General features: G+C 46.4%; 1 protein-coding gene across 1 annotated transcript; it reads left to right on the top strand.

Annotated features, from left to right (window-relative positions):
- The first annotated feature begins 25,798 nt into the window (after window positions 1–25,798).
- Window positions 25,799–52,126, top strand: LOC138663543 (oocyte zinc finger protein XlCOF6-like). The gene is made up of 6 exons (XM_069749782.1): window positions 25,799–26,351; window positions 26,481–26,660; window positions 26,744–26,867; window positions 26,947–27,044; window positions 27,577–27,667; window positions 43,271–52,126. The coding sequence occupies exons 1-6, from the start codon at window positions 26,118–26,120 to the stop codon at window positions 44,542–44,544; spliced, it is 2,001 nt and encodes a 666-aa protein (XP_069605883.1). The 5' UTR covers window positions 25,799–26,117; the 3' UTR covers window positions 44,545–52,126.
- Window positions 52,127–72,089: the final 19,963 nt, after the last annotated feature.

Raw genomic sequence — 72,089 nt, 5'->3', positions numbered from 1 at the left:
GACATTCACATTTATTTATTGTTTTGGACTACTAACTGGCAGACACTCATTACAATCGGCCTCCGCTGACCAGACCACTGCTGCCCGTGTACCCCTGGAACCAATTTTAAATTGCCTACAGCCTGTCCAATTTTATTATGTTAGGCCTTCGAAGCCTGTCTGCGGTCCCTCCTTCCACTAGGCCTCCACTGACCTGTGTACTGCTGCCCGTGTACCCCTGGAACCAATTTTAAATTGCCTACAGCCAGCCCAATTAATTATGTTAGGCCTTCGAAGCCTGTCTGCGATCCCTCCTTCCACTAGGCCTCCACTGACCTGTCTACTGCTGCCCGTGTACCCCTGGAACCAATTATAAAGTGCCTACAGCCTGTCCAATATTATTATGTTAGGCCTTCGAAGCCTGTCTGCGGTCCTTCCTTCCACTAGGCCTCCACTGACCTGTGTACTGCTGCCCGTGTACCCCTGGAACCAATTTTAAATTGCCTACAGCCAGCCCAATTTATTATGTTAGGCCTTCAAAGCCTGTCTGCGGTCCCTCCTTCCACTAGGCCTCCACTGACCTGTCTACTGCTGCCCGTGTACTCCTGGAACCAATTATAAAGTGCCTACAGCCTGTCCAATTTTATTATGTTAGGCCTTCGAAGCCTGTCTGCGGTCCCTCCTTCCACTAGGCCTCCACTGACCTGTGTACTGCTGCCCGTGTACCCCTGGAACCAATTTTAAATTGCCTACAGCCAGCCCAATTTATTATGTTAGGCCTTCGAAGCCTGTCTGCGGTCCCTCCTTCCACTAGGCCTCCACTGACCTGTCTACTGCTGCCCGTGTACCCCTGGAACCAATTATAAAGTGCCTACAGCCTGTCCAATTTTATTATGTTAGGCCTTTGAAGCCTGTCTGCGGCCCGTTCTTTCTACTACTCCTACACTGAGCAGACCACTGCTGCTTGTGTACCCCTGGAACCTATTTAAAAGTGCCTACAGCCCAATATTTTTTTATGTTAGGCCTTCGAAGCCTGTCTGCGGCCCGTTCTTTCTACTACTCCTACACTGACCAGACCACTGCTGCCCGTGTACCCCTGGAACCTATTTTTAATTGCATAGAGCATCCTTTTTTTAATAGTAGGCATACAAAGTCTGTCTGCGGTCCACTATTGAAACTGTCCTCCACTGCCCAGAGCAATGCTGCCTGTGTACCCCTGTAACCTTTTTTAAGCTGCAGTGAGCCACATTTTTGGTTTAAGGCCTACTACCTGTGTCTGTCTGCGCCACTCAATACAGCTGTGTTCCTTTGAAAAAAGCTGAGCGTCAATAGTCTTGTTTTCAGCCTCTAGGAATTTTAAAACTGCATTGGGGCTACAACTTTGGTAGGGCCTACTAACGGTGTCTGCCGCCCCAAGGTGTGCCCCAGGTTTCGTCCACATTGCTTCGATCTTCCTACTCTCGTTTAGTAGTTGTTGCAAACTACACTGCATTAGGCCTACAAATTGGGTATGGGGTGTAGAGACGGTGTGTTCCACTCCAAGGTGTTCCCCAGGTTTCCTCTCCATTGCTTCAATCTTAATGCTCTCGTTTAGTAGTTGTTGGAAACTACACTGCATTAGGCCTACAAATTGGGTATGGGGTGTAGAGACGGTGTGTTCCACTCCAAGGTGTTCCCCAGGTTTCCTCTCCATTGCTTCAATCTTAATGCTCTCGTTTAGTAGTTGTTGGAAACTACACTGCATTAGGCCTACAAATTGGGTATGGGGTGTAGAGAGACGGTGTGTTACACTCCAAGGTGTTCCCCAGGTTTCCTCTCCATTGCTTCAATCTTAATGCTCTCGTTTAGTAGTTGTTGGAAACTACACTGCATTAGGCCTACAAATTGGGTATGGGGTGTAGAGACGGTGTGTTCCACTCCAAGGTGTTCCCCAGGTTTCCTCTCCATTGCTTCAATCTTAATGCTCTCGTTTAGTAGTTATTGGAAACTACACTGCATTAGGCCTACAAATTGGGTATGGGGTGTAGAGACGGTGTGTTCCACTCCAAGGTGTTCCCCAGGTTTCCTCTCCATTGCTTCAATCTTAATGCTCTCGTTTAGTAGTTGTTGGAAACTACACTGCATTAGGCCTACAAATTGGGTATGGGGTGTAGAGACGGTGTGTTCCACTCCAAGGTGTTCCCCAGGTTTCCTCTCCATTGCTTCAATCTTAATGCTCTCGTTTAGTAGTTATTGGAAACTACACTGCATTAGGCCTACAAATTGGGTATGGGGTGTAGAGACGGTGTGTTCCACTCCAAGGTGTTCCCCAGGTTTCCTCTCCATTGCTTCAATCTTAATGCTCTCGTTTAGTAGTTGTTGGAAACTACACTGCATTAGGCCTACAAATTGGGTATGGAGTGTTCCACTCCAAGGTGTTCCCCAGGTTTCCTCTCCATTGCTTCAATCTTAATGCTCTCGTTTAGTAGTTGTTGGAAACTACACTGCATTAGGCCTACAAATTGGGTATGGGGTGTAGAGACGGTGTGTTCCACTCCAAGGTGTTCCCCAGGTTTCCTCTCCATTGCTTCAATCTTAATGCTCTCGTTTAGTAGTTGTTGGAAACTACACTGCATTAGGCCTACAAATTGGGTATGGGGTGTAGAGAGACGGTGTGTTACACTCCAAGGTGTTCCCCAGGTTTCCTCTCCATTGCTTCAATCTTAATGCTCTCATTTAGTAGTTGTTGGAAACTACACTGCATTAGGCCTACAAATTGGGTATGGGGTGTAGAGACGGTGTGTTCCACTCCAAGGTGTTCCCCAGGTTTCCTCTCCATTGCTTCAATCTTAATGCTCTCGTTTAGTAGTTGTTGGAAACTACACTGCATTAGGCCTACAAATTGGGTATGGGGTGTAGAGAGACGGTGTGTTACACTCCAAGGTGTTCCCCAGGTTTCCTCTCCATTGCTTCAATCTTAATGCTCTCGTTTAGTAGTTGTTGGAAACTACACTGCATTAGGCCTACAAATTTGGTATGGGGTGTAGAGACTGTGTGTTCCACTCCAAGGTGTTCCCCAGGTTTCCTCTCCATTGCTTCAATCTTAATGCTCTCGTTTAGTAGTTGTTGGAAACTACACTGCATTAGGCCTACAAATTGGGTATGGGGTGTGGAGACGGTGTCTTCCACTCCAAGGTGTTCTCCAGGTTGCCTTTCCTGAGCTTCTATCTTCAGGCTCTTGTTAAATAGTGGTTAAATGGAACAACTGCATTTGGTGTACTAGTTGGTTTGGGGCCTACTAACAGTGTCTGCCGCTCCTTGCTGTTCTCCTGGTTTCCTGTCCTGAAATTCCATTTTCAGGCTCTCGTTAAGTAGTTGTTAATGTTAGACTGCATTTGGCCTACTAGTTGGGTTGGGGCCTACTATCGGTGTCTGCCACTCCTTGCTGTTCTCCTCCACTGAACAAAGCTGTGCCGCCTGTTTACTACGGTTGCCAATTTTGAACTTCATTTCGACTACTTACTGATTTGGGCCTACTCTCTGTGTCAGCCTCTCATTCCAGTTGTCCTCCACTGCAATGCCCCCTGGTTAGTCCTGTGTTACCAATTTTGAACTGCATTTAGCCAACTTTATTCTTTGGGCCTATATCTGTGTTTCCTCCTCATCCTGCCCATTGCCCAGCCAGTGATAGATGAGTCTGCTGGTACATTGACCCATAACGCAACATTCCCCGTGCACGCTACACAACAAGATTGTGACCCTGCTGAAAGTCAGGTTCCTCTTCCCGCATACCATACCACCTTACACGGGGACAAAGAGGAAGGTGCAGATGAAAGTGCAGGTTCCTTCATCAGGTGGAGGGAGGAATACTAGTTGGCGACGTGACTAGCACAGGGCCTCTCATAGTACGCAAAAGTGTTGCTGCCGGTGGGAGGCGCCCCCGCCGTGCAAACACACCGCTGTACTTTGAGGGGCCCTGTGCCAGTGCCAATGCCAACGAGTGGGCCCCCCCTGCTTGCTCAGGATCACAGCACTTGCAAAGTTGAAATACAGTTAGGTCCATATATATTTGGACAGAGACAACATTTTTCTAATTTTGGTTATAGACATTACCACATTGAATTTTAAACAAAACAATTCAGATGCAGTTGAAGTTCAAACTTTCAGCTTTCATTTGAGGGTATCCACAATAAAATTGGATGAAGGGTTTAGGAGTTTCGGCTCCTTAACATGTGCCACCCTGTTTTTAAAGGAGCCAAAAGTAATTGGACAGATTCAATAATTTTAAATAAAATGTTCATTTTTAGTACTTGGTTGAAAACCCTTTGTTGGCAATGACTGCCTGAAGTCTTGAACTCATGGACATCACTAGACGCTGTGTTTCCTCCTTTTTGATGCTCTGCCAGGCCTTCACTGCGGTGGTTTTCAGTTGCTGTTTGTTTGTGGGCCTTTCTGTCTGACGTTTAGTCTTTAACAAGTGAAATGCATGCTCAATTGGGCTGAGATCAGGTGACTGACTTGGCCATTCAAGAATATTCCACTTCTTTGCTTTAATAAATTCCTGGGTTGCTTTGGCTTTATGTTTTGGGTCATTGTCCATCTGTAGTATGAAACGACGACCAATCAGTTTGGCTGCATTTGGCTGGATCTGAGCACACAGTATGGCGGCTCTGAATACCTCAGAATTCACTCGGCTGCTTCTGTCCTGTGTCACATCATCAATAAACATTAGTGACCCAGTGCCACTGGCAGCCATGCATGCCCAAGCCATCACACTGCCTCCTTCGTGTTTTACAGATGATGTGGTATGCTTTGGATCATGAGCTGTACAACGCCTTCGCCATCCTTTTCTCTTTCCATGATTCTTTTAGAGGTTGATCTTGGTTTCATCTGTCCAAAGAATGTTCTTTCAGAACCGTGCTGGCTTTTTTAGATGTTTTTTTAGCAAAGTCCAGTCTAGCCTTTTTATTCTTGATGCTTATTAATGGCTTGCACCATGAAGTGAACCCTCTGTATTTACTTTTATGCAGTCTTCTCTTTATGGTAGATTTGGATATTGATACACCGACCTCCTGGAGAGTGTTGTTCACTTGGTTGGCTGTTGTGAAGGGGTTTCTCTTCACCATGGAGATTATTCTGCCATCATCCACCACTGTTGTCTTCCATGGGCGCCCAGGTCTTTTTGCATTGATTAGTTCACCAGTGCTTTCTTTCTTTCTCAGGATGTACCAAACCGTAGATTTTGCCACTCCAAATATTGTAGCAGTTTCTCGGATGGGTTTTTTCTGTTTTCGCAGCTTAAGGATGGCTTGTTTCACCTGCATGGAGAGCTCCTTTGACCGCATGTTTACTTCACAGCAAAACCTTCCAAATGCAAGCACCACACCTCAAATCATCTCCAGGCCTTTTATGTGCTTAATTGAGAATGACATAACGAAGGGATTGCCCACACCTGTCCATGAAATAGCCTTGAAGTCAATTGTCCAATTACTTTTGGTCCCTTTAAAAACAGGGTGGCACAAGTTAAGGAGCTGACACTCCTAAACCCTTCATCCAATTTTAATGTGGATACCCTCAAATGAAAGCTGAAAGTCTGAACTTCAACTGCATCTGAATTATTTTGTTTAAAATTCATTGTGGTAATGTCTATAACCAAAATTAGGAAAATGTTGTCTCTGTCCAAATATATATGGACCTAACTGTACTTACCTCTCCCTGCTCCACTGCCGTGACGTGGTCCAGATTTCCTGGGCCCACTAATTACTTGAACCAGCCCTACCCCCCACAACTTTAGCCAAATGACCCCCAATTTCAAATGCCTTCCAATTATTATAAGGTAAATTACGATTGACAAGCTTCTGTAACAAGAATGGATGTTTTTGCCATTAAAATGGGCAGTGTAGGTGTTTTCCTGGCCTCCACTCACTGCCAACTATGCTCCCCCATTGACTTGCATTGGGTTTCGTGTTTCGGTCGATAACCGAATTTTCGCGATAATCGGCCGATTCCACTCGACTCGACTTCTAAGATAGTCGGGTTTCGCGACTAAAAAGGTCAAGGTCGCTCAACCCTAGTGACGACGACGGGCGAATATGACCCTTCTCCAAGGATTCCTTTACATAACTCCGCATAGCGGCGTGCTCTGGCACAGATAAATTAAACAGACGGCCCTTAGGAAACTTACTACCAGGAATCAAATTAATAGCACAATCGCAATCCCTATGAGGAGGTAGGGCACCGGATTTGGGCTCTTCAAATACATCCCGGTAATCTGATAAAAACTCAGGGACTTCAGAAGGAGTGGAAGGCGAAATTGACAACAATGGAACATCACCATGTACCCCCTGACAACCCCAGCCGGACACAGACATAGATTTCCAATCCAACACTGGATTATGGACCTGTAGCCATGGCAACCCCAAAACGACCACATCATGCAGATTATGCAACACCAAAAAGCGAATATCCTCCTGATGTGCAGGAGCCATGCACATGGTCAACTGAGTCCAGTACTGAGGCTTATTCTTGGCCAAAGGCGTAGCATCAATTCCTCTCAAAATTTCTATTGTCCGTTACTCTGATTTGCTCTTTGTCTTCCTACTCTGTTATGGCATTTGTGGATTCAGGCGCTGCCCTGAATTTGATGGACTTGGAGTATGCTAGGCGCTGTGGTTTTTTCTTGGAACCCTTGCAGCATCCTATTCCATTGAGAGGAATTGATGCTACGCCTTTGGCCAAGAATAAGCCTCAGTACTGGACCCAATTGACCATGTGCATGGCTCCTGCACATCAGGAGGATATCCGTTTTTTGGTGTTACATAATCTGCATGATGTGGTCGTTTTAGGGTTACCATGGCTACAGGTCCATAATCCAGTATTGGACTGGAAATCTATGTCTGTGTCCAGCTGGGGTTGCCAGGGGGTACATGGTGATGTTCCATTTTTGTCAATTTCGTCTTCTACTCCTTCTGAAGTTCCAGAGTTTTTGTCGGATTATCAGGAGGTATTTGATGAGCCCAAAGCCAGTGCCCTACCTCCTCATAGGGATTGCGATTGTGCAATTAATTTGATTCCTGGTAGTAAGTTTCCTAAGGGCCGATTGTTCAATTTATCTGTGCCAGAACACGCCGCTATGCGGAGTTATATAAAGGATTCCTTGGAGAAAGGCCATATTCGCCCATCGTCATCAACGTTGGGAGCAGGGTTCTTTTTTGTGGCCAAGAAGGATGGTTCTTTTAGACCTTGTATTGATTACCGCCTTCTTAATAAAATTACAGTCACATTTCAGTATCCTTTGCCGTTGCTGTCCGACTTGTTTGCTCGTATTAAATGGGCTAGTTGGTTTACCAAGATAGACCTTCGAGGGGTGTATAATCTTGTGCGTATTAAACGGGGCGATGAATGGAAAACAGCATTTAATACGCCCGAGGGCCACTTTGAGTACCTGGTGATGCCATTCGGGCTTTCCAATGCTCCATCAGTATTTCAGTCCTTTATGCATCACATCTTCCGAGAGTACCTGGATAAATTCCTGATTGTGTATTTGGATGATATTTTGGTCTTTTCGGATGATTGGGAGTCTCATGTGAAGCAGGTCAGAATGGTGTCCCAGGTCCTTTGTGCTAATTCCTTGTTTGTGAAGGGGTCAAAGTGTCTCTTTGGAGTTCAGAAGGTTTCATTTTTGGGGTTCATTTTTTCCCCTTCTACTGTCGAGATGGACCCTGTTAAAGTCCAGGCCATTCATGATTGGACTCAGCCGACATCTGTGAAGAGCCTGCAAAAGTTCCTGGGCTTTGCTAATTTTTATCGTCGTTTCATCGCTAATTTTTCTAGTGTTGCTAAACCGTTGACTGATTTGACCAAGAAGGGTGCAGATGTGGTCAATTGGTCTTCTACGGCCGTGGATGCTTTTCAGGAATTGAAGCGTCGTTTTTCTTCTGCCCCTGTGTTGTGCCAGCCAGATGTTTCGCTCCCGTTTCAGGTTGAGGTTGATGCCTCTGAGATTGGGGCAGGGGCTGTTTTGTCGCAAAAAAGTTCTGATGGCTCGGGAATGAAGCCATGTGCTTTCTTTTCTAGAAAGTTTTCGCCTGCTGAGCGCAATTATGATGTTGGTAATCGAGAGTTGTTGGCCATGAAGTGGGCATTCGAGGAGTGGCGTCATTGGCTTGAAGGAGCCAAGCATCGCGTGGTGGTCTTGACAGATCACAAAAATTTGACTTATCTTGAGTCTGCCAAACGGTTGAATCCGAGACAGGCTCGATGGGCGTTGTTTTTCTCCCGTTTTGATTTTGTGGTTTCGTACCTTCTGGGCTCTAAGAATGTGAAGGCTGATGCCCTGTCAAGGAGTTTTGTGCCTGACTCTCCGGGTGTTTCTGAGCCGGCAGGTATTCTAAAAAAGGGGATAATTTTGTCTGCCATCTCCCCTGATTTGCGGCGGGTGCTGCAAAAATTTCAGGCTGATAGACCTGACCGTTGCCCAGCAGAGAAACTGTTTGTCCCTGATAAATGGACTAGTAGAGTTATCTCTGAGCTTCATTGTTCGGTGTTGGCTGGGCATCCTGGAATCTTTGGTACCAGAGATTTGGTGGCTAGATCCTTTTGGTGACCGTCTTTGTCACGGGATGTGCGTTCTTTTGTGCAGTCCTGTGGGACTTGTGCTCGGGCTAAGCCCTGCTGTTCTCGTGCTAGTGGGTTGCTTTTGCCCTTGCCGGTCCTGAAGAGGCCCTGGACGCATATTTCTATGGATTTTATTTCGGATCTCCCGTCTCTCAAAAGATGTCAGTCATTTGGGTGGTTTGTGATCGCTTTTCTAAGATGGCCATTTGGTACCCTTGTCTAAATTGCCTTCCTCCTCTGATTTGGTGCCATTGTTTTTCCAGCATGTGGTTCGTTTACATGGCATCCCGGAGAACATCGTTTCGGACAGAGGTTCCCAGTTTGTTTCGAGGTTTTGGCGATCCTTTTGTGCTAGGATGGGCATTGATTTGTCTTTTTCCTCGGCTTTCCATCCTCAGACAAATGGCCACACCGAACGAACTAATCAGACGTTGGAAACATATCTGAGATGCTTTGTTTCTGCTGATCAGGATGATTGGGTGTCCTTTTTGCCGTTGGCTGAGTTTGCCCTTAATAATCGGGCCAGCTCGGCTACCTTGGTTTCGCCGTTTTTCTGCAATTCTGGTTTCCATCCTCGTTTCTCTTCAGGGCAGGTTGAGTCTTCGGACTGTCCACTGTCCTGGTGTAGATACTGTGGTGGATAGGTTGCAGCAGATTTGGACTCATGTGGTGGACAATTTGACATTGTCCCAGGAGAAGGCTCAACGTTTCGCTAACCGCCAGCGCTGTGTGGGTCCCCGACTTCGTGTTGGGGATTTGGTTTGGTTGTCGTCTCGTTATGTTCCTATGAAAGTTTCCTCTCCTAAGTTTAAGCCTCGTTTCATTGGTCCGTATAAAATTTCTGAGGTTATCAATCCTGTGTCATTTCGTTTGGCCCTTCCAGATTCTTTTGCCATCCATAATTGTTCCATAGGTTGTTATTGCGGAGATACGTGGCGCCTGTGGTTCCATCCGTTGACCCTCCTGCTCCGGTGTTGGTTGAGGGGGAGTTGGAGTATGTGGTGGAGAAGATTTTGGATTCTCGTATTTCGAGACGGAAACTCCAGTACTTGGTCAAGTGGAAGGGTTATGCTCAGGAGGATAATTCCTGGGTTTTTGCCTCTGATGTTCATGCGGCCGATCTGGTTCGCGCCTTTCATTTGGCTCATCCTGGTCGGCCTGGGGGCTCTCGTGAGGGTTCGGTGACCCCTCCTCAAGGGGGGGGTACTGTTGTGAATTCTGTTGTCAGGCTCCCTCTTGTGGTCATGAATGGTACTTCGGCTGGTTCTGTCCATGGACTTTCTCTGGTGCCTGTGGGTGTTTCTGAGTTTCCTTCCACAGGTGACGAGGCTAATTCGTTAGTGGGCTGCTCTATTTAACTCCACTTAGATCTTTGCCCCATGCCAGCTGTCAATGTTGTACTATGGCTCCAGTTCGCTCCTGGATCGTTCTGAGTTCCTGTTGCTCCAGCAGAAGCTAAGTTCCTCTGTGCTATTTTGCTTGTTTGCTATTTTTTCTGTCCAGCTTGCTTTTGTCAATATCGCCTTGATTGCTGGAAGCTCTGGGACGCAGAGGGGCGCCTCCCGCACCGTGAGTCGGTGCGGAAGGTATTTTTCCCTGCACTCTCTGCGTGGTCTTTTGTAGGTTTTTGTGCTGACCGCAAAGTAACCTTTTCTATCCTCGGTCTGTTCAGTAAGTCGGGCCTCACTTTGCTAAATCTATTTCATCTCTGTGTTTCTATTTTCGTCTTTAATCACAGTCATTATATGTGGGGGGCTGCCTTTTCCTTTGGGGAATTTCTCTGAGGCAAGGTAGGCTTATTTTTCTATCTTCAGGGCTAGCTAGTTTCTTAGGCTGTGCCGAGTTGCATAGGGAGCGTTAGGCGCAATCCACAGCTATTTCTAGTGTGTTTGATAGGTTTAGGGATTGCGGTCAGCAGAGTTCCCACGTCCCAGAGCTCGTCCTTATTATCAGTAACTATCAGGTCCATTATTTGTCCAAACCACCGGATCATAACAGGTGGCAGACCTAGCGAACCGCTTAGTGCGCTTAGGGCAATCGGAGATAGCATGAGTGGATTCACCACAGTAAAAACACAGCCCATTCCGACGTCTGTGTTCTTGCCGTTCAGATCTGGTCAACGTCCTATCACACTGCATAGGCTCAGGCCTATGCTCAGAGAATACAACCAGATGGTACACAGCTTTGCGCTCGCGCAAGCGCCAATCGATCTGAATGGCCAAGGACATAGACTCATTCAGACCAGCAGGCGTGGGAAATCCCACCATGACATCCTTAAGGGCTTCAGAAAGACCCTTTCTGAAAATTGCCGCCAGGGCACACTCATTCCACTGAGTAAGCACAGACCACTTTCTAAACTTCTGACAGTACACCTCCGCTTCATCCTGACCCTGACACAAAGCCAGCAAGATTTTCTCTGTCTGATCCACTGAATTTGGTTCATCATAAAACAATCCAAGCGCCAGAAAAAACGCATCAACATCACGCAATGCAGGATCTCCTGGCGCAAGGGAAAATGCCCAGTCTTGAGGGTCACCACGCAACAAAGAAATAATGATTTTTACTTGTTGAACGGGGTCACCAGAGGAGCGGGGTTTCAAAGCTAGAAACAGTTTACAATTATTTTTGAAATTCAAGAACTTAGATCTATCCCCAGAAAATAAATCAGGAATAGGAATTCTAGGCTCTAACATAGGATTCTGAACCACAAAATCTTGAATGTTTTGTACCCTTGCAGTGAGATGATCCACACAAGAGGACAGACCTTGAATGTCCATATCTACACCTGTGTCCTGAACCACCCAAAGGTTTAGGGGAAAAGAAAGACAAAACACAGTGCAAAGAAAAAAAAAATGGTCTCAGAACTTCTCTTATCCCTCTATTGAGATGCATTAATACTTTGGCCAGCTGTACTGTTATGACCTGGTGGTTAGGAGCACCCGGCATGACCTGATAGTTAAACTCACACAGGACAAGCTCTGGAATGTGGGAGCTCTGCTGACCGCAAGCCCTAATCCTATCACAGCAACTAAAAATAGCCGTGGAGCGTTCCTGACTCTCCCTAGAAGCCTCTTCACAGCCTAAGAGTTAGCTAGCCCTAGAGATAGAAAATAAAGCCTACCTTGCCTCAGAGAAATTCCCCAAAGGAAAAGGCAGCCCCCCACATATATTGACTGTGAGTAAAGATGAAGTCACAAACGCTGAAATGAAACAGGTTTTCAGCAAAGGGAGGCCAGACTCACTAAACAGACAGAGGATAGGAAAGGTATCTTTGCGGTCAGCACAAAAACTACAAAAGACCACGCAGAGTGTGCTAAAAAGACCTCCGCACCGACTCACGGTGCGGAGGTGCCACTCTGCATCCCAGAGCTTCCAACTAGCAAGACAAAATCATGATAACCAGCTGGACAAGGAAACAAAGAACAAATAATAACTATCAGGAACTTAGCTTCTGCTGGAGAAGACAGGTCACCAGAAAGATCCAAGAGCGAACTGAACCAATGCAGGAACATTGACAGCTGGCATGGCTCAACGATCTGAGTGGAGTTAAATAGAGCAGCCAACCAAAGGATAAACCACGTCACCTGTGCAAGGAACCTCAGAAGCAGCAGCTTCACTCACAGCCACCAGAGGAAGTCCATGGACAGAACTCGCCGAAGTACCATTCACAACCACAGGAGGGAGTTCGACAACAGAATTCACAACAGACCTTTAATTCAAGATGGACTGATGTCTTAGCTATTTTGCGGAGGCACTGGTCCATCCTGACAGCAGATGAGGATTTGAGCAGATACCTACCTGCGAATCCTTCGGTGACTTGGAGACGTTCCAAGAATTTGAAGGATTTGCTGACCCGTAGCCACTATGTGGCACCACAAACATCCCACTTTTCCACACGGGCAGGTCCAGATTGGGGGTCCTTTCAGTGTGGTGACTGCTCGGCTTGCCAGTACATGGACAGGGCATTTACATTTGATATTAGTGGTATGACTAGGACCTACAAAATCACACACCACATATCCTGTACCACGGATATGGTGATCTATTACGCATATTGTCCGTGTAAACTTATATATGTCGGGATGACAACGAGGCAATTGAGGGTCAGGATCCTGAAACATGCTAGGGATATTAAAAATGCAGCAACGGCTCATGACCTCTCTATCCTAAAGACAATACCCAAACACTTCCGGACCCACCACAACAGTAACCCAAAAAAATTTAGAGTCAAAGGTATTGATAGGGTTCAGCTGGGGATTATAGAAAGGAATTGCTTAAAAGAGCAACGAAGTGGATGGTCTGTTTAGATACGGTTGCCCCCAAAGGCCTGAATGAGGCATTAAGCTTCAAGTCCTTTTTATGATTAGTAGGCGCGAATTTTAGTTTTGTGTTTTTTGTTCTAGTGTTCTCTGGTTAGTGTTTTGGTTTTAACGTGCCTTTTTTTATTCTAGTTATATTATATTGGTTCACATCGTTGTTCTATGCAGTTTATGCAATACAGGTCCTTCTCAAAAAATTAGCATATAGTGTTAAATTTCATTATTTACCATAATGTAATGATTACAATTAAACTTTCATATATTATAGATTCATTATCCACCAACTGAAATTTGTCAGGTTTTTTATTGTTTTAATACTGATGATTTTGGCATACAACTCCTGATAACCCAAAAAACCTGTCTCAATAAATTAGCATATCAAGAAAAGGTTCTCTAAACGACCTATTACCCTAATCTTCTGAATCAACTAATTAACTCTAAACACATGCAAAAGATACCTGAGGCTTTTATAAACTCCCTGCCTGGTTCATTACTCAAAACCCCCATCATGGGTAAGACTAGCGACCTGACAGATGTCAAGAAGGCCATCATTGACACCCTCAAGCAAGAGGGTAAGACCCAGAAAGAAATTTCTCAACAAATAGGCTGTTCCCAGAGTGCTGTATCAAGGCACCTCAATGGTAAGTCTGTTAGAAGGAAACAATGTGGCAGAAAACGCTGTACAACGAGAAGAGGAGACCGGACCCTGAGGAAGATTGTGGAGAAGGACCGATTCCAGACCTTGGGGAACCTGAGGAAGCAGTGGACTGAGTCTGGTGTGGAAACATCCAGAGCCACCGTGCACAGGCGTGTGCAGGAAATGGGCTACAGGTGCCGCATTCCCCAGGTAAAGCCACTTTTGAACCATAAACAGCGGCAGAGGCGCCTGACCTGGGCTACAGAGAAGCAGCACTGGACTGTTGCTAAGTGGTCCCAAGTACTTTTTTCTGATGAAAGCAAATTTTGCATGTCATTCGGAAATCAAGGTGCCAGAGTCTGGAGGAAGACTGGGGAGAAGGAAATGCCAAAATGCCTGAAGTCCAGTGTCAAGTACCCACAGTCAGTGATGGTGTGGGGTGCCATGTCAGCTGCTGGTGTTGGTATACTGTGTTTCATCAAGGGCAGGGTCAATGCAGCTAGCTATCAGGAGATTTTGGAGCACTTCATGCTTCCATCGGCTGAAATGCTTTATGGAGATGAAGATTTCATTTTTCAGCACGACCTGGCACCTGCTCACAGTGCCAAAACCACTGGTAAATGGTTTACTGACCATGGTATTACTGTGCTCAATTGGCCTGCCAACTCTCCTGACCTGAACCCCATAGAGAATCTGTGGGATATTGTGAAGAGAAAGTTGAGAGACGCAAGACCCAACACTCTGGATGAGCTTAAGGCCGCTATTGAAGCATCCTGGGCCTCCATAACATCTCAGCAGTGTCACAGGCTGATTGCCTCCATGCCACGCCGCATTGAAGCAGTCATTTCTGCCAAAGGATTCCCGACCAAGTATTGAGTGCATAACTGAACATTATTATTTGTTGGTTTTTTTGTTTGTTATTAAAAAACACTTTTATTTGATTGGATGGGTGAAATATGCTAGTTTATTGAGACAGGTTTTTTGGGTTATCAGGAGTTGTATGCCAAAATCATCAGTATTAAAACAATAAAAGACCTGACAAATTTCAGTTGGTGGATAATGAATCTATAATATATGAAAGTTTAATTGTAATCATTACATTATGGTAAATAATGAAATTTAACACTATATGCTAATTTTTTGAGAAGGACCTGTATATGGCGGAATAATTGGGAGAGGTGGAAGATGGTTTTCTGGACCACTCTATGGACCCCTATAATCCAGACAGTGGGATTGGTATATCTACCAACTACGCGTACCATGGCCCATTATACGACCACCAGTTTGGATGCTACGGACTATCAAGATATTGCTAAGACCAGCACCTGTGATATATATTGATATGTATAGTCTAAAATATGGGCCTTGTATAGTGGTCTGTGTTTAATCTCCCATTGTATATGTAGATGTCTCTATTTGTTCACATTTTTTCATTAGATAGTGTTTTTCCACATTTGTGATATATCTTTATGTATACTGGGGTGATACTTATTAGGGGCTAAGAGTGAGGCTTTAAATTTGCATAATTTGTACATCTCCTTTTTGGAATAATGGTTCATTTGTCGGATATAGTTAAAACAATAGCTGTATAAAGTCTCTCTGGCATGAGCCCGTATCTCAATATGCTCCTATTTTCTTATTTTAGAGATGATTCTAGATATTTACCATCTCCCTCTGTATGCGGCCAGTGCGCGCACCGCGCATGCGCTGCTTCACGCGGTGGTGGGTGGCGCTCGGCTCTGGTGTACGCGTCTCCATGGTCACGGGCCCGGTCACGTGACCGGGTCACGTGACGTGGTGACGCGCATCGGGAGCGCCGCTCTCCTCGGCTGTGGAAAATTACATTACTCTACACACCGCTATATAAAGGGATCACGGACATAGCCTACTTACCTCCTGACGAAGCCACAGGCGTGGTGAAACGCGCGTCGAGGTGATCTAGTGCGGGTCGGACACTTGGGCAAACATGACCGCAGGTAATACATACTATCCGATGCTCTAAGGCCGTTATTTATATTCTCCTGGTTATACTGGCTTATGGATTTAGTGCAATACTAACAGCGGCAGTTTGGGCTGATAGGCGCTTTTTGTGCCACCCATTTGTTTGGGCACTTATAGCGTAGCGCTGTTATACACAAATATAGTACCCTGTGCCATTTCTTAGGTCTATTTTTGCCCTGGTGCTCTGTTCCCGTTATGTCTCTTTCTTTGCTAACACCATTTTACAGATGGTTTGCTTCCGTCTGACATGTACTCTCTTTCATGTGAATTATTGTATCTAATGACTTTTGTATTGTTATTTTAATCAATAAATGATATTTATATTGGAAATCTCACCTCCAACTGTTCCTCAATTGGTTGAAAGGCGGGAGATGATTAGGGCATGCACAAGCATTTTGGTAGAGTGAGGGTTGAGGAAAGGACGGATTCTGAAAATATTTTTGAGCTGGAGGCGACAGGAAGTGGCGGGAGCCTGGATGTGTGGTTTGAAGGATAGGGCAGAGTCGAGGGTTACTCCGAGGCAGCGGATTTCCGGGACAAGAGAAAGTGTGATTTCATATATTTTGATAGATGGATTAGATAGGGAGGGTATGCGAGATGAAGGAAGGATAATTAGTTCAGATTTGTCCACATTGAGCTTGAGGAAGCGAGAGGAGAAGAAGGATATGGCTGATAGACATTCTAGAGAGCAGAGAGGTGACATCTGGGACAGAGAGGTAGATCTGACTGTCATCAGCATATAGATGGTACTGGAAGCCATAAGACTTTGAGTTGTCCCAGGCCAAGGGTATAGATTGAGAAGAAAAGGGGTCCTTGGACAGAGCCTTGAGGGACACCAACAGAGAGGGGGCGAGATGAAGAGGTAGTATGGGAGTAGGAAACGCTAAATGTGCGGTTGGTAAGGTATGAGGAGATCCAAGATAGGGCGAGGTCTTTGACACCAAAGGAAGAGAGGATCTGTAGTAGGAGGCAGTGGTCAACTATGTCAAAGGCAGAGGACAAGTCTAGAAGGAGGAGTATAGAGAATTGTCTGTTAGCTTTGGCTGTAAGTCATTAGTAATTTTAGTCAGGGCAGTCTCAGTGGAATGGTGGGGACAGAAGCCAGATTGTAGGTTGTCGAAGAGAGAGTTAGATGCAAAGTGAGAGGAAAGTTCAGCGCGGACGTGCTGCTCAAGGAGTTTGGAAGCAAATGGGAACAAATATATGGGGCAATAGCTGGGCATAGCGCTTGGGTCAAGGGATGGCTTTTTGAGGATAGGTGTGATTGTGGCATGTTTGAAAGCAGAAGAAAAGGTACCAGAAGTTAGTGATAGGTTGAAGAGATGGGTTAGGGATGGGATTAGTGTGGTGGTGAGGTTGGGGAGGAGGTGAGATGGGGTCAAGCGCACAGGTGGTGAGGTGTGATTTGGAGAGAACATGAGCAAACTTTTCTCCAGTGATTTTGGAGATGGAAGTTATGGGGTTTGGGCATTGGTCTGGTATACAAAGGGGTTGTGGTGGTTTGACAACAAAGACTTGCCTTGTTTGGTTGATCTTATTTTATTTATTGTAAGTGTGTGGCAAAGTCCTCAGCAGAGATGAGGGAGGTTGTAGGGGGCAGTGGTGGGCGGAGGAGGGAGTTAAAAGTGTTAACAACTGTTTGGGGTTTTGGGATAAAGAGGGATGTGAAATAGGCCTGTTTAGCAGAGGTGAGAGCTCATTTGAATGCGAGTGTTGCTTGTTTCATTGCAGTGAAGTATGGGTGTATATAGCGTACACAGAGGGGTCTGTGACCGAAGCTGGTGGTATATGGGTGTGTACAGCGTACACAGAGGGGTCTGTGACCGAAGCTGGGAATATACCGGTGTATACAGAGGGGTAAGTGTACACGCGGCTTCGCTCTGTACACCTCGTACACACACGGCTCCGCTCCGTACACGTCGTGCACACATGACTCCGCTCCGTACACACATGGCTTCGCTCCGCACACCTCTTACACATGCAGCACAGCAGAGTCCTGCATACACTGAGGCCCCTGATCATGTGACCCTGACTCCTCCCCTCCTGTGACCTCATCACAGGTCCTGTGCGTACAGAGCAGCCATATTTGTGGAGTGCGGTAGTTGCTGAAGGCTCCATTATTCTCTATGTGGAGTGCGGCTCTGCGGGTGGAGGTCGGTGCTGGAGGCTCCATTATTCTCTATGTGGAGTGCGGCTCTGCGGGTGGAGGTAGGTGCTGGAGGCTCCATTATTCTCTATGTGGAGTGTGGCTCTGCGGGTGGAGGTCGGTGCTGGAGGCTCCATTATTCTCTATGTGGAGTGCGGCTCTGCGGGTGGAGGTCGGTGCTGGAGGCTCCATTATTCTCTATGTGGAGTGCGGCTCTGCGGGTGGAGGTCGGTGCTGGAGGCTCCATTATTCTCTATGTGGAGTGCGGCTCTGCGGGTGGAGGTCGGTGCTGGAGGCTCCATTATTCTCTATGTGGAGTGCGGCTCTGCGGGTGGAGGTCGGTGCTGGAGGCTCCATTATTCTCTATGTGGAGTGCGGCTCTGCGGGTGGAGGTCGGTGCTGGAGGCTCCATTATTCTCTATGTGGAGTGCGGCTCTGCGGGTGGAGGTCGGTGCTGGAGGCTCCATTATTCTCTATGTGGAGTGCGGCTCTGCGGGTGGAGGTCGGTGCTGGAGGCTCCATTATTCTCTATGTGGAGTGCGGCTCTGCGGGTGGAGGTCGGTGCTGGAGGCTCCATTATTCTCTATGTGGAGTGCGGCTCTGCGGGTGGAGGTCGGTGCTGGAGGCTCCATTATTCTCTATGTGGAGTGCGGCTCTGCGGGTGGAGGTAGGTGCTGGAGGCTCCATTATTCTCTATGTGGAGTGCGGCTCTGCGGGTGGAGGTCGGTGCTGGAGGCCCCATTATTCTCTATGTGGAGTGCGGCTCTGTGGGTGGAGGTCGGTGCTGGAGGCTCCATTATTCTCTATGTGGAGTGTGGCTCTGTGGGTGGAGGTCGGTGCTGGAGGCTCCATTATTCTCTATGTGGAGTGCGGCTCTGTGGGTGGAGGTCGGTGCTGGAGGCTCCATTATTCTCTATGTGGAGTGTGGCTCTGTGGGTGGAGGTCGGTGCTGGAGGCTCCATTATTCTCTATGTGGAGTGCGGCTCTGCGGGTGGAGGTAGGTGCTGGAGGCTCCATTATTCTCTATGTGGAGTGTGGCTCTGTGGGTGGAGGTCGGTGCTGGAGGCTCCATTATTCTCTATGTGGAGTGCGGCTCTGTGGGTGGAGGTCGGTGCTGGAGGCCCCATTATTCTCTATGTGGAGTGCGGCTCTGCGGGTGGAGGTCGGTGCTGGAGGCCCCATTATTCTCTATGTGGAGTGCGGCTCTGCGGGTCGAGGTCGGTGCTGGAGGCTCCATTATTCTCTATGTGGAGTGCGGCTCTGCGGGTGGAGGTCGGTGCTGGAGGCTCCATTATTCTCTATGTGGAGTGCGGCTCTGCGGGTGGAGGTCGGTGCTGGAGGCTCCATTATTCTCTATGTGGAGTGCGGCTCTGTGGATGGAGGTCGGTGCTGGAGGCTCCATTATTCTCTATGTGGAGTGCGGCTCTGCGGGTGGAGGTCGGTGCTGGAGGCTCCATTATTCTCTATGTGGAGTGTGGCTCTGCGGGTGGAGGGCGGTGCTGGAGGCTCCATTATTCTCTATGTGGAGTGCGGCTCTGTGGGTGGAGGTCGGTGCTGGAGGCCCCATTATTCTCTATGTGGAGTGTGGCTCTGCGGGTGGAGGTCGGTGCTGGAGGCTCCATTATTCTCTATGTGGAGTGTGGCTCTGTGGGTGGAGGTCGGTGCTGGAGGCCCCATTATTCTCTATGTGGAGTGCGGCTCTGCGGGTGGAGGTCGGTGCTGGAGGCTCCATTATTCTCTATGTGGAGTGCGGCTCTGGGGGTGGAGGTCGGTGCTGGAGGCTCCATTATTCTCTATGTGGAGTGCGGCTCTGCGGGTGGAGGTCGGTGCTGGAGGCTCCATTATTCTCTATGTGGAGTGCGGCTCTGCGGGTGGAGGTCGGTGCTGGAGGCTCCATTATTCTCTATGTGGAGTGCGGCTCTGTGGGTGGAGGTCGGTGCTGGAGGCTCCATTATTCTCTATGTGGAGTGCGGGTGGAGGTCGGTGCTGGAGGCCCCATTATTCTCTATGTGGAATGCGGCTCTGCGGGTGGAGGTCGGTGCTGGAGGCTCCATTATTCTCTATGTGGAGTGCTGCTCTGCGGGTGGAGGTAGGTGCTGGAGGCTCCATTATTCTCTATGTGGAGTGTGGCTCTGTGGGTGGAGGTAGGTGCTGGAGGCTCCATTATTCTCTATGTGAAGTGCGGCTCTGCGGGTGGAGGTCGGTGCTGGAGGCTCCATTATTCTCTATGTGGAGTGCGGCTCTGTGGGTGGAGGTCGGTGCTGGAGGCTCCATTATTCTCTATGTGGAGTGCGGCTCTGGGGGTGGAGGTCGGTGCTGGAGGCTCCATTATTCTCTATGTGGAGTGCGGCTCTGCGGGTGGAGGTCGGTGCTGGAGGCTTCATTATTCTCTATGTGGAGTGCGGCTCTGCGGGTGGAGGTCGGTGCTGGAGGCTCCATTATTCTCTATGTGGAGTGCGGCTCTGCGGGTGGAGGTCGGTGCTGGAGGCTCCATTATTCTCTATGTGGAGTGTGGCTCTGTGGGTGGAGGTCGGTGCTGGAGGCTCCATTATTCTCTATGTGGAGTGCGGCTCTGCGGGTGGAGGTCGGTGCTGGAGGCTCCATTATTCTCTATGTGGAGTGCGGCTCTGCGGGTGGAGGTCGGTGCTGGAGGCTCCATTATTGTCTATGTGGAGTGCGGCTCTGCGGGTGGAGGTCGGTGCTGGAGGCTCCATTATTCTCTATGTGGAGTGCGGCTCTGCGGGTGGAGGTCGGTGCTGGAGGCTCCATTATTCTCTATGTGGAGTGTGGCTCTGTGGGTGGAGGTCGGTGCTGGAGGCTCCATTATTCTCTATGTGGAGTGCGGCTCTGCGGGTGGAGGTCGGTGCTGGAGGCTCCATTATTCTCTATGTGGAGTGTGGCTCTGCGGGTGGAGGTCGGTGCTGGAGGCTCCATTATTCTCTATGTGGAGTGCGGCTCTGCGGGTGGAGGTCGGTGCTGGAGGCTCCATTATTCTCTATGTGGAGTGTGGCTCTGCGGGTGGAGGTCGGTGCTGGAGGCTCCATTATTCTCTATGTGGAGTGCGGGTGGAGGCCGGTGCTGGAGGCTCCATTATTCTCTATGTGGAGTGCGGCTCTGCGGGTGGAGGTCGGTGCTGGAGGCTCCATTATTCTCTATGTGGAGTGCGGCTCTGCGGGTGGAGGTCGGTGCTGGAGGCTCCATTATTCTCTATATGGAGTGCGGCTCTGCGGGTGGAGGTCAGTGCTGGAGGCTCCATTATTCTCTATGTGGAGTGCGGCTCTGCGGGTGGAGGTCGGTGCTGGAGGCTCCATTATTCTCTATGTGGAGTGTGGGTGGAGGTCGGTGCTGGAGGCTCCATTATTCTCTATGTGGAGTGCAGCTCTGCGGGTGGAGGTCGGTGCTGGAGGCTCCATTATTCTCTATGTGGAGTGCGGCTCTGCGGGTGGAGGTCGGTGCTGGAGGCTCCATTATTCTCTATGTGGAGTGCGGCTCTGCGGGTGGAGGTCGGTGCTGGAGGCTCCATTATTCTCTATGTGGAGTGCGGCTCTGCGGGTGGAGGTCGGTGCTGGAGGCTCCATTATTCTCTATGTGGAGTGCGGCTCTGCGGGTGGAGGTCGGTGCTGGAGGCTCCATTATTCTCTATGTGGAGTGCGGCTCTGCAGGTGGAGGTCGGTGCTGGAGGCTCCATTATTCTCTATGTGGAGTGTGGGTGGAGGTCGGTGCTGGAGGCTCCATTATTCTCTATGTGGAGTGTGGCTCTGCGGGTGGAGGTCGGTGCCGGACGCTCCATTATTCTCTATGTGGAGTGTGGCTCTGCGGGTGGAGGTCGGTGCTGGAGGCTCCATTATTCTCTATGTGGAGTGTGGCTCTGCGGGTGGAGGTCGGTGCTGGAGGCTCCATTATTCTCTATGTGGAGTGTGGCTCTGCGGGTGGAGGTCAGTGCTGGAGGCCCCATTATTCTGTATGTGGAGTGCGGCTCTGCGGGTGGAGGTCGGTGCTGGAGGCTCCATTATTCTCTATGTGGAGTGTGGCTCTGCGGGTGGAGGTCGGTGCTGGAGGCCCCATTATTCTGTATGTGGAGTGCGGCTCTGCGGGTGGAGGTCGGTGCTGGAGGCTCCATTATTCTCTATGTGGAGTGTGGCTCTGCGGGTGGAGGTCGGTGCTGGAGGCCCCATTATTCTCTATGTGGAGTGCGGCTCTGCGGGTGGAGGTCGGTGCTGGAGGCTCCATTATTCTCTATGTGGAGTGCGGCTCTGCGGGTGGAGGTCGGTGCTGGAGGCTCCATTATTCTCTATGTGGAGTGCGGCTCTGCGGGTGGAGGTCGGTGCTGGAGGCTCCATTATTCTCTATGTGGAGTGCGGCTCTGCGGGTGGAGGTCGGTGCTGGAGGCTCCATTATTCTCTATGTGGAGTGCGGCTCTGCGGGTGGAGGTCGGTGCTGGAGGCTCCATTATTCTCTATGTGGAGTGCGGCTCTGCGGGTGGAGGTCGGTGCTGGAGGCTCCATTATTCTCTATGTGGAGTGCGGCTCTGCGGGTGGAGGTCGGTGCTGGAGGCTCCATTATTCTCTATGTGGAGTGCGGCTCTGCGGGTGGAGGTCGGTGCTGGAGGCTCCATTATTCTCTATGTGGAGTGCGGCTCTGCGGGTGGAGGTCGGTGCTGGAGGCTCCATTATTCTCTATGTGGAGTGCGGCTCTGCGGGTGGAGGTCGGTGCTGGAGGCTCCATTATTCTCTATGTGGAGTGCGGCTCTGCGGGTGGAGGTCGGTGCTGGAGGCTCCATTATTCTCTATGTGGAGTGCGGCTCTGCGGGTGGAGGTCGGTGCTGGAGGCTCCATTATTCTCTATGTGGAGTGCGGCTCTGCGGGTGGAGGTCGGTGCTGGAGGCTCCATTATTCTCTATGTGGAGTGCGGCTCTGCGGGTGGAGGTCGGTGCTGGAGGCTCCATTATTCTCTATGTGGAGTGCGGCTCTGCGGGTGGAGGTCGGTGCTGGAGGCTCCATTATTCTCTATGTGGAGTGCGGCTCTGCGGGTGGAGGTCGGTGCTGGAGGCTCCATTATTCTCTATGTGGAGTGCGGCTCTGCAGGTGGAGGTCGGTGCTGGAGGCTCCATTATTCTCTATGTGGAGTGTGGGTGGAGGTCGGTGCTGGAGGCTCCATTATTCTCTATGTGGAGTGTGGCTCTGCGGGTGGAGGTCGGTGCCGGACGCTCCATTATTCTCTATGTGGAGTGTGGCTCTGCGGGTGGAGGTCGGTGCTGGAGGCTCCATTATTCTCTATGTGGAGTGTGGCTCTGCGGGTGGAGGTCGGTGCCGGACGCTCCATTATTCTCTATGTGGAGTGTGGCTCTGCGGGTGGAGGTCAGTGCTGGAGGCCCCATTATTCTGTATGTGGAGTGCGGCTCTGCGGGTGGAGGTCGGTGCTGGAGGCTCCATTATTCTCTATGTGGAGTGTGGCTCTGCGGGTGGAGGTCGGTGCTGGAGGCCCCATTATTCTGTATGTGGAGTGCGGCTCTGCGGGTGGAGGTCGGTGCTGGAGGCTCCATTATTCTCTATGTGGAGTGTGGCTCTGCGGGTGGAGGTCGGTGCTGGAGGCCCCATTATTCTCTATGTGGAGTGCGGCTCTGCGGGTGGAGGTCGGTGCTGGAGGCTCCATTATTCTCTATGTGGAGTGCGGCTCTGCGGGTGGAGGTCGGTGCTGGAGGCTCCATTATTCTCTATGTGGAGTGCGGCTCTGCGGGTGGAGGTCGGTGCTGGAGGCTCCATTATTCTCTATGTGGAGTGCGGCTCTGCGGGTGGAGGTCGGTGCTGGAGGCTCCATTATTCTCTATGTGGAGTGCGGCTCTGCGGGTGGAGGTCGGTGCTGGAGGCTCCATTATTCTCTATGTGGAGTGCGGCTCTGCGGGTGGAGGTCGGTGCTGGAGGCTCCATTATTCTCTATGTGGAGTGCGGCTCTGCGGGTGGAGGTCGGTGCTGGAGGCTCCATTATTCTCTATGTGGAGTGCGGCTCTGCGGGTGGAGGTCGGTGCTGGAGGCCCCATTATTCTCTGTGTGGAGTGTGGCTCTGCGGGTGGAGGTCGGTGCTGGAGGCCCCATTATTCTCTATGTGGAGTGTGGCTCTGCGGGTGGAGGTCGGTGCTGGAGGCCCCATTATTCTCTATGTGGAGTGCGGCTCTGCGGGTGGAGGTCGGTGCTGGAGGCTCCATTATTCTCTATGTGGAGTGCGGCTCTGCGGGTGGAGGTCGGTGCTGGAGGCTCCATTATTCTCTATGTGGAGTGCGGCTCTGCGGGTGGAGGTCGGTGCTGGAGGCTCCATTATTCTCTATGTGGAGTGCGGCTCTGCGGGTGGAGGTCGGTGCTGGAGGCTCCATTATTCTCTATGTGGAGTGCGGCTCTGCGGGTGGAGGTCGGTGCTGGAGGCTCCATTATTCTCTATGTGGAGTGCGGCTCTGCGGGTGGAGGTCGGTGCTGGAGGCTCCATTATTCTCTATGTGGAGTGCGGCTCTGCGGGTGGAGGTCGGTGCTGGAGGCTCCATTATTCTCTATGTGGAGTGCGGCTCTGCGGGTGGAGGTCGGTGCTGGAGGCTCCATTATTCTCTATGTGGAGTGCGGCTCTGCGGGTGGAGGTCGGTGCTGGAGGCTCCATTATTCTCTATGTGGAGTGCGGCTCTGCGGGTGGAGGTCGGTGCTGGAGGCTCCATTATTCTCTATGTGGAGTGCGGCTCTGCGGGTGGAGGTCGGTGCTGGAGGCTCCATTATTCTCTATGTGGAGTGCGGCTCTGCGGGTGGAGGTCGGTGCTGGAGGCTCCATTATTCTCTATGTGGAGTGCGGCTCTGCGGGTGGAGGTCGGTGCTGGAGGCTCCATTATTCTCTATGTGGAGTGCGGCTCTGCGGGTGGAGGTCGGTGCTGGAGGCTCCATTATTCTCTATGTGGAGTGCGGCTCTGCGGGTGGAGGTCGGTGCTGGAGGCTCCATTATTCTCTATGTGGAGTGCGGCTCTGCGGGTGGAGGTCGGTGCTGGAGGCTCCATTATTCTCTATGTGGAGTGCGGTTCTGGGGGTGGAGGTCGGTGCTGGAGGCTCCATTATTCTCTATGTGGAGTGTGGCTCTGCGGGTGGAGGTCGGTGCTGGAGGATCCATTATTCTCTATGTGGAGTGCGGCTCTGCGGGTGGAGGTCGGTGCTGGAGGCTCCATTATTCTCTATGTCGAGTGCGGCTCTGCGGGTGGAGGTCGGTGCTGGAGGCTCCATTATTCTCTATGTGGAGTGCGGCTCTGCGGGTGGAGGTCGGTGCTGGAGGCTCCATTATTCTCTATGTGGAGTGCGGCTCTGCGGGTGGAGGTCGGTGCTGGAGGCTCCATTATTCTCTATGTGGAGTGCGGCTCTGCTGGTGGAGGTCGGTGCTGGAGGCTCCATTATTCTCTATGTGGAGTGTGGCTCTGCGGGTGGAGGTCGGTGCTGGAGGCTCCATTATTCTCTATGTGGAGTGCGGCTCTGCGGGTGGAGGGTCCACACCAGAACTGTAGCAGGTAAAGACCCCAATATCCACAGATGTCCCTTCTAATTGGGGGGAACTATCCCCTCTAATAATCCTCGGACAGTTCTGACAAACACTGAGAAGTGCCCCTTTATGGAGGTGACATAAAGTCTGTTTAGTCCCTTTAGCTTCATAGTATCAGCTCTAATCCAATGGGGAGAGAGCGATTTACCCTGAAGAGTCACAGATTGTGGGGTTGTTATAACATGTGATATTTAGGGGTTTTGTGTTATCTCTTTATAAGAATCACAATGGTTTTGTTCCTTTTCCGCTGATAGATACAAATGACCCAACTATGAAAGACGGGAACCAAGGAAACATGTATAACTCTCATAGTACGGGGCCTCTACACAGTATTGTTGGGAAACCTTCATATAGACGGCCGGTGGTGATGGAGTCAGTGACGGACTCTGGCCAAATATGTTTCTAGAGCCGTAGTAGAAGATGAAGATGTCGTCCTCATCATGAAGTAGTTATTTCTCCGGTCACGTGTAATGAATATCTCCTGCAGTATTGCTAATGCCGATTCCAGTGTCGGTAAATGAGACGAGAATTAGCGTTATGAAAGATGAGTCTATGAGAAACGTATTCAGCTGCCGACTCCGAGGAAGAAACTGCTTGTTGTCTGTGGCCTAAACATATATAGGTTTTATTAGTAGCTGTCAGGAAAAAAGCTGAATGTTGTAAAATAATAACAATACCATTGCAGCTTGGGTCCCCGCCGGTCTCCGTATTTCCTGGTCAATCATAATGATCTGGTGATTACTACAGCCAATTAGCTGCTGAAGCAGTGAGTAACATCGCTAGAGATTGGGGCATAGAGGAGATGACTTAGTAAGAAATTCAACTTATGTTCTAGTCCATACAAGACTAGACAAAACAACATTTACACATTCTATTTTCTGATATGTTTTTCTTATTATCTCCAGTAATTGTAATATTACACAGGATTTTTATGATGTTACATCGGCTCATCTTCTTCTCATTCAGGTCTCTACAATATCGGATCCTCTCAGTGAAGATCTTCACTGAAAAGAGAATTTTCCTGATTTACCCATCAAGGATGAATATGGACAGAGACAAGATGGCGGAGAGGATATTACACCTCACCCTAGAGATCCTCTTCCGGCTTACTGGAGAGGTGAGAGATTCTGATGACGTCACATTACATCATTCTTATCTATGGGAATAACAGATGGACAGAACTGGAGAGGTGAGGACTCTGGAAATGTCTGTAGTGAGATTTATTAATGTGTCTCTCCATAACCAGGATTACACAGTGGTGAAGAAAACCTCTAGTGAGCGACATCAGGACCCTATGTCTGAGGGATGGGGAAGACCACTAAACCCAATCATGGGCCCTCCACCTCACCCCCTGATACATGAGAACATCAATGACCAGAAGATCCTAGAACTCACCTACAAGATGATTGAGCTGCTGACTGGAGAGGTGAGACTGCTGGGAATGCTGGGACATTATACAGTAACGCTATGAAGGGACCAGGGGGATGATGATATCATTGTATGTGTCAGGTTCCTATAAGGTGTCAGGATGTCGCCGTCTATTTCTCCATGGAGGAGTGGGAGTATTTAGAGGGACACAAAGATCTGTACAAGGACGTCATGATGGAGGTTCCCCAGCTCCTCACATCACCAGGTAATAGACGGGACTAAATACACACGGCCTATAATTATCTGTAAAGAATGAATTCAGCCCTTGTATGTGTTTCCTCCAGATCTATCCAGTAAGAGGACAACACGAGAGAGATGTCCTCATCCTCTTCTTCCACAGGACTGTAAACAAGAAGATCCCAATGTTCCTCAGGATCATCAGGTAGATGGAGAGAAGGTGTCATGAGATCTCCCCTATGATGTGTAGACGGCTGTGAAGGTCTTGTGCTCAGTCTTGTTTTATCCTCCAGTATTATATGTTTTGGAAAAGGAAAGGACTGACCAGTTAAAATGAAAAAAGCTTATTTGGACATGATTAAAAATAAAACAATAAAACAAGCTGACTGAGGGCGAACCTTTACGCCAGAAACACATCAGGTTGTTTTTATTGTTTTATTTTTAATCATGTCCAAATAAACTTCTTTCATTCTAACTGGTCGGCGTGCCGGAAACATATCCTTTCCATTTCCTACGTTTGATGAATGAACCAGCAGGTTCGGCACCCACCAGACACATGCTAGCAAACTTGCTTGGATTCCAGCTGGATACTACCCATGTGGAGACTCCCTGTCCCTCCTTCTTGCCTATTATATGTTTTATACTTGTGTAATGAGAATGGTGGAGATGGCAGGATTAGAGGTGATCATAGATGTGACTTCTCCATCTGTCGGTGACTTTTACAATATTTGTTTCAGGGTGAAGATCTGACCCATATTAATACTAGAGAGACATATGTGAGGGGTGATGAGCGGTGTAAAGAGGAGATTCCTACATATGACTACCCAGGTGAGTAGTGACCACTAAATGCAGAGAAGTCACAGATTCTTCTCAGTCTCTGGCTGTGGCTGCTTTATCGGTGGTGTAGTCCGGCCATATCACAATCGTGTGATCACCATTTTGCCTGTAGACCACAACTTTCTCTTCAATTCAAAACTGTTCAAATGACTTTGGGTATTAAAAGCCATTTTCTGTAGAACGTATAGCCTGGAGGATTCACCTACCCCCTGAAATTAGGAAATTCTGACCGTTGCCTGCCCAGATCTGTAAACTACAAAGACAAATAACCTCATACGTAGAATTTGCTGACAAGTTAAAAAATCACTTGAAGAAAAATATTATGATGGATCTGTAAGAGAAAGCGGAGGGTAATGATGCTGTTGGCTTCCTAGAACCCTGATATCTATTGGATGAATCTACCTTCTCTCCCTTCTGTGCTGGTGAATGTGCTCATATGGTCCCTACAAGACCAGGTCCAGTCTTTCTGGCCAAACTTCACTTTTATGATCGACAACAGTAAATGTGCAGTGAGGCCAAGTGTGAATTTCTGTACAATAACAACTGTTTCCCTTTATCCTGACTTTTCAATTTCTTTTAAAACCGACTATCTTCAAACAGGATTGCGATAAACTACATAAAATACATTACACCTGTGCCATGATAGATCTCTAAGCTGTGCGTGGCTGATAGCTGTAATATACATTTACTCACGCCTGCAGGAGAATTGTTGGCATGGCTGGAGCCCTGGTTTCATGGCTTCACTCACGTCATAAATTACATTAGTGCACAATCTCTCCTGAAATGGGGAGCACTAGGGTTGAGCGACCTTGACTTTTTTAGAGTCGAGTCAGGTTTCGCAAAACCCGACTATCTCAATAGTCGGGTCGAGTGAAATCGGCCGATTATGACGTAAAGTCGGGATCGACCGAAACACGAAACCCAATGCAAGTCAATGGGGCAGCATAGTCGGCAGTGAGTGGGGGCCAGGAAAACACCTAGAGTGCCCATTTTAATGCCAAAACCATGCATTCTTCTTAATGAAGCTTGTCAATCTTAATTTCCCTTATAATAATAGTTAAGGTAAGTATTTAAACTTTGCAAGTGCTGTGATCCTGAGCAAGCAGGGGGGCCCACTCGTTGGCATTGGCACTGGCACAGGGCCCCTCAAAGTACGGCGGTGTGCTTCGAAGGCCTAACATAAAAAAAATTGGGCTGTAGGCACTTTAAAATAGGTTCCAGGGGTACATGGGCAGCATTGGTCTGGTCAGTGGAGGAGTAGTAGAAAGAAGGGAACGCAGATAGGCTTCGAAGGCCTAACATAAAAAAAATTGGGCTGTAGGCACTTTATAATTGGTTCTAGGGGTACACGGGCAGCAGTGGTCTGGTCAGTGGAGGAGTAGTAGAAAGAACGGACCGCAGACAGGCTTCGAATGCCTAACATAATAAATTGGGCTGTAGGCACTTTATAATTGGTTCCAGGGGTATACGGGCAGCAGTAGACAGGTCAATGGAGGCCTAGTGGAAGGAGGGACCACAGACAGGCTTCGAAGGCCTAACCTAATAAAATTGGGCTGTAGGCACTTAAAAATAGGTTCCAGGGGTACACGGGCAGCATTGGTGTTGTCAGCGGAGGCCGATTGTAATGAGTGTCTGCCAGTTAGTAGTCCCAAACAATAAATAGATGTTAATCTCTCGCATGACAACAAAACGAAACCACCAAAGGGTGCAATCATTCGGTACTGGGGTGGGCTCCTCTGCGGAGTTTCAGACCTAGTAATTTGGCGCAAAGTATTTACTTGGGTAAATATAGGACACTGCCCCGGACTATGTTAAGTACCATCATACATGTCAATACAATGGTATTGTCAGTGGCTGGAATTTAAGGATGTCAGCGCATAGACTAAACATTGGTGGAACTGTGAGAGATAATTGTGCAAGTGGTTTAGCAATGTTTGAGCTGGGGGTGGGGGAACTCTCTTGTGGCCGGCGGTACAGGCCCAGGGCCCCTCATGTTACAACAGTGTGTCTGACGTTGGGTGCGCACCTGCCAATTCTGGCTAGGTGTCTAATTTGGATGCCCAGTAATCAAATGGGAATGACGGTTGAGGGAGAACGTCGATAAGGGATGAAAAATAGTTAGTAACCATACTGGACAAATGTTGTCTCCTGTCACTTTGAATTGATGCTGCAGTACCTGTTCTGTCTGCGGTTATAGCAAAATCACTCCACAACCTGGTCAGAAAACCCCTCTGTCCAACGCCACTTCTGATTTCTGCCCCTCTAACACCTCTGGTCTGCTGGCCCCTGCAGCTCGTGTGAGAACGATCACGGGCGCTGTGTGCTGGGAATGCCTGAAGCAAACGGTCAACAAGAGTTGATTGTTTGGTTGCTAATATTAGTTCCAAGTTCTCATGTGGCATTATATTTTGCAATTTGCCTTTATAGAGAGGATCAAGGAGGCAGACCAACCAGTAATCGTCATCGTTCATCATTTTAGTAATGCGTGTGTCCCTTTTGAGGATACGTAAGGCATAATCCGCCATGTGGGCCAAAGTTCCAGTTGTCAAATCTGCGGTTGTGCTTGGTTGAGGGGCAGTTTCAGGCAAATCTACGTCACTTGTGTCCCTCAAAAAACCAGAACCCGGCCTTGCCACGCCACCAATTTCCAGTGGCCCCGGAAAAGCTTCCTCATTTAAAAATATACTCATCCCCATCATCCTCCTCGTCCTCCTCCTCTTCGCCCGCTACCTCGTCCTGTACACTGCCCTGACCAGACAATGGCTGACTGTCATCAAGGCTTTCCTCTTCCTCTGCTGCAGACGCCTGATTTTTTTATGTGCGTCAAACTTTGCATCAGCAGACGCATTAGGGGGATGCTCATGCTTATTATGGCGTTGTCTGCACTAACCAGCCGTGTGCATTCCTCAAAACACTGAAGGACTTGACACATGTCTTGTATCTTCGACCACTGCGCACCTGACAACTCCATGTCTGCCATCCTACTGCCTGCCCGTGTATGTGTATCCTCCCACAAAAACATAACAGCCCGCCTCTGTTCGCACAGTCTCTGAAGCATGTGCAGTGTTGAGTTCCACCTTGTTGCAACGTCTATGATTAGGCGATGCTGGGGAAGGTTCAAAGACCGCTGATAGGTCTGCATACGGCTGGAGTGTATGGGCGAACGGCGGATATGTGAGCAAAGTCTGCGCACTTTGAGGAGCAGGTCGGATAACCCCGGATAACTTTTCAGGAAGCACTGCACCACCAGGTTTAAGGTGTGAGCCAGGCAAGGAATGTGTTTCAGTTGGGAAAGGGAGATGGCAGCCATGAAATTCCTTCCGTTATCACTCACTACCTTGCCTGCCTCAAGATCTACTGTGCCCAGCCACGACTGCGTTTCTTTCTGCAAGAACTCGGACAGAACTTCCGCGGTGTGTCTGTTGTCGCCCAAACACTTCATAGCCAATACAGCCTGCTGACGCTTGCCAGTAGCTGCCCCATAATGGGAAAACTGGTGTGCAACAGTGGCAGCTACGGATGGAGTGGTTGGGCGACTGCGGTCTGTGGACGAGCTCTCGCTTCTGCAGGAGGACAAGGAGGAGGAGGAGGGGGTGCGAACGGCTACAGCCAACTGTTTCCTAGACCGTGGGCTAGGCAGAACTGTCCCAAAATTGATGTCCCCTGTGGACCCTGCATCCACCACATTCACCCAGTGTGCCGTGATGGACACGTACCGTCCCTGGCCATGCCTACTGGTCCATGCATCTGTAGTCAGGTGCACCTTTGTACTTACAGATTGCCAGAGTGCATGGACGATGCGCTCTTTAACATGCTGGTGGAGGGCTGGGATGGCTTTTCTGGAAAAGAAGTGTTGACTGGGTAGCTCGTAGCGTGGTACAGCGTAGTCCATCAGGGCTTTGAAAGCTTCGTTTTCAACTAACCTGTAGGGCATCATCTCTAACGAGCTTAGTCTAGCTATGTGGGCATTCAAACCCTGTGTACGCGGATGCTAGGCTAAGTACTTCCTTTTTCTAACCATAGTCTCATGTAACATAGTAACATAGTAACATAGTTAGTAAGGCCGAAAAAAGACATTTGTCCATCCAGTTCAGCCTATATTCCATCATAATAAATACCCAGATCTACGTCCTTCTACAGAACCTAATAATTGTATGATACAATATTGTTCTGCTCCAGGAAGACATCCAGGCCTCTCTTGAACCCCTCGACTGAGTTCGCCATCACCACCTCCTCAGGCAAGCAATTCCAGATTCTCACTGCCCTAACAGTAAAGAATCCTCTTCTATGTTGGTGGAAAAACCTTCTCTCCTCCAGACGCAAAGAATGCCCCCTTGTGCCCGTCACCTTCCTTGGTATAAACAGATCCTCAGCGAGATATTTGTATTGTCCCCTTATATACTTATACATGGTTATTAGATCGCCCCTCAGTCGTCTTTTTTCTAGACTAAATAATCCTAATTTCGCTAATCTATCTGGGTATTGTAGTTCTCCCATCCCCTTTATTAATTTTGTTGCCCTCCTTTGTACTCTCTCTAGTTCCATTATATCCTTCCTGAGCACCGGTGCCCAAAACTGGACACAGTACTCCATGTGCGGTCTAACTAGGGATTTGTACAGAGGCAGTATAATGCTCTCATCATGTGTATCCAGACCTCTTTTAATGCACCCCATGATCCTGTTTGCCTTGGCAGCTGCTGCCTGGCACTGGCTGCTCCAGGTAAGTTTATCATTAACTAGGATCCCCAAGTCCTTCTCCCTGTCAGATTTACCCAGTGGTTTCCCGTTCAGTGTGTAATGGTGATATTGATTCCCTCTTCCCATGTGTATAACCTTACATTTATCATTGTTAAACCTCATCTGCCACCTTTCAGCCCAAGTTTCCAACTTATCCAGATCCATCTGTAGCAGAATACTATCTTCTCTTGTATTAACTGCTTTACATAGTTTTGTATCATCTGCAAATATCGATATTTTACTGTGTAAACCTTCTACCAGATCATTAATGAATATGTTGAAGAGAACAGGTCCCAATACTGACCCCTGCGGTACCCCACTGGTCACAGCGACCCAGTTAGAGACTATACCATTTATAACCACCCTCTGCTTTCTATCACTAAGCCAGTTACTAACCCATTTACACACATTTTCCCCCAGACCAAGCATTCTCATTTTGTGTACCAACCTCTTGTGCGGCACGGTATCAAACGCTTTGGAAAAATCGAGATATACCACGTCCAATGACTCACCGTGGTCCAGTCTATAGCTTACCTCTTCATAAAAACTGATTAGATTGGTTTGACAGGAGCGATTTCTCATAAACCCATGCTGATATGGAGTTAAACAGTTATTCTCATTGAGATAATCCAGAATAACATCCCTCAGAAACCCTTCAAATATTTTACCAACAATAGAGGTTAGACTTACTGGCCTATAATTTCCAGGTTCACTTTTAGAGCCCTTTTTGAATATTGGCACCACATTTGCTATGCGCCAGTCCTGCGGAACAGACCCTGTCGCTATAGAGTCACTAAAAATAAGAAATAATGGTTTATCTATTACATTACTTAGTTCTCTTAGTACTCGTGGGTGTATGCCATCCGGACCCGGAGATTTATCTATTTTAATCTTATTTAGCCGGTTTCGCACCTCTTCTTGGGTTAGATTGGTGACCCTTAATATAGGGTTTTCATTGTTTCTTGGGATTTCACCTAGCATTTCATTTTCCACCGTGAATACCGTGGAGAAGAAGGTGTTTAATATGTTAGCTTTTTCCTCGTCATCTACAACCATTCTTTCCTCACTATTTTTTAAGGGGCCTAAATTTTCAGTTTTTATTCTTTTACTATTGATATAGTTGAAGAACAGTTTGGGATTAGTTTTACTCTCCTTAGCAATGTGCTTCTCTGTTTCCTTTTTGGCAGCTTTAATTAGTTTTTTAGATAAAGTATTTTTCTCCCTATAGTTTTTTAGAGCTTCAATGGTGCCATCCTGCTTTAGTAGTGCAAATGCTTTCTTTTTACTGTTAATTGCCTGTCTTACTTCTTTGTTTAGCCACATTGGGTTTTTCCTATTTCTAGTCCTTTTATTCCCACAAGGTATAAACCGCTTACACTGCCTATTTAGGATGTTCTTAAACATTTCCCATTTATTATCTGTATTCTCATTTCTGAGGATATTGTCCCAGTCTACCAGATTAAGGGCATCTCTAAGCTGTTCAAACTTTGCCTTCCTAAAGTTCAATGTTTTTGTGACTCCCTGACAAGTCCCCCTAGTGAAAGACAGGTGAAACTGCACAATATTGTGGTCGCTATTTCCTAAATGCCCAACCACCTGCAGATTTGTTATTCTGTCAGGTCTATTAGATAGTATTAGGTCTAAAAGTGCTGCTCCTCTGGTTGGATTCTGCACCAATTGTGAAAGATAATTTTTCTTGGTTATTAGCAGAAACCTGTTGCCTTTATGGGTTTCACAGGTTTCTGTTTCCCAGTTAATATCCGGGTAGTTAAAGTCCCCCATAACCAGGACCTCATTATGGGTTGCAGCTTCATCTATCTGCTTTAGAAGTAGACTTTCCATGCTTTCTGTTATATTTGGGGGTTTGTAACAGACCCCAATGAGAATTTTGTTACCATTTTTCCCTCCATGAATTTCAACCCATATGGACTCGACATCCTCATTCCCTTCGCTAATATCCTCCCTTAAAGTGGACTTTAGACAAGACTTTACATAGAGACAAACCCCTCCTCCTCTCCGATTTTTACGATCCTTTCTAAACAGACTGTAACCCTGTAAGTTAACTGCCCAGTCATAGCTTTCATCTAACCATGTCTCGGTTATTCCCACTATGTCAAAGTTACCTGTAGATATTTCTGCTTCTAGTTCTTCCATCTTGTTTGTCAGGCTTCTGGCGTTTGCGAGCATGCAGTTTAGAGGATTTTGTTTTGTTCCAATCTCCTCACTGTGGATTGTTTTAGAAATGTTCTTACCTCCCTTCTGAGTATGTTTTCCTGGGTCGTCTTTGTTCGAGTCTAATGTTTTTCTTCCCGTCCCCTCTTCTTCTAGTTTAACGCCCTCCTGATGAGTGTAGCGAGTCTTCTGGCGAATGTGTGTTTCCCAGGTTTGTTGAGGTGTAGTCCGTCTCTGGCGAGGAGTCCATCATACCAGTAATTCACACCGTGGTCCAGGAATCCAAATCCTTGTTGTCTGCACCATCGTCTTAGCCAGTTGTTTGCATCAAGGATCCTGTTCCATCTCCTGGTGCCATGCCCGTCTACTGGAAGGATAGAAGAAAAAACTACCTGTGCATCCAGTTCCTTTACTTTCTTCCCCAACTCTTCAAAGTCCTTGCAGATTGTCGGTAGGTCCTTCCTTGCCGTGTCATTGGTGCCAACATGTATCAGAAGAAATGGGTGGACGTCCTTGGAGCTGAAGAGCTTTGGTATCCTATCGGTCACATGCTTGATCATCGCACCTGGAAGGCAGCATACTTCTCTTGCAGTTATGTCCGGTCTGCAGATGGCTGCTTCGGTGCCTCTCAGTAGTGAGTCTCCCACCACCACCACTCTTTGTTGCTTCTTGGCTGTACTTTTTGCTGTCACTTGTTGCTGTGTGCCCTTTTCTTTTTTGCTTGCTGGTATTGCTTCATTCTTAGGTGTGCCATCTTCATCCTCTACAAAGATTTGATATCGGTTCTTCAGTTGTGTGGTTGGTGATTTCTCCATGGTCTCCATGTAGGGTGAGCTGGACTGGAGAGCTGGAGATCGTGGAACTAGCGGATGTGCCGGTGGACATGGCAGACTGAGAGACGGTGGGAGATGGTATTGTTGCCGCCGGTGCCCTAGATGCAGTGTTTCCTACTACGAAACTGGTGATTCCCTGACCCTGACTGCTTTGGCCTGGCAAAGAAACCTGCACAGATACTGCAGGTGGTGCGGAAAATGGTGGCCCTACACTGCCGGAAGGGATGTTGCGTTGCTGACTAGCTTCATTGGCCGAGGGTGCTACAACCTTAAGGGACGTTTGGTAGTTAGTCCAGGCTTGCAAATGCATGGTGGTTAAATGTCTATGCATGCAACTTGTATTGAGACTTTTCAGATTCTGACCTCTGCTTAAGGTAGTTGAACATTTTTGACAGATGACTTTGCGCTGATCAATTGGATGTTGTTTAAAAAAAAATGCCAGACTGCACTCTTTCTAGCATCGGATACCTTTTCAGGCATTGCAGACTGAGCTTTAACCAGATGGCCACGCTGTCCTCCAACAGGTTTTGACTTTGCCATGCGTTTTGGGCCAGATACGGGCCCGGCAGATGGAACACGTTGCGATGTTGATGCCTGCTGCGGCCCCTCCTCCTCCGCTTCAGAACTACTGCCGCCTGCACCCTGTTCCCCCAATGGCTGCCAATCGGGGTCAACAACTGGGTCATCTATAACCTCCTCTTCTAGCTCGTGCGCAACTTTGTCTGTGTCACCGTGTAAGTCGGTGGTAGAGCGTTCGTGACGGGGCAATATAGTCTCATCAGGGTCTGATTCTGGATCAGTACCCTGCGAGGGCAATGTTGTGGTCTGAGTCAAAGGACCAGCATAGTAGTCTGGCTGTGGCTGTGCATCAGTGCACTCCATGTCAGATTCAACTTGTAATGGGCATGGCCTGTTAACTGCTTCACTTTCTAAGCCAGGGACGGTATGTGTAAAGAGCTCCATGGAGTAACCCGTTGTGTCGCCTGCTGCATCCTTCTCTGTTGTTGTTTTTGCTGAAGAGGACAAGGAAGCGACTTGTCCCTGACCGTGAACATCCACTAACGACGCGCTGCTTTTACATTTACCAGTTTCAAAAGAGGAGGCAAAAGAGCTAGAGGCTGAGTCAGCAAGGTAAGCCAAAACTTGCTCTTGCTGCTTCGGCTTTAAAAGCGGTTTTCCTACTCCCAGAAAAGGGAGCGTTCGAGGCCTTGTGTAGCCAGACGACGAACCTGGCTCCACAGCTCCAGACTTAGGTGCAATATTTTTTTTCCCACGACCACCTGATGCTCCACCACTACCACTACACGCATTACCAGCTGACAATGAACGCCCCCGGCCACGACCTCTTCCACCAGACTTCCTCATTGTTTTAAAAACGTAACCAAACTAACGGTATTTGTTGCTGTCAAACAACTTACACGGTGAGCTATAACTTCAGTATGATTTAGATACCCCTTTACAGGTGGGTGAGACCGCAAGGAAAAGCAGGCACAATGTTACACACTCTGTTTTTGGTGGCACCAAATGAGAGAGATGCCACACACGCAGGACTGTCACTCAAGCACAAATGTCAATATTAATCTCCCACTGTTTGTTTTTATTTTTTCAGGGAGAATTTAGAAACCCCCCCCCCCAAAAAAAAAAATGATTTTTTAAGGAAGAATTTAGAAAACAAATTTAAAAAAAAAAGTGATTTTTTTTTTTTCAGAGAGAATTTAGAAACCCCCCCCCCAAAAAAAAATGATTTTTTAACCCTTGTCAGGCTGCATAATTTTACAACCTTAACAGGCTGCATAGGTACAATTGTACCTTCACATATACCTCCACTGTGGGAAGACTTTACTTGGTTTCAGAAACTAAAGTTCATTCAGCTACAAATGTTATGCTGATATCTATTGTTCAGTGTTGTTACTGGTCACTTATGTTGCTGTCAATTAAGTTAATTCAAACTGGGAGTGGCTTCTACTTGTCTTCCTGCCTCCCTCCTCTCATTAGCCATTTTGCTGTTCATCTCATTGCTGTGAGCACACATTTCTAGGCTTGTGAAGTCTTCAATTTCTTGGAAACGAAGGTAGGAAAGTCTCACAGCATCTAACAGCCAGTTATACCTTTATTCTCATTATGTGGGGACAGAACAGTCAAATTGTCTTTCAGCCTGGACTTGGCTTACATATATTTTGTATGAAACTTATCACTATAGGTATAATTTTTATACGAAAAATGGATAATAATTAGTATCTACATATTGTTTTACGATGTTTTATTTATATTCAGCACAAAATACGAAGCCAAAATTCATCTAGCAAGTCATCATGAGTGATAGTAATGCTGGATCTAGTTTCCGCCATAATCCAAGAAAACGTGTTTGCAGGTTAGTATAATTTTGTGAAAAGCCAATAATGTAGTATTTCGGAAAATTATTTATTTTACATTTTTTCATATTTACAGATTTACGTCTGACGAAATAATGCGAATGCTAGAAGAATCTGATTCTGAGCATGAGGATGAACCATATGTTCCATCTGATGATGAAAACTATGTACCACAAGTGGATGTTACTGAAGAAGATTCAGACATTGAACAAGAAATGGTCATAGAGCATGAAAATGAATATGAATCAGACGAAAGTGTTGAGGATGATTCTGTGCCTCAAAGTGCAGGCGACATTTGGACTGCTAAGGATGAAACTCAATGGTGCAGTAATCCACTGCCAAATGCACAAACAAAATCTCGTAATGTCCTACGACAAAGAGGTGGCCCTGCAGCAATCAGCAACCTATATACAGCAAAAGAGCTATTCAAGTCCATCATGACTCCCGAGATGTGTGACATCATATTACGGGAAACGAATCGAAAGGCCAAGAGAGTTTGTGATGCTTACAACAACGAACTGGTACAACGTTTTCCTGATTCTTCCAAACGGCCACCACAAAAAACATTCAAGCAATTTACTGAAACTGAACTTCATGCATTTTTGGGCATACTGATTGCTGCTGGTGTGCACAGAGCCAACAAAGAGAATCTGGAGGAAATGTGGAATGTTGCTGCTCTGCCTCTTATACGTGCAGCCATGTCTCGTGACCGCTTCAAGATGATACTCAGATTTATCAGGTTTGACAACGAAAATACACGTGCAGAACGTGTGCAAACAGATAAAGCTGCACCAATACGGGACATCTGGACAATGCTGAACAGTAATCTGGAGAGAGCCTACAAGCCATATCATTGTATCACCGTCGACGAGCAATTATTTCCATTTAGAGGTCATACTAAATTTACCCAGTATATACCTTCAAAACCAGCTAAATATGGCATAAAGATTTTCTGGGCTTGTGACTCATCAAATGCCTACCCTTTACAAGGTCAGCTCTACACTGGGAAACCAACTGATGGTCCTCGACAAGTAAACATTGGAGAACGAACAGTATTGGACCTAGTGAGCTCGTATAAAGGCTCTGGAAGAAATGTCACCACCGATAACTTCTTTACAACCATGGAACTAGCTAAGGTATTGAACTCCTGGAACATGACACTAGTTGGTACAGTGAGAAAAAACAAAAGGTTCCTACCTAACAACATGCAGCCTGCCAAAGAAAGGCCTGTATACTCGACAAATTTTGCCTACAATCATGATGCAACAGTCTGTTCATATGTACCAAAGAAGAACAAATCAGTCGTGCTTCTATCATCTATGCACATGACGGGAGAAGTTGAAGAGACACTAGCAGCCAAGCCAGAGATAATAAAATACTACAACATAACAAAAGGTGGCGTTGATGTTATGGATAAAATGTTGGGAGAGTACACTGTGAAACGACGAACATCACGTTGGACTTTGGCATTTTTCTACAATATGATTGATGTCAGTGGGTTAGCATCCTACATCATCTACAGAGAACACAATCCAAGCTTCAGGGCAAAGGATCAACGAAGAAAGTTCCTGAAAGATCTCGCAAATCAGCTGTGTATGATTGCAATTGAAGATCGTAGTACAAACAAAATGATAATGAGAAACCATTTTCTTCGAGGTGCAGTAGAAATGGTGCTTGGACGATGCATTGTGGTAGCATCGCAGCCAGCAGCTGGCCCCAAAATACCTCATGGTAGTCGTGGACCCTCCCCTGTTGTTGGTAGTTGCTATGTCTGCAGAGACCTGAGGCGAAAACAACGCAAGACTAGAAAGTCTTGTGTGGTTTGTGTGAAACCCATTTGCGATGAACACTCTGTAGCAAAGCCAACATGCATTACTTGCAAAGAAAATCAATAAAAAAAAGTTTCTTACATTTTCTTTTATAATGTAAATGAACAGTTTTTTACTTGTTTATAATAGTTAAATAGCATTATCATTAAAAAAAAATTTATGCTTTTTCCCTTGCATTATCTTCATTCAAAATATATGAGGTACATTTGTACCTATGCAGCTTGTTATGGATGCAAAAAGATCTCGACCCCTTATCTCGGAAGCGGGTGGAGATATTTTATTGAAATTTGGCCAATATATTCTGGACCAAAAATGTAGAGATGTCACGAAATTTCAGCCCTCTACGTCTTTTCAAAAAAAAGTTATTGCAATTTTAAAACGGAATAGTTACAATTGTACCTATTCAGCCGGATAAGGGTTAAGGAAGAATTTAGAAAACAAATTTAAAAAAAAAAGTGATTTTTTTTTTTTTCAGAGAGAATTTAGAAACCAAATAAAAAACAAATAGGCTTTCTATGGCCCACTATTCGAGAGAGAGAGAGATGGCACGCTCAAGACTGGCACACAAGCCCAAAGGGCAATATTAATCTCCCACTGTTTTTTTTTTTTTTTTTTTTTCAGGGAGAATTTAGAAACCCCACAAAAAAAAAAAACAGAAAAAAAAATTAGGCTTTCTATGGCCCACTATGTGAGATGGCACACACAGGGATGGCGCTCGAGCAGAAATGCCAATCTTAATCTCCCACAGCTTTTTTTTTTTAGGGAGAATTAAAAAAAACACAAAAAAAAAAAAAAACCAAAACACACAGGGACTGTCCTACAATTACTATCTCCGTGCAGTAATCTCAGCCAGGTATGGCAGGCAGCAATAAGGAGTGGACTGATGCACAAATTAAATAAAAAGTGTGGACAAACAAACAAGATAGCTGTGCAGAAAGGAAGGAACAACAGGATTTGAGCTTTGAAAAAAGCAGTTGGTTTGCACAGCGGCGTACACACAGCAATGCAGCTATCAGGGAGCCTTCTAGGGCAGCCCAATGAGCTACAGCATTGAGGGAAAAAAATGTAGCTTCCACTGTCCCTGCAAACAAAGGTGGTGTTGGACAGTGGAAATCGCTACAGCACAGGCGGTTTGGTGGTTAGTGGACCCTGCCTAACACTATCCCTGCTTCTGAAGAAGCGGCAGCAACCTCTCCCTATGCTCAGATCAGCAGCAGTAAGATGGCGGTCGGCGGGAACGCCCCTTTATAGCCCCTGTGACGCCGCAGACAGCAAGCCAATCACTGCAATGCCCTTCTCTAAGATGGTGGGGACCAGGACCTATGTCATCACGCTGCCCACACTCTGCGTCCACCTTCATTGGCTGAGAAATGGCGCTTTTCGCGTCATTGAAACGCGACTTTGGCGCAAAAGTCGCGTACCGCATGGCCGACCCCGCACAGGGGTCGGGTCGGGTTTCATGAAACCCAACTTTGCCAAAAGTTGGCGACTTTTGAAAATGAACGATCCGTTTCGCTCAACCCTAGGGAGCACTAATACTTTCTCTACTCGTATGTTTGACTATCTAATATTTCTTCTTGAAACTCATCTGACAGAAAATATTGATCGTTACGATAGTTTAGATTGCAAAGAACCACCAATCCCCATTCTGTAATTACCCCAGAGAGGTTTCACCACTAGTTACTCATTTTTTTACTGATGAAGACTGTTGAATTTAATCATTTCTTTAGATGTGTTATTGTCTATAGTCACAGTTTTTGACTACAATAGTTAGGCTCCAAAACACTCTGATAACCATTTCCCGCAGCCAGCTTTGTGTTTCTAATCTGGGCCCATTTTTCAAATATGACGTGTGTCACCTTTATTTGGTGATCATTTTAGAATTCTTCGCAAAATATAAGCCCCGTTTTTTTTTTTCATTTTCACAAAGTGGAATAGAAAACAGATGGACCTCACAAATTATTTTATACCTTCTCTTGAATCCGAAATTACCCAATACATGGTTGTGCACTATTATCTGGGCACATTTCAGGGTTGAGAAGGAAGGGAGCGCCATTTAGCTATTTGAATCCAGATCTTACTGGAATAGTTTGCAGACACAGTGTATCATGAGCAGTGTTTGTGACCACCTGGCAGCTCAAAAGATGGCCACCACGAACAGGCTTGGTGCTATTGCAGCGCCCCAGAGTCCTGGTCGTTGCAGTAATGTCGCTTTGCCACTAAGGGGAGTGATGTTATGTCTGATTGCACTAAAGGAGTTCACCTGACCAGGTATCACAGTCACACATTACACTTCACACTCCGGCCACCAGGGGGAGCAAAAGGCTCTATGTATTAGGCCACTCCTCACACTTGGGTAAAATTGAGGGTTGGATAGGAAGTTAGTCAGAAAGCAGCCTGGGAGGACCTGTCAGGGGTGGGTTCCTGGCAGGTACCTAGCAGAAAGGACAGATTGTTACGGAGCCGCGCCTGCACTACCTTGTGGCGGCATCTTAAGGAAGGACACGAAGCAAAGTATATTGTGGAGAAGTGAGAAACGAGATCACAGCAAAAAGGCGATAGAACCAGTAGGAGTCGTGCCTCGAGATCGGCAACATCCTACTGAGGCGCGTAGCCGGTGGCCGGAACGCCGAGGAAGTAACAGACTTCAAGCATTACTTCAAACAGCAGCAGGACAGTTGATTATAGGTTGGCTGTCTAACTTAAATCACCTAAACAGACATAGGAGGCAATTGTGGGAGAGGGGCGTCTCTAGGGTCCCAGAATAACTCCAGGCCTACCTGTCATACGGGTGCGTCCTAGCCATGCTATCTGGGGGACGGAGAGAGAGAGAGAGAGAGAGAGAACGAATATGAAAGTTGTGAGGACTATCCCGTGGTGCTCAGCAGGGAAGGACTACAACACACAGGCGCTAGAAGGTAGGCACTGATTTCCACCTGCAAAGGGACCTCTGGATGTGCCTTCGGACCAGCCGGTCTCAGCCAGCCCTGTTAGCAGTGCTCTGGATTGCGGATCCCGAAGTCATCAGTAAAAAGGTTAAGAGACTGCAACCTTGCAGACATACCATTTTATTACCCAAGACATAGTGCCCAGATTGTGCTCCAGTAGACACACACACACACACACACACACACACACCATAAATTACGTGGGTTCTTCCCACTATAGTAATGCCAAATACATGGATGCTAAATGTGGTTTGGGCACAATGAAAGGCTCAGAAGCTAGAGGGATTTTTGACTTTGGGAGAGTGGATTGGTGAATGGAAGCCATGTTACTTTTCAAGAGCCTTTGAGCAACTAATAATGTGGAAAGCTCTGTTTTTTCCACTAACAGATGATTGACCTGAGTGGGGACTTTTTTTTTGTGAGATGAATAGAAATTTTTTATTGCTATTATGTTCATCAACATAATGTTTCTTTGTGGCTTTTAATTCCATATTTGGGAGAGAGAATGAACAAACAGTTGAACACTATGCTCCACTGGTTCATCCTATGAGATTTTCTATTAGACTGTGAACTGTCATTGTCTTGGTGAAGAATTCAATATTTCTACGTAATTTGCCATTTTTACAGACTGTTTAAGTAGAAATGTTAAATGACATTCAAATATATTTTATTCATAAATAATAATTGGTTTATATCTTGGCAGATGACTGTACCAAGAGATCAGAGGAACAGCGGACAACTTCAATTTTTAAATCAGATGATTTTGAGATCCCACAGGATACAATTGAAGTGAATGCCATTACTCTAGATATACCATCATCCCTTCACTGCAAAGGTCTCTCATCTGATCCTTTGAAACAGGTCCTGTCTTCTGATTCATTAGCGACAACTAAGGAAAATCAGAGTCACAAAATAAGCATTAAGCCCGGAAATACTCCTAAATCAAAGAAGCCATTTTCATGTTCAGAATATGGAAACCGTTTTCCCATCGAGAAGTCTTTTCTTAAATATCCAAAAATTTACACAGTGGAGAAAACATTTTCTTGTTCCAAGTGTGTTAAATGTTTTAAGCACAAATCACATCTTGTTAGACACCAAAGAAGTCACACAGGGGAGAAGCCTTTTTCATGTTCAGAATTTGGGAAATGTTTTAGCGAGAAATCACATCTGGTTAAGCACCAGAGAAAACATACAGGGAAGAAGCCTATTTCATGTTCAGAATGTGGGAAATGTTTTGACAAAAAATGGAATCTTGGTACACACCAAAAAACCCACACAGGGGAGAAGGCTTTTTCATGTTCAGAATGTGGGAAATGTTTTAACAAAAAATGGAATCTTGGTATACACCAAAAAACCCACACAGGGGAAAAGGCTTTTTCATGTTCAGAATGTGGGAAATGTTTTACAAACAAATCAACTTTGGTTACGCACCAGAGAATCCACACAGGGGAGAAGCCTTTTTCCTGTTCAGAATGTGGGAAATGTTTTAATCAGAAATCGTCTCTGGTTACGCACCAGAGAACCCACTCCGGGGAGAAGCCTTTTTTCTGTTCAGAATGTGGGAAATGTTTTAACTTTAAAGGGAATCTTGTTAAACACCAAAGAACGCACAAAGGAGATAAACCTTTTTCATGTTCAGAACGTGAGAAATGTTTTACATTGAAATCAGCTTTGGTTAAGCACCAGAAAACTCGCACATGGAAGAAGCCATTTTCCTGTTCAGAATGTGGGAAATGTTTTAATCAGAAATCATCTCTTGTTACGCACCAGAGAACCCACTCCGGAGAGAAGCCTTTTTCCTGTTCAGAATGTGGGAAATGTTTTAATCAGAAATCATCTCTTGTTACGCACCAGAGAACCCACTCCGGAGAGAAGCCTTTTTCCTGTTCAGAATGTGGGAAATGTTTTAACATTAAAGGGAATCTTGTTAACCACCAAAGAACCCACACAGTGGAGAAGCCTTTTCCATGTTCATAATGTAGGAAATGTTTTACAATAAAATCAACTCTTTTACCCCTTCCCGACCTGTGATGCCACGTAGGCGTCATGAAAGTCGGTGCCAATCCGACCTGTGACGCCTATGTGGCGTCATGGAAAGATCGCGTCCCTGCAGATCGGGTGAAAGGGTTAACTGTTGTGAATTCTGCTCTTGGGCTCTCTCCGGTGGTTATGAGTGGTAGTGCTGCTGTCTTTGGATCGCAGCATTCATCAGGTGGGTCCACTTATTGCAATTTGGTCTGGGCTATTTAGTCTGGCTTGATTCTTTAGTCAGTGCCAGTTGTCCATTGTTTTTGGAGGATTCACATCTCTGACTGGTCTCTCCTGTTTTGCAGTCCATGTCTACAAAGATAAGTTCTGGCTTTGTTTTTGCAGTTCACATGCTGTGGGCTTAATAGTTCAGTGCTTTTTCTTGTTTAGTCTTTTCCAGCTTTGTTCTGTGTAAGGATTCCTTCAGCCTTGCTGGAATCTCTGGAGATGCAGATATACCCTCCATGTCTTTAGTCAGATGTGGAGTTTTTGTATTTTCTGTGGTGGATATTTTCTAGTGTTTTAATACTGAACGCATAGTACTCTGTCCTATTCTTTCTATTTAGCTAGAATGGCCTCCTCTGCTAAATTCTGATTTCAGTCTGCGTATGTCATTTCCCTCTCCTCTCACAGTCCATATTTGTGGGGGACTGTCTTTCCTTTGGGGATTTTCTGAGGCAAGATAGTTTTCCGTTTCTATCTTTAGGGGTATTTAGTCCTCAGGCTGTGTCGAGGTGTCTAGGGAGCGTTGGGTACATCCCACGGCTACATCTAGTTGTGTTGTTAAGTTCAGGGTCTGCGTTCAGTACAGGTACCACCTTCTCCAGAGTACGTCTCATGCTGCTCCTAGGCCACCAGATCATAACAGTTAACTCCAATTTCACCCGATCTGCAGGGACAGGGGGAGTGGTACTTCAGCCCAGGGGGTGGCTTCGCTCTGATTGGCTGTTGAAAGTGAAACTGCCAATCAGAACGATTTGTAATATTTCACCTATGAAAACGTGAAATATTACAATCCAGCCATGGCCGATGCTACATTATCATCAGCCATGGCTGGAAACACTGATCAGCCCCCCCTTCACCGCCACCGATCTCCTCCCCAGTCCTCCGTTCTGTGGTCCACTCCCCTCCGTCCTCCTGTCCGCTCCCCCGTGCTCCGATTCACCCCCCGTGATCCAATCCACTCCCCCCCGTGCTTCAATCGACCCCCCCCCCCCCCCGTGCTCTGATCCACCTCCACGTTCTCCGATCCACCCCCCCCCCTCATGCTCCCCACCACCCCATCATACTTACCCAGCCTCCCGGTGTCCGTACGTCTTCTCCATGATCGCCGCCATCTAACAAAATGGCGGGCGCCAGCAAATGAACCCCCCACCTTTATCACCCCCATAGGTAGGGACAATAATAAAATACAGAAAATATTTTTTTTCCCCACTGGGGTTAGGGTAGGGTTAGGGTATGTGCACACGTCTTCTGGTCCTCTGCGGATTTTTCCGCAGCGGATTTCATAAATCCGCAGTGCTAAACCGCTGCGGATTTATCACGATTTACCGCGGTTTTTCTGCGGATTTCACTGCGGTTTTACAACTGCGGTTTTCTGTTGGAGCAGTTGTAAAACCGCTGCGGAATCCGCAGAAATAAGTGACATGCTGCGGAATGTAAACCCATGCGTTTCCGTGCAGTTTTTCCGCAGCATGTGTACAGCGATTTTTGTTTCTCATAGGTTTACATTGAACTGTAAACTCATGGGAAACTGCTGCGGACTCGCAGCTGTGGAAACGCTGCGGATCCGCAGCATTTTCCGCAGCGTGTGCACATACCTTTAGAATTGGGCTATGTGCACACGGTGCGGATTTGGCTGCGGATCCGCAGCGGATTGGCCGCTGTGGATTCACAGCAGTGTTCCATCAGATTTACAGCTCCATGTAAACCTATGGAAAACCAAATCCGCTGTGCCCATGGTGCGGAAAATACCGTGCGGAAACGCTGCATTGTATTTTCCGCAGCATCTCAATTCTTTGTGCGGATTCCGCAGCATTATACACCTGTTCCTCAATAGGAATCCGCAGGTGAAATCCGCACAAAAAAGACTGGAAATCCGCGGTAAATCCGCAGGTAAAACACAGTGCCTTTTACCTGCGGATTTTTCAAAAATGGTGCGGAAAAATCTCACAAGAATCCGCAACATGGGCACATAGCCTTAGGGTTAGGGTTGGAATTATGGTTAAGATTAGGGTTGTGGTTGGGATTAGGGTTAGGATTAGGGTTGTCGTTAGGGGTGTGTTTGGGTTAGGGTTGTGCTTAGGGTTATGGCTAGAATTGGCGTTAGGGTTAGGGGTGTGTTGGGGTTAGTGTTGGAGTTAGAATTGAGGGGTTTCCACTATTTAGGCACATCAAGGGTCTCCAAACGCAACATGGCGCCACCATTGATTCCAGCCAATCTTGTATTCAAAAAGTCAAATGGTGCTCCCTCCCTTCCGAGCCCTGACGTGCGCCCAAACAGTGGTTTACCCCCACATATGGGGTACCAGCATACTCAGGACAAACTGGGCAACAATTATTGGGGTCCAATTTCTCCTGTTACCCTTGTGAAAATAAAAAAATGCTTGCTAATACATCATTTTTGAGGAAAGAAAAATGATTTTTTATTTTCACGGCTCTGCGTTGTAAAAGTCTGTGAAGCACTTGGGGGTTCAAAGTGCTCACCACATATCTAGATAAGTTCCTTGGGGGGTCTAGTTTCCAAAATGGGGTCACTTTTAAGGGGTTTCTACTGTTTAGGCACATCAGGGGCTCTGCAAACGCAACGTGACGCCCGCAGACCATTCCATCAAAGTCTGCATTTCAAAAGTCACTACTTCCCTTCCGAGCCCCGACGTGTGCCCAAACAGTGGTTCCCCCCCACATATGGGGCATCAGCGTACTCAGGACAAACTGGACAACAACTTTTGGGGTCCAATTTCTCCTGTTACTCTTGTGAAAATAAAAAATTGCGGGCTAAAACATAATTTTTGAGGAAAGAAAAATGATTTTTTATTTTCACGGCTCTGCGTTCTAAACTTCTGTGAAGCAGTTGGGGGTTTAAAGTGGTCACCGCACATCTAGATTAGTTCCATGGGAGGTCTAGTTTCCAAAATGGGGTCACGTGGGGGAGCTCCAATGTTTAGGCACACAGGGGCTCTCCAAACGCGACATGGTGTCCGCTAACAATTGGAACTAATTTTTCATTCAAAAAGTCAAATGGCGCTCCTTCCCTTCCAAGCCCTGCCGCGTGCCCAAACAGTAGTTTACCCCCTCATGTGAGGTATCAGTGTACTCAGGAGAAAATACCCAATACATTTTAGGATCCATTTTATCCTGTTGCCCATGTGGAAATGAACAAATTGAGGCTAAATGAAATTTTTAGTGAAAAAAAAAAAAAGTACTTTTTCATTTTTACGGATCAATTTGCGAAGCACCTGGGGGTTCAAAGTGCTCACTTAGTATCTAGATAAGCTCCTTGGGGGGTCTAGTTTCCAAAATGGGGTCACTTGTAGGGGAGCTCCAATGTTTAGGCACACAGAGGCTCTCCAAACGCGACATGGTGTCCGCTAAAGATTGGAGCCAATTTTTCATTGAAAATGTCAAATGGCGCTCCTTCCCTTCTGAGCCCTGTCGTGCGCCCAGACAGTGGTTCCCACCCACATATGAGGTATGGGCGTACTCAGGACAAATTGTACAATAACGTTTGGGGTCCAGTTTTTCTTTTTACCCTTGGGAAAATAAAAAAATTGTTGCTAAAACATTGTTTTTGTGACTAAAAAGTTAAATGTTCATTTTTTTTCCTTCCATGTTGGTTCTGCTGCTGTGAAGTACCTGAAGGGTTAATAAATTTCTTGAATGTGGTTTTGAGTACCTTGAGGGGTGCAGTTTTTAGAATGGTGTCACTTTTAGGTATTTTCAGCCATACAGACCCTTCAAACTGACTTCAAATGTGAGGTGGTCCCTAAAAAAATGGTTTTGTACATTTTGTTGTAAAAATGAGAAATCGCTGGTCAAATTTTAACCCTTATAACTTCCTAGCTAAAAAAAAAATTTGGTTTCCAAAATTGTGCTGATGTAAAGTAGACATGTGGGTAATGTTATTTATTAACTATTTTGTGTCACATAACTCTCTCGTTTAACAGAATAAAAATTCAAAATTTGAAAATTGAGAAATTTTCAAAACTTTTGCCAAATTTCCATTTTTTTCACAAATAAACGCAAAAATTATCGACCTAAATTTACCACTAACATGAAGCCCAATATGTCACGAAAAGACAGTCTCCGAATCGCTAGGATCCGTTGAAGTGTTCCTGAGTTATTACCTCATAAAGGGACACTGGTCAGAATTGCAAAAAACGGCCAGGTCATTAAGGTCAAAATAGGCTGGGTCATGAAGGGGTTAACATCAGAAAATTCACAAAGGGGGTGAAGCCTTTTTCATGTTCACAATGTTTGAAATGTTTTAATCAAAAAATATATTTCTTAAAGGTGTTGTCCATTGCTAGGAAAACCCCTTGTCATTCCTCATATTTGGCCTATTTCAAATATAAATATTGATACTCCCTTTCTGTGCTAGTGTCGATCCAGTGGGCTTAGCACACACGTTCCCGGGGCTCGTGAGGTTATTACAAAATCAGCGATGGCTTCACCGTTCCTGCCTTCAGAAGTATTGAACTTCAATAGGAAGCTAGGGCCACCGCTGCTCTCTGACCTACTCTTATTGTTTGACATGTCCAAAGGTGGAGGCAGTGAATCAAGTTTAAGAACGCACTTGCTTTCGAAACGCATCTGGTATTCTATTAGTCTGTTCCCTATGATCCTTAAATACATTTTTCCTACATGCTTCAACCAAGAAAGAAAGAAAGACTTTTTGATATTATATTTTAACTTTAAAATGATGAATTCTTTATTTTTTCAAACATGTCTTGGATTTGTAGAGTAGAAGCTGGATCAATCTTTCCTTTTCCAGTGAGAAGGGCTTGTCCAAGTAGTGGACATCCCCTTTAAACATCAAAAATCCCACACAGAGAGATGCCATTATCATACATACAGTAGAGTGTCTAAAATAAATTACTAGAAAATTGTATTTTGTTGACCATCAAAAATAACTCAGACTGGGAGACACTACATATGTTATTGACAAATTGTGCAAAAACATAACAGATGGTCATATAATACAATGAGAAAAGATAATTACTAGGGATGAGCGAACGTGCTCGGTGGTACTGATATCACTTTGAGTATCTGGGTGCTGAGAAATACTCTGTGAGTATTAGCCGTTGCTCGGATTTGAAGTTCGAATCCCCACTGCATTTTTGGTGTCTGTTACACTGCCAATAAACATGCAGGGGATTCCCTGCCAGTCACTGTAATGCCATAGCCATCTTGGTAGTGGCATTACTATGATTGGCTGGCCGTATTGTATAATAATCAGGGGTTATAAAAGAACAGGCACCGCCATTCTCAGCACACTGACCCCATTGCACAGCACAGGGACAGTTTTTATTGGAGGAAGAGAGAGGTTGTACAGGCCTATGTGTGCACAGTATAATAAATTAGAGTCCTGTAGTGATGATACTGGTGCTGAAGCTGAACCATCATATTAACAGTCGTTGTTAGGGCTAATCTTGTGCTTTGTCGTTTTTATCAGATACATTCTTCATTTAGCCTAGCGAGGGACAGTTGCATGAGCAGGGGGATTGGCTGAATACAGTATCTAGGCAGGGCTTAGTGCTTTGCAGTCTATTGCTAAATATATAGCAGCAGCAGTTGACCACATTCTTTTTTTTGGGGGGGTGAAATATCCATAGAATATTTCTTGCAATTCGCAGCATTTCAGTGGCATATAGCGCTCCAAATAAGCGTTGAAAAATTTTTCTGGATTGAATTTGTCATCCATACACTTTTACATTCTTTGTGTTACATTTATGATGATACTAAATTAAAAAAATAATGCGTTGACTGCTGCAGGTGACCAATTTTTTAAAATTTTTAAACAAAATATAAACTTGGTTTCTAGAGACCTAGCAATTAGAAAATGTGTAACTCTTGAGGGAAGGGACAGGGAAGTGGAGCTGCTAACGATGGTGCACGTAGATGCCAAGGACGTGGGACAGATGTGACTACTAGGGTTGAGCGAAACGGATCGTTCATTTTCATAAGTCGCCGACTTTTGGCAAAGTCGGGTTTCATGAAACCCGACCCGATCCCTGTGTGGGGTCGGCCATGCGGTACGCGACTTTCGCGCCAAAGTCGCGTTTCAATGACGCAAAAAGCACCATTTCTCAGCCAATGAAGGTGGACGCAGAGTGTGGGCAGCATGATGACATAGGTCTCAGTCCCCACCATCTTGGAGAAGGGCATTGCAGTGATTGGCTTGCTGTCTGCGGCGTCACAGGGGCTATAAAGGGGCGTTCCCGCCGACCGCCATCTTACTGCTGCTGATCTGAGCATAGGGAGAGGTTGCTGCCGCTTCGTCAGAAGCAGGGATAGCGTTAGGCAGGGTACATTAACCCCCAAACTGCTTGTGCTGTAGCGATTTCCACTGTCCAACACCACCTTTTGTTTGCAGGGACAGTGGAGGCTACATTTTTTTTTCCTCAGCGCTGTAGCTCATTGGGCTGCCCTAGAAGGCTCTCTGATAGCTGCATTGCTGTTTGTACACCGCTGTGCAAACCAACTGCTTTTTTCAAAGCACAAATCCTGTTGTTCCTTCCTTTCTGCACAGCTATCTTGTTTGTTTGTCCACACTTTTTATTTAATTTGTGCAGCAGTCCACTCCTTGTTATTGCTGCCTGCCATACATTGCTGAGATAACTGCAGGGAGATAGTAATTGTAGGACAGTCCCTTTTTTTTTTTTCTGGTTACATCTCTTCAAGCCACTTTCTGCCACAGAAAATATACTCTAATACAGTGGCCCAGATTTATTCACTAGTCTCCCTGAATAAAAAAAAAAAAGGGTGCAGATTAAAATTGGCAAATCTGTATCAGTGGCAGTCCTGTGTGTGGCATCTGTGTCTCATTTTCTGGCACAGAAAACATACAGTCTAACAGTGGGCCTGATTTCTTGCCAATTCTCCCAGAAATAAAAAAAAAAAAAAAAAATAGTGGGAGATTGATATTGGCATTTGTGCTTCAGTGCCAGTCGTGTGTGCCATCTCTCAAATTGTGGGGCACAGAAAGCCTAGTGTCTAATACTGTTGTTTTTTTTTTTAAATTCTCCCTTAAAAAAAAAATAGTGGGAGATTAATATTGGCATTTGTGCTTGAGTGACAGTCCTGCGTGTGTGGCATCTCTCTCATTTTGTGCCACAGAAAACCTAGTGTGTAACATTGTGCCTGATTTTCCTTGCAGTCTCACCCACCTATAAAGGGATATCTAAATCCTGGAAAAACTAAATCCAGCTCACCATACCGACATTCCCAGGAGCTCGGAGCACGGAACCGCTGTGTCAGCGGTTTTTATAATTTTTTCTGTATGCTGATGTTTTGTCCTTTCATTGTATTTTGAGTGAAATAAATTATGGATTTTTCACTATTTCGTTGAGCTGGATCGCCTTCTCTTTCATATCTAAATCCTACAGAAGTTTGAGTTCACCTTGTAAGTTGTTTTACAGTAACAAATACCGTTGCTTTGGTTACGTTTTTCAAACAATGAGGAAGTCTGGTGGAAGAGGTCGTGGACATGGGCGTTCATTGCCAGCTGGTAATGATGGTAGTGGTAGTGGAGCATCAGGTGGTCGTGGGAAAAGCAATATAGCACCTAAGTCTCGAGTTGTGGAGCCAGGTTCGTCGTCTGGCTACACAAGGCCTCGAACGCTCCCTTTTCTGGGAGTAGGAAAACCGCTTTTAAAGCCGGAGCAGCAAGAGCAAGTTTTGGCTTTCCTTGCTGACTCAGCCTCTAGCTCTTTTGCCTCCTCTTCTGAAACTGGTAAATGTAAAACAGCGCGTCGTTAGTGGATGTTCACGGTCAGGGACAAGTCGCTTCCTTGTCCTCTTCAGCAAAAACAACAACAGAGAAGGATGCGTCAGGCGACACAACGGGTTACTCCATGGAGCTCTTTACACATACCGTTCCTGGGTTAGAAAGTGAAACAATTAACAGGCCATGCCCATTACAAGTTGAATCGGACATGGAGTGCACAGATGCACAGCCACAGCCAGATTACTATGCTGTTCCTTTGACTCAGACCACAATATTGCCCTCGCAGTGTACTGATCCAGAATCAGACCCTGATGAGACTATGGTGCCCCGTCACGAACGCTATACCACCGGCTTACACGGTAACACAGACGAAGTTGCACATGAGATAGAAGAGGAGGTCATAGATGACCCAGTTGTTGACCCCGATTGGCAGCCATTGGGGGAACAGGGTGCAGGCGGCAGTAGTTCTGAAGCGGAGGAGGAGGGGCCGCAGCAGGCATCAACATCGCAACAGGTTCCATCTGCCTGGCCCGTATCTGGCCCAAAACGCGTAGCAAAGCCAAAACCAGTTGGAGGACAGCGTGGCCATCCGGTTAAAGAAGCTCAGTCTGCAATGCCTGAAAAGGTATCCGTTGGTAGAAAGAGTGCAGTTTGGCATTTTTTTTAAACAACATCCAATTGATCAGCGCAAAGTCATCTGTCAAAAATGTTCAACTACCTTAAGCAGAGGTCAGAATCTCAAAAGTCTAAATACAAGTTGCATGTATAGACATTTAACCACCATGCATTTGCAAGCCTGGACTAACTACCAAACGTCCCTTAAGGTTGTAGCACCCTCGGCCAATGAAGCTAGTCAGCAACGCTACATCCCTTCCGTCACTGTAAGGCCACCATTTCCCGCACCACCTGCAGTATCTGTGCAGGTTTCGTTTCCAGGCCAAAGCAGTCAGGGTCAGGGAATCACCAGTTTCGTAGTAGGAAACACTGCATGTAGGGCACCGGCAAGAATACCGTCTCCAACCGTCTCTCAGTCTGCCATGTCCACCGGCACCCCCGCTAGTTCCACGATCTCCAGCTCTCCAGTCCAGCTCACCCTACATGAGATTCTCGTTAGAAAAAGGAAGTACTCATCATCGCATCTGCATACACAGGGTTTGAACGCCCACATTGCTAGACTAATCTCGTTAGAGATGATGCCCTACAGGTTAGTTGAAAACGAAGTTTTCAAAGCCCTGATGGACTACACTGTACCACGCTACGAGCTACCCAGTCGACACTTCTTTTCGAGAAAAGCCATCCCAGCCCTCCACCAGCATGTTAAAGAGCGCATCGTCCATGCACTCAGGCAATCTGTGAGTACAAAGGTGCACCTGACAACAGATGCATGGACCACTAGGCATGGCCAGGGACGTTACGTGTCCATCACGGCACACTGGGTGAATGTGGTGGATGCAGGGTCCACAGGGGACAGCAATATTGGGACAGTTCTACCTAGCCCACGGTCTAGGAAACAGTTGGCTGTAGCCGTTCGCCCCCCCCTCCTCCTCCTCCTCATCCTCCTGCAGAAGCGAGAGCTCATCCGCAGTCGCACAACCACTCCATCCGCAGCTGCCACTGTTGCACACCAGGTGTCCCATTATGGGGCAGCTACTGGCAAGCGTCAGCAGGCTGTATTGGCAATGAAGTGTTTGGGCGACAACAGACACACCGCGGAAGTTCTGTCCGAGTTCTTGCAGAAAGAAACGCAGTCATGGCTGGGCACTGTAGATCTTGAGGCAGGCAAGGTAGTGAGTGGTAACGGAAGGAATTTCATGGCTGCCATCGCCCTTTCCCAACTGAAACACATTCCTTGCCTGGCTCACACCTTAAACCTGGTGGTGTAGTGCTTCCTGAAAAGTTATCTGGGGTTATCCGACCTGCTCCTCAAATTGTGCAGACTTTGCTCGCATATCCGCCGTTCGCCCGTACACTCCAGACGTATGCAGAACTATCAGCGGTCTTTGAACCTTCCCCAGCATCGCCTAATCATCGACGTTGCAACAAGGTGGAACTCAACACTGCACATGCTTCAGAGACTGTGCGAACAGAGGCGTGCTGTTATGTATTTGTGGGAGGATACACATGCATGGGCAGGCAGTTGGATGGCAGACATGGAGTTGTCAGGTGTGCAGTGGTCGAAGGTACAAGACATATGTCAAGTCCTTCAGTGTTTTGAAGAATGCACACGGCTGGTTAGTGCAGACAACGCCATAATAAGCATGAGCATCCCCCTAATGCGTCTGCTGATGCAAAGTTTGATGCACATAAAGGAGCAGGCGTCTGCAGCAGAGGAAGAGGAAATCCTTGATGACAGTCAGCCATTGTCTGTTCAGGGCAGTGTACAGGACGAGGTAGCGGGCGAACAGGAGGGGGAGGATGATGGGGATGAGTATTTTTTTAATGAGGAAGCTTCTCCGGGGCCAATGGAAATTGGTGGCGTGGCAAGGCCGGGTTCTGTTTTTTTGAGGGACACAAGTGACGTAGATTTGCCTGTAATTGCCCCTCAACCCAGCACAACCGCAGATTTGACATCTGGAACTTTGGCCCACATAGCGGATTATGCCTTACGTATCCTCAAAAGGGACCCACGCATTATTAAAATGATGACCGATGACGATTACTGGTTGGCCTGCCTCCTTGATGCTCGCTATAAAGGCAAATTGCAAAATATTATGCCACATGAGAACCTGGAACAAATATTAGCAACCAAACAATCAATTCTTGTTGACCGTTTGATTCAGGCATTCCCAGCACACAGCGCCGGTGATGGTTCTCACACGAGCTGCAGGGGGCAGCAGACCAGAGGTGTTAGAGGTGCACAAATCAGAAGTGGCGTTGGACAGAGGGGTTTTCTGACCAGGTTGTGGAGTGATTTAGCTATGACCGCAGACAGGACAGGTACTGCAGCATCAATTCAAAGTGACAGGAGACAACATTTGTCCAGTATGGTTACTATTTTTCATCTCTTATCGATGTTCTCCCTCAACCGTCATTCCCATTTGATTACTGGGCATCCAAATTAGACATCTGGCCAGAATTGGCAGAATATGCATTGCAGGAGCTTGCTTGCCCAGCAGCTGGTGTGCTATCAGAAAGAGTATTCAGTGCTGCTGGTTCAATATTAACTGAAAAAAGGACTCGTCTGGCTACCCAAAATGTGGATGATCTAACCTTCATTAAAATGAACCACTCCTGGATTTCGAATTATTTTGCCCCACCTTTCCCGGCTGACACCTAGCTTTCCTATGAAAAGGTCTTGCTTGTAGACTGGTCTGACTGAGTTTTCCAATCTTGTAAATTGCAGCAGCTGTTTGTCCAGCATACGACATGTTTACACCTCCCTAAATGGGCAAACCCCCCACGGGGCCGTGGTCTCGCCACTTGGCACAAGCACCCGTGAGAGTGCCGTTTATCTGAAGAGGTGGGTTGTGCACGCTTTTGGTCAACGGCACTGCCACTGGGTTCCTCATAGTACAATAAAGTGTCTCTGGCGGTGGTGGCGCGCAACCAACGTCAGACACACCGTTGTTACATGAGGGGCCCTGGGCCTGTACCGCCGGCCACAAGACAGTTCCCCCCTCCAGCTCAAACGGTGCTCTACGATTTGCAAAATTATCTCACAGCTCCACCAATGTTTAGTCTATGCGCTGACATCCTTCAATGCCTGACAATACCAATGTGTTGACATGTATGATGCTACTTAAAATAGTCAGGGGCAGTGTCCTATATTTACACCTGTAAATACTTTGCGCCAAATTACTAGGTCAGAAACACAGCAGAGGAGCCCACCCCTGTACCTAAGTATGCCACCCTTTTGTTTTTTGTTTTTGTTGTATTGCGAGACATTAACATCTATTTATTTTTTGGGAGTACTAACTGTCAGACACTCCTTACAATCGGCCTCCGCTGACAACACAAATGCTGCCTGTGTACCCCTGCAAGATAATTCCAAGTGCATAGAGCCTACTTTTGTTATGTTAGGCCTACTAATTCTGTCTGCTGTCCATAATAGAAATTGTCCTTCACTGACCACACCACTGCTGCCCGTGTACCCCTGGAACCTATTTTAAAGTGCCTACAGCCTACTTTTCTTATGTTAGGCCTACTAAGCCTGTCTGCGGTCCCTCCTTCCAATAGTCCTCCACTGACCAGACCAATGCTGGCCGTGTGCCCCTGGAACCTATTTTAAAGTGCCTACAGCCTACTTTTCTTATGTTAGGCCTACTAAGCCTGTCTGCGGTCCCTCCTTCCAATAGTCCTCCACTGACCAGACCAATGCTGGCTGTGTACCCCTGGAACCTATTTTAAAGTGCCTACAGCCTACTTTTCTTATGTTAGGCCTACTAAGCCTGTCTGCGGTCCCTCCTTCCAATAGTCCTCCACTGACCAGACCAATGCTGGCCGTGTACCCCTGGAACCTAGCTGAAAGTGCATAGAGCCTACTTTTTTTCTTTATTTTATATTTATAAAGCCCAGATGAACTACGCTGTACCACGGTTCGAGCTACCCAGTCGACACTTCTTTTGCAAGAAAAGCCATCCCAGTCCTCCACCAGCATGAAAAAGTCCGCATTGTCCATGCACTCAGGCAATCTAAGAGTAGAAAGGTGCACCTGACAACAGACGCATGGACCAGTAGGCATGTCCACGGAAGGTTACGTGTCCATTACGGCGCACTGGGTTAATGTGGTGGATGCATGGTCCACAGGGGACAGCCTACTAAGTCTGTCTGCAGTCCCTAATTCAAATTGTCCTCCGCTGACCACACCAATGCTGCCTGTGTACCCCTGTAACCTTTTTTAAACAGCATTGAGCCAAATTTTTGGTTTAAGGCCTACTACCTGTGTCTGTCTGCGCCACTCAATACAGCTGTCCTCCTCTGAAAAAAGCTGAGCGTCAATTGTCTGGTTTTCAGCCTATAGGAATTTGAAAACTGCATTGGGGCTACTACTTCGGTAGGGCCTACTAACGGTGTCTGCCGCTCCATGGTGTTCTCCTGGTTGCCTTTCATGAGCTTCAATCTTCATGTTCGTCCTTAAATAGTTTTTTAATCGAACAACTGCAGTGGGGCTACTAGTTTGGTTGGGGCCTACTAAGATTGTCTGTCGCTCCAAGGTGTTCTCCAGGTTGCCTCTCCATAGCTTCAATCTTCATGCTCTCGTTAAGTAGTTGTTGAAACAACACTGCATTAGGCCTACAAGTTGGGTCTGGGTCGTAGAGACGGTGTCTGCCGCTCCAAGGTGTTCTCCAGGTTGCCTCTCCATAGCTTCAATCTTCATGCTCTCGTTAAGTAGTTGTTGAAACAACACTGCATTAGGCCTACAAGTTGGGTCTGGGTCGTAGAGACGGTGTCTGCCGCTCCAAGGTGTTCTCCAGGTTGCCTCTCCATAGCTTCAATCTTCATGCTCTCGTTAAGTAGTTGTTGAAACAACACTGCATTAGGCCTACAAGTTGGGTCTGGGTCTTAGAGACTGTGTCTGCCGCTCCAAGGTGTTCTCCAGGTTGCCTCTCCATAGCTTCAATCTTCATGCTCTCGTTAAGTAGTTGTTGAAACAACACTGCATTAGGCCTACAAGTTGGGTCTGGGTCGTAGAGACGGTGTCTGCCGCTCCAAGGTGTTCTCCAGGTTGCCACATAATCGAAGCTGCATAGAGCCTATTTTGTTATTTTAGGCCTACTAAGTCATTCTGCGGACCCTTCTTCCAATTGTCCTCCACTGAGCACACCAATGCAGACCGTGTACCCATGTAACCTTTTTTAAACCTGCGTCGAGCCAACTTTGTGGTGTAAGGCTTACTTGTAGTGTCTGGCAGCGCCACTCAATACAGCTGTCCTCTTTACAAAAAATGACCTGCAATTATCTGGTTTTCAGCCTATCGGAATTTTAAAACTGCAGTGGGCCTACTAGTTTGGTTGGGGCCTACTAACCGTGTCTGCCGCTCCAAGGTGTTCTCCTGGTTGCCTTTCCTGAGCTTCTATATTCAGGCTCTTGTTAAATAGTTGTTAAAGGGAACCTGTCACCCCGTTTTTTCAGATTGAGATATAAATACTGTTAAATAGGGCCTGCGCTGTGCGTTACTATAGTGTATGTAGTGTACCCCGATTCCCCACCTATGCTGCGCAATACATTACCAAAGTCGCCGTTTTCGCCTGTCAATCAGGCTGGTCTGGTCAGGTGGGCATGGTGACATCGCTCTTTTCTTCCCCAGCTTTCCGTTGGTGGCGTCGTGGTGTGCGCATGTCGCAGTGACGATTCCACTGCGCGCACGTGAAGAAGCAGCGCGCGATCTGCGCTATTACCCCCTGTCATCGGTGGGGGCGGCCATCTTCCTGGGGCCACGCGTGCGCAGATGGAGTGCTCTGCTGCACGGGGCTTCAGGAAAATGGCCGCGGGATGCCGCGCGTGCGCAGAAGAGATCGCGGCGGCCATTTTCCCAAAGCCGAGTTTGCATCTCGCGCGCTGCTTCTTCACATGCGCGCAGTGGAATCGTCACTGCGACATGCGCACACCACTAAGCCACCAACGGAAAGCTGGGGAAGAAAAGAGCGATGTCACCATGCCCACCTGACCAGACCAGCCTGATTGACAGGCGAAAACGGCGACTTTGGTAATGTATTGCGCAGCATAGGTGGGGAATCGGGGTACACTACATACACTATAGTAACGCACAGCGCAGGCCCTATTTAACAGTATTTATATCTCAATCTGAAAAAACGGGGTGACAGGTTCCCTTTAAATGGAACAACTGCATTTGGCCTACTAGTTGGGTTGGGGCCTACTAACAGTGTCTGCCGCTCCTTGCTGTTCTCCTGGTTTCCTGTCCTGAACTTCCATTTTCAGGCTCTCGTTAAGTTGTTGTTAATGTTAGACTGCATTTGGCCTACTAGTTGGGTTGGGGCCTACTATCGGTGTCTGCCGCTCCTTGCTGTTCTCCACTGAACAAAGCTGTGCCGCCTGTTTACTACTGTTGCCAATTTTGAACTGCATTTAGACTACTTACTGATTTGGGCCTACTCTCTGTGTCAGCCTCTCATTACAGTTGTCCTCCACTGAACAAAGCAATGCCCCCTGGTTAGTCCTGTTACCAATTTTGAACTGCATTTAGCCCACTTTATTCTTTGGGCCTATATATGTGTTTCCTCCTCATCCTGCCCATTGCCCAGCCAGTGATAGATGAGTCTGCTGGTACATTGCCCCAGACCACTACATTCCCCTTGCACGCTACACAGCCAGAATCTGAGCCTGCTGAAATTCAGGTTCCCCTTCCCACATAGTATACCACCTTACAAGGGGACAAAGAGGAAGGTGAAGATGAAAGTGCAAGTTCCATTATCAGGTGGGGGGGGGGGCATACTCGTTGGCGACGTCACTGGCACAGGGCCCCTCATAGTACGCAAAAGTGTCGCTGCCGGTGGGAGGCGCCCCCGCCGTGCAAACACACCGCCGTACTTTGAGGGGCCCTGTGCCAATGCCAACGAGTGGGCCCCCCCTGCTTGCTCAGGATCACAGCACTTGCAAAGTTTTAATACTTACCTCGCCCTGCTCCACTGCCGTGATGTGGTCCAGATTTCCTGGGCTCACAAAATACTTGAACCAGCCCTACCCCCAACAACTTTAGCCAAATGACCCCCAATTTCCAATGCCTAACTATTATTGTAAGGGAAATTAAGATTGACAAGCTTCATTAAGAAGAATGGATGTTTTTGCCATTAAAATGTGCACTCTAGGTGTTTTCCTGGCCCCCACTCACTGCCGACTATGCTGCCCCATTGACTTGCATTGGGTTTCGTGTTTCGGTCGATCCCAACTTTACGACATAATCGGCCGATTTCACTCGACCCGACTTTTGAGATAGTCGGGTTTTGCGAAACCCGACTCGACTCTAAAAAAGTCAAGGTCGCTCAACCCTAGTGACTACACCTGTTGCTGAAGAACAAGAACCGCATCCATCCACATCACATAGGTTCCTATCCCACTTTGCAGGAAGGTAAGATGGAGATTTGTAATCCATCTATAAGCTGTCTAGCATGGAATTACCCACAACTGTAGATGAAATATTCGACTTGGCCATTACCTGCATAAATGAATCAGAACCCGGAGGTAGATTACTGCTGGTCACGGCTCTGTGTTGTACTACATAGAAAATCCAGCAAGTTGGATCCTGGTATTTACAGATCCTTTGAAAATAAATTTGCTTTTATCCTTCCATGCTGTCACATTTTTATTCTGCAGTAATCAGTTTAGTAAAAATTCATACTTTTTATATCGCTGCTTTACATGGCTGACAATTCCAGTGACCTCTTGATTTTTATCAGGGTCTGAATTTGGCAGTTGTTGGTGATCAGATTCAGGGGCTGACGAGATGTAAAGTTGCTGGTTCCTTTGCATCGTGTTTAGCATGAACCAAGTGTCTCTGTAGTATGGTATTATACATTTTAATTTTCACTTCATCGGGGATGTCACGGTGTTGTAAAATCTCACTAATCTCATGAGCAACGCAATGAATAACAACCCGTCATATGTTATCTGTATTAGGGGGTCTTAGTTTGATTAGATCCTCTTTGGGGACTAGATACATATTCTCTCTATGCTCCATTATTTGCCTGTGAGGAGACTTTTTATTGCAAAAGAGGCTCTATAAACTCATCGGTCTGCTTTAGTAGACGCTTCTTCTTCTTTATGGATTGTGATCTATCACTCAGGGTTCTTGCAGCTTTACGATACTTCTTCAGTATATATTTTTTGCCTCTTTTTCAGTGGAATTTGGCCTTTTAAGATGTTTAAAGCAATCTCCACTTTGGCTGTAATTATATCATTGATTACATTGCGCAAAATAGATTTTCTGACATCGGAAGTTGCGTTTTTAAGAGAGCTGCACTCCTGATTGTCGGTGCTCACATAGGGTCCAAAACCGTAAATATAGGAAAAAACATGGCACTCAAATTGAATATGAGTTTAAGTAATTTAATAGCAGTCCAGTATTAGTACAGTGTAACAGACGTTTCGCTCCTAAGACCTTTATCAGTGTCCTAAAAAAATAACAAAAATACCAAAATAACTTTATATAAACTGAAGTATATACATCCAAGAGTAGATATGGCAAACTATGCAGTAGGAGAGTATGCAGAAATCTTATAGTATTTTCATATTTCCAGGATAATGGAATATACAGAAACAGACAATAATAGAGTAGCAAGTGAGACAAAGCTAGCGCGAAACGGCTGTCGTCCACAGAGGGTATCTGCTCCTCTCCCGCTGTACCTGTGTTGTTCACTAAATAAAGGAATGTTTTACCGGATGGTGAGTGCCACCTTTTTTTCTGTTTTTATAGAGTAGCAAGTGAAACCTACCCGAATGCTGAAGTCGGGTGTACTATTTTTTTAGTGCACTGATGAAAGTCTTTAGGAGAGAAACGTCTGTTATACTGTACTAACATTGGAGTGCTATTAAATTACTTAAACTCATATTCAATTTAAGTGCCAACTTCCCCAGAAGAAGGCACGCCAGCCGAAACGCGCGTAGGGGATGTGGCACCTTTGTTGCAGCCAGGTTTTGTTTAGTTAAATCATGCCTTATCAGTTTATGCAATCCTTATCCAATTTGTATGTTTGGCCGTGACACTGGGAGCCTTGCCGCAGCTCCTTACATTGCATTACAACAAGTCACTGTTTGACAGATCCCATTTGTTGTGTGTTTGGGCTGGATGTTATGCTGACTGCTACAGCTCGGTCCATTGCATTATATTATATATGTACGTCATTCACAATAAGACAGCAGCATTTTTGTCATTTTTTTCCTCTAATTAATTGAATGCGTGCTAGATAGATTTTTAGGTACACTTGGCTGTACTCTGGTTCCACCTTTTGGCTTATTACCACTAGTTACCTGCCCCCATCTTTTAGAAATGTTATTTACTAGTGTTTTTATTGTTTATATGATTAACCCCTTTCTGACCTTAGACATACTATCCCGTCGAGGTGCCCTGGGCCTATCTGACCCTCGACGGGATAGTACGTCAAATGCGATCGGCAGCGCTCACGGGGGGAGCGCCGCCGATCGCGGCCGGGTGTCAGCTGCCTATCGCAGCTGACATCCGGCACTATGTGCCAGGAGCGGTCACAGACCACCCCCGGCACATTAACCCCCGGCACACCGCGATCAAACATGATCGCGATGTGCCGGCGGTATAGGGAAGCATCGCGCAGGGAGGGGGCTCCCTGCGGGCTTCCCTGAGCCCCCCCCCGCAGCAACGCGATGTGATCGCGTTGCTGCGAGGGTCTCCTACCTCCTTCCTCGCTGCAGGCCCCGGATCCAAGATGGCCACGGCATCCGGGTCCTGCAGGAAGAGAGGTGGCTTCACAGAGCCTGCTCAGAGCAGGCACTGTGAAGCCTGCAGTGCTGCATGTCAGATCGGTGATCTGACAGAGTGCTGTACAAACTGTCAGATCATCGATCTGTGATGTCCCCCCCTGGGACAAAGTAAAAAAGTTAAAAAAAAAATGTTCCAAATGTGTAAAAAAAAAAAAAAAATATTCCTAAATAATGAAAAAAAAAACAAATATTCCCATAAATACATTTCTTTATCTAAATAATAAAAAAAAACAATAAAAGTACACATATTTAGTATCGCCACGTCCGTAACGACCCCACCTATAAAACTGGCCCACTAGTTAACCCCTTCAGTAAACACCGTAAGGAAAAAAAAAAAAACGAGGCAAAAAACCGCTTTATTATCATACCGCCGAACAAAAAGTGGAATAACACGCTATCAAAAAGACAGATATAAATAACCATGATACCGCTGAAAACGGCATCTTGTCCCGCAAACAACGAACCGCCATACAGCATCATCAGCGAAAAAATAAAAAAGTTATAGTCCTGAGAATAAAGCGATGCAAAAATAATTATTTTTTCTATAAAATAGTTTTTATCGTATAAAAGCGCCAAAACATAAAAAAAGATATAAATGAGGTATCACTGTAATCGTACTGACCCGAAGAATAAAACTGCTTTATCAATTTTACCAAACGCGGAACGGTATAAATGCCTCCCCCAAAAGAAATTCATGAATAGCTGGTTTTTGGTCATTCTGCCTCACAAAAATCGTAATAAAAAGCGATCAAAAAATGTCACGTGCCCGAAAATGTAACCAATAAAAATGTCAACTCGTCCCGCAAAAAACAAGACCTCACATGACTCTGTTGACCAAAATATGACAAATTATAGCTCTCAAAATGTGGTAACGCAAAAAATATTTTTTGCAATATAAAGCGTCTTTCAGTGTGTGACGGCTGCCAATCATAAAAATCCGCTAAAAAACCCGCTATAAAAGTAAATCAAACCCCCCTTCATCACCCTGTTATGCAGGCAATCCAGTAACACAGTGTGCCAGTAATCAGAGCACATACAGTGATTTGACAAAAACCCAAAAACAATAGAACGAGCTCTGAGACGTGGAATCTCTGTAGACCGCAATACCTGAACCTATCCTACACACAACTTAAGGCAGCTGTGGATTGCGCCTGACACTACCTATGCAACTCGGCACAGCCTGAGGAACTGACTAGCCTGAAGATAGAAATACAAGCCTGACTTGCCTCAGAGAAATACCCCAAAGGAAAAGGCAGCCCCCCACATATAATGACTGTTAGCAAGATGAAAAGACAAAACGTAGGGATGAAATAGATTCAGCAAAGTGAGGCCCGATATTCTAGATAGAACGAGGATAGCAAAGAGAACTTTGCAGTCTACAAAAAACCCTAAAGCAAATAACCACGCAAAGGGGGCAAAAAGACCCACCGTGCCGAACTAACGGCACGGCGGTACACCCTTTGCGTCTCCGAGCTACCAGCAAAAACGAATAGACAAGCTGGACAGAAAAAACAGCAACAAAAGCAAAGAAGCACTTATCTAAGCAGAGCAGCAGGCCACAGGAAAGATCCAGAAGCTCAGATCCAACACTGGAACATTGACAAGGAGCAAGGAAGACAGAATCAGGTGGAGTTAAATAACAAGGCAGCCAACGAGCTCACCAGAACACCTGAGGGAGGAAGCCCAGAAGCTGCAGTACCACTTGTGACCACAGGAGTGAATTCAGCCACAGAATTCACAACAGTACCCCCCCCTTGAGGAGGGGTCACCGAACCCTCACCAGAGCCCCCAGGCCGAACAGGATGAGCCACATGAAAGGCACGAACAAGATCTGGAGCATGGACATCAGAGGCAAAAACCCAGGAATTATCTTCCTGAGCATAACCCTTCCATTTAACCAGATACTGGAGTTTCCGTCTAGAGACACGAGAATCCAAAATTTTCTCCACAATATACTCCAATTCCTCCTCCACCAAAACAGGGGCAGGAGGCTCAACAGATGGAACCATAGGTGCCACGTATCTCCGCAACAACGACCTATGGAATACATTATGTATGGAAAAGGAGTCCGGGAGGGTCAGACGAAAGGACACAGGATTGAGAATCTCAGAAATCCTATACGGACCAATAAAACGAGGTTTAAATTTAGGAGAGGAAACCTTCATAGGAATATGACGAGAAGATAACCAAACCAGATCCCCAACACGAAGTCGGGGACCCACACGGCGTCTGCGATTAGCGAAAAGTTGAGCCTTCTCCTGGGACAAGGTCAAATTGTCCACTACCTGAGTCCAGATCTGCTGCAACCTGTCCACCACAGAATCCACACCAGGACAGTCCGAAGACTCAACCTGTCCTGAAGAGAAACGAGGATGGAACCCAGAATTGCAGAAAAATGCAGAGACCAAGGTAGCCGAGCTGGCCCGATTATTAAGGGCGAACTCAGCCAACGGCAAAAAGGACACCCAATCATCCTGGTCTGCAGAAACAAAACATCTCAGATATGTTTCCAAGGTCTGATTGGTTCGTTCGGTCTGGCCATTAGTCTGAGGATGGAAAGCCGAGGAAAAAGATAGGTCAATGCCCATCCTACCACAAAAGGCTCGCCAGAACCTTGAAACAAACTGGGAACCTCTGTCAGAAACAATATTCTCAGGAATGCCATGCAAACGAACCACATGCTGGAAGAACAAAGGCACCAAATCAGAGGAGGAAGGCAATTTAACCAAGGGCACCAGATGGACCATTTTAGAAAAGCGATCACAGACCACCCAAATGACTGACATCGTTTGAGAAACGGGAAGGTCAGAAATGAAATCCATCGAAATATGTGTCCAAGGCCTCTTCGGGACCGGCAAGGGCAAAAGCAACCCACTGGCACGTGAACAGCAGGGCTTAGCCCTAGCACAAATCCCACAGGACTGCACAAAAGTACGTACATCCCGTGACAGAGATGGCCACCAGAAGGATCTAGCCACTAACTCTCTGGTACCAAAGATTCCTGGATGACCAGCCAACACCGAACAATGAAGTTCAGAGATAACTTTACTAGTCCACCTATCAGGGACGAACAGCTCCTCGGCCGGACAACGATCAGGTTTATTAGCCTGAAATTTTTGCAACACTCGCCGCAAATCAGGGGAGATGGCAGACACAATGACTCCTTCCTTGAGGATACTCGCCGGCTCAGATAAACCCGGAGAGTCGGGCACAAAACTCCTAGACAGAGCATCCGCCTTCACATTTTTAGAGCCCGGAAGGTACGAAATCACAAAATCGAAGCGAGCAAAAAATAACGACCAACGGGCCTGTCTAGGATTCAAGCGCTTGGCAGACTCGAGATAAGTAAGGTTCTTATGATCAGTCAATACCACCACGCGATGCTTAGCTCCTTCAAGCCAATGACGCCACTCCTCGAATGCCCACTTCATGGCCAGCAACTCTCGGTTGCCCACATCATAATTACGCTCAGCAGCAGAAAACTTCCTGGAAAAGAACGCACATGGTTTCAACACTGAGCAACCAGAACCTCTCTGTGACAAAACCGCCCCTGCTCCAATCTCAGAAGCATCAACCTCGACCTGGAACGGAAGAGAAACATCTGGTTGACACAACACAGGGGCAGAACAAAAACGACGCTTCAATTCCTGAAAAGCTTCCACAGCAGCAGAAGACCAATTAACCAAATCAGCACCCTTCTTGGTCAAATCGGTCAATGGTTTGGCAATGCTAGAAAAATTACAGATGAAGCGACGATAAAAATTAGCAAAGCCCAGGAACTTTTGCAGACTTTTCAGAGATGTCGGCTGAGTCCAATCCTGGATGGCTTGGACCTTAACCGGATCCATCTCGATAGTAGAAGGGGAAAAGATGAACCCCAAAAATGAAACTTTCTGCACACCGAAGAGACACTTAGATCCCTTCACGAACAAAGAATTAGCACGCAGGACCTGGAAAACCATTCTGACCTGCTTCACATGAGACTCCCAATCATCTGAGAAGATCAAAATGTCATCCAAGTAAACAATCAGGAATTTATCCAGATACTCACGGAAGATGTCATGCATAAAAGACTGAAAAACAGATGGAGCATTGGCAAGTCCGAACGGCATCACTAGATACTCAAAATGACCCTCGGGCGTATTAAATGCCGTTTTCCATTCATCTCCTTGCCTGATTCTCACCAGATTATACGCACCACGAAGATCTATCTTAGTGAACCAACTAGCCCCCTTAATCCGAGCAAACAAGTCAGATAACAATGGCAAGGGATACTGAAACTTAACAGTGATCTTATTAAGAAGGCGGTAATCAATACACGGTCTCAGCGAACCATCCTTCTTGGCTACAAAAAAGAACCCTGCTCCCAGTGGTGATGACGATGGGCGAATATGTCCCTTCTCCAGGGATTCCTTCACATAACTGCGCATAGCGGTGTGTTCAGGCACGGATAAATTAAATAAACGACCTTTAGGGAATTTACTACCAGGAATCAAATTGATAGCACAATCACAATCCCTATGCGGAGGTAGGGCATCGGACTTGGGCTCTTCAAATACATCCTGATAATCAGACAAGAACTCTGGGACCTCAGAAGGAGTGGATGACGAAATAGACAAAAATGGAACATCACCATGTACCCCCTGACAACCCCAGCTGGATACCGACATAGAGTTCCAATCCAATACTGGATTATGGGTTTGTAGCCATGGCAACCCCAACACGACCACATCATGCAGATTATGTAGCACCAGAAAGCGAATAACTTCCTGATGTGCAGGAGCCATGCACATGGTCAGCTGGGCCCAGTACTGAGGTTTATTCTTGGCCAAAGGTGTAGCATCAATTCCTCTCAACGGAATAGGACACCGCAAAGGCTCCAAGAAAAACCCACAACGTTTAGCATAATCCAAATCCATCAGATTCAGGGCAGCGCCTGAATCCACAAACGCCATGACAGAATACGATGACAAAGAGCATATCAAGGTAATGGACAGAAGGAATTTGGATTGTACAGTACCAATGACGGCAGACCTATCGAACCGCTTAGTGCGCTTAGGACAATCAGAAATAGCATGAGTGGAATCACCACAGTAGAAACACAGACCATTCAGATGTCTGTGTTCTTGCCGTTCAACTCTGGTCATAGTCCTATCGCACTGCATAGGCTCAGGTTTAATCTCAGACAATACCGCCAGATGGTGCACAGATTTACGCTCGCGCAAGCGACGACCGATCTGAATGGCCAAAGACATAGACTCATTCAAACCTGCAGTCATAGGAAAACCCACCATGACATCCTTAAGAGCCTCAGAGAGACCCTTTCTGAACAAAGCTGCCAGCGCAGATTCATTCCACAGAGTGAGTACTAACCACTTCCTAAATTTCTGACAATATACTTCTATATCATCCTGACCCTGGCACAAAGCCAGCAAATTTTTCTCAGCCTGATCCACTGAATTAGGCTCATCGTACAGCAATCCGAGCGCCAGGAAAAATGCATCGACACCACTCAATGCAGGGTCTCCTGGCGCAAGAGAAAATGCCCAGTCCTGAGGGTCGCCGCGCAAAAAAGAAATAATAATCAAAACCTGTTGAACTGAATTACCAGAAGAATGAGGTTTCAAGGCCAGAAATAGCTTACAATTATTTTTGAAGCTCAGAAACTTAGTTCTATCACCAAAAAAACAAATCAGGAATAGGAATTCTTGGTTCTAGCATAGATTTCTGATCAATTGTATCTTGAATCTTTTGTACATTTATAACGAGATTATCCATTGAAGAGCACAGAGCCTGAATATCCATGTCCACAGCTGTGTCCTGAAGCACCCTAATGTCTAGGGGAAAAAAAAGACTGAACACAGAGCTGAGAAAAAAAAATGATGTCAGAACTTCTTTTTTCCCTCTATTGAGAATCATTAGTTTCGTCTCCTTGTACTGTTATGCAGGCAATCCAGTAACACAGTGTGCCAGTAATCAGAGCACATACAGTGATTTGACAAAAACCCAAAAACAATAGAACGAGCTCTGAGACATGGAATCTCTGTAGACCGCAATACCTGAACCTATCCTACACACAACTTAAGGCAGCTGTGGATTGCGCCTGACACTACCTATGCAACTCGGCACAGCCTGAGGAACTGACTAGCCTGAAGATAGAAATACAAGCCTGACTTGCCTCAGAGAAATACCCCAAAGGAAAAGGCAGCCCCCCACATATAATGACTGTTAGCAAGATGAAAAGACAAAACGTAGGGATGAAATAGATTCAGCAAAGTGAGGCCCGATATTCTAGATAGAGCGAGGATAGCAAAGAGAACTTTGCAGTCTACAAAAAACCCTAAAGCAAATAACCACGCAAAGGGGGCAAAAAGACCCACCGTGCCGAACTAACGGCACGGCGGTACACCCTTTGCGTCTCAGAGCTACCAGCAAAAACGAATAGACAAGCTGGACAGAAAAAACAGCAACAAAAGCAAAGAAGCACTTATCTAAGCAGAGCAGCAGGCCACAGGAAAGATCCAGAAGCTCAGATCCAACACTGGAACATTGACAAGGAGCAAGGAAGACAGAATCAGGTGGAGTTAAATAACAAGGCAGCCAACGAGCTCACCAGAACACCTGAAGGAGGAAGCCCAGAAGCTGCAGTACCACTTGTGACCACAGGAGTGAATTCAGCCACAGAATTCACAACATCACCCCCTTAGTTAGGGAAAAATTAAAAAAATGTATTTATTTCCATTTTCCCATTAGGGGTTAGGGCTAGGGTTAGGGTTGGGGCTAGGGTTAGGGTTGGGGCTATAGTTACGGTTAGGGTTTAGATTACATTTACAGTTGGGAATAGGGTTGGGATTAGGGTTAGGGGTGTGTCAGGGTTAGAGGTGTGGTTAGGGTTACTGTTGGGATTAGGGTTAGGGGTGTGTTTGGATTAGGGTTTCAGTTATAATTGAGGGGTTTATTGTTTAGGCACATCAGGGGCTCTCCAAACGCGACATGGCGTCCGATCTCAATTCCAGCCAATTCTGCGTTGAAAAAGTAAATCAGTGCTCCTTCCCTTCCGAGCTCTCCCGTGTGCCCAAACAGGGGTTTACCCCAACATATGGGGTATCAGCATACTCAGGACAAATAGGACAACAACTTTTGGGGTCCAATTTATCCTGTTACCCTTGGGAAAATACAAAACTGGGGGCTAAAAAATAATTTTTGTGGGAAAAAAAAGATTTTTTATTTTCACGGCTCTGCGTTACAAACTGTAGTTCAAAGCTCTCACAACACATCTAGATGAGTTCCCTAGGGGGTCTTGTTTCCAAAATGGTGTCACTTGTGGGGGGCTTCTACTGTTTAGGTACATTAGGGGCTCTGCAAACGCAATGTGACACCTGCAGACCATTCCATCTAAGTCTGCATTCCAAATGGAGCTCCTTCCCTTCCGAGCCCTCCCATGCGCCCAAACAGTGGTTCCCCCCCACATATGGGGTATCAGCGCACTCAGGACAAATTGAACAACAAATTTTGGGGTCCAATTTCTCCTGTTACCCTTGGGAAAATACAAAACTGGGGGCTAAAAAATAATTTTTGTGGGAAAAAAAAATTTGTTTTATTTTTATAGCTCTGCATTATAAACTTCTGTGAAGCCCTTAGTGGGTCAAAGCGCTCAAAACACATCTAGATAAATTCCTTAGGGGGTCTACTTTCCAAAATGGTGTCACTTGTGGGGGGTTTCAATGTTTAGGCACATCAGTGGCTCTCCAAACGCAACATGGCGTCCCATCTCAATTCCCGTCAATTTTGCATTGAAAAGTCAAACGGCGCTCCTTCCCTTCCGAGCTCTCCCATGCGCCCAAACAGTGGTTTACCCCCACATATGGGGTATCAGCGTACTCAGGACAAATTGTACAGCAACTTTTGGGGTCCATTTTCTCCTGTTACCCTTGATAAAATAAAACAAATTGGAGCTGAAGTAAATTTTTTGTGAAAAAAAGTTAAATGTTCATTTTTATTTAAACATTCCAAAAATTCCTGTGAAGCACCAGAAGGGTTAATAAACTTCTTGAATATGGTTTTGAGCACCTTGAGGGGTGCAGTTTTTAGAATGGTGTCACACTTAGTTATTTTCTATCTTATAGACCCCTCAAAATGACTTCAAATGAGATGTGGTCCCTAAAAAAAAATGGTGTTGTAAAAATGAGAAATTGCTGGTCAATTTTAACCATTATAACTCCCTAACAAAAAAAAATGTTGGTTCCAAAATTGTGCTGATGTAAAGTAAACATGTGGGAAATGTTACTTATTTAGTATTTTGTGTGACACATCTCTGTGATTTAATTGCGTAAAAATTCAAAGTTGGAAAATTGCGAAATTTTCATAATTTTCGACAAATTTCCGTTTTTTTCACAAACAAACGCAGGTACTATCAAAGAATTTTTATCACTGTCATGAAGTACAATATGTCCCAAGAAAACAATGTCAGAATCACTGGGATCCGTTGAAGCGTTCCAGAGTTATAACCTCATAAAGGGACAGTGGTCAGAATTGTAATAATTGGCCTGGTCATTAACGTGCAAACCACCCTTGGGGGTAATGGGGTTAATAAAACTCAATTTTACTTAGTTCTGTGTGCACCTTTTTCTATATGATCTCGTATCTGTGACAACACTGTAGCACTATTGGCACCTTATTAGAGGCACGGACGCTATCGTTTAGTCTCATGAATATCTGAATTATACCTCTGCAAATATTGAAGCAGCCTCTTATGTAGTATTAGCTTTATTGTTGGTTCACACATTGTCACTTTATTTATGGAAATCTCGCTGATGACCATTAGCCCAAACTATGTTGGTTTAATGTTTTCCTGCTGTGAGAGGTTGTAGTACCTAGGATCATCTAGGAATAATCAAAGTGAGATGATGGTAAGCGGGGGAGCCACAACTTGCATGCTCAATTTAGGGTGCCAACCTCTGCCACAAGGAATTTCACTTTCTCATTTAATTATACGACTGTCTTATTTGTTTTTGTACAATTTGTCAATAACAAACTGTGGAAAATGAAATAAACTTTTCTTTATATCCGCTCCCCCTCCACAGCAGGTGCAGTTATCCACGAAGGTGCATGGAATAGCGATCAAGCCCGCATGCAA

The sequence above is a fragment of the Ranitomeya imitator genome, chromosome 2 (genome assembly GCF_032444005.1).
Source record: "Ranitomeya imitator isolate aRanImi1 chromosome 2, aRanImi1.pri, whole genome shotgun sequence".
In the NCBI taxonomy this organism is placed as follows: domain Eukaryota; kingdom Metazoa; phylum Chordata; class Amphibia; order Anura; family Dendrobatidae; genus Ranitomeya; species Ranitomeya imitator.
The sequence above is the reverse complement of the archived record's forward strand: the minus strand, read 5'-3'. Positions and strand labels throughout refer to the sequence as shown.

Coding starts and splice junctions, on each gene's coding strand:
- LOC138663543 (XM_069749782.1), top strand. CDS start 26,118: ATGTTTTTCTTATTATCTCCAGTAATTGTAATATTACACAGGATTTTT. Junction 26,661..26,743: donor TTGAGCTGCTGACTGGAGAG/GTGAGACTGCTG, acceptor TGTATGTGTCAG/GTTCCTATAAGGTGTCAGGA. Junction 27,668..43,270: donor TCCTACATATGACTACCCAG/GTGAGTAGTGAC, acceptor ATATCTTGGCAG/ATGACTGTACCAAGAGATCA.